This window comes from Leucopleurus acutus (assembly GCF_964270905.1).
Source record: "Leucopleurus acutus genome assembly, chromosome: 10".
Taxonomy (NCBI): Eukaryota; Metazoa; Chordata; class Mammalia; order Artiodactyla; family Delphinidae; genus Leucopleurus; species Leucopleurus acutus.
In genome coordinates, this window is record NC_139153.1 from 79,800,414 (window position 1) to 79,866,823 (window position 66,410).

The 66,410-nt window shown below is 45.5% G+C and overlaps 1 protein-coding gene across 1 annotated transcript; it reads right to left on the bottom strand.

The window, feature by feature from the left end:
* Positions 1-12,753: 12,753 nt before the first annotated feature.
* On the bottom strand, positions 12,754-30,105 carry MCM3 (minichromosome maintenance complex component 3). The gene is made up of 17 exons (XM_082848134.1): positions 29,950-30,105; positions 28,847-28,959; positions 28,213-28,421; positions 27,618-27,748; positions 25,420-25,658; positions 24,848-24,956; positions 24,008-24,161; positions 23,539-23,670; positions 22,728-22,936; positions 20,563-20,737; positions 20,095-20,221; positions 19,141-19,291; positions 16,565-16,705; positions 15,970-16,073; positions 15,378-15,463; positions 14,890-14,959; positions 12,754-13,496 (listed from the first exon to the last, which is right to left on the bottom strand). Exons 1-17 carry the CDS (start codon positions 30,025-30,027, stop codon positions 13,298-13,300), a joined length of 2,427 nt encoding a protein of 808 aa, XP_082704260.1. The 5' UTR covers positions 30,028-30,105; the 3' UTR covers positions 12,754-13,297.
* Between the last annotated feature and the right edge of the window lie 36,305 nt (positions 30,106-66,410).

Genomic DNA, 66,410 nt, shown 5'->3' on the forward strand with positions numbered 1-66,410 from the left:
GGGCCCACAGAAAAAGACAGCAGGAAGCTCTGTAGTGGTATGAATGAGTTACACACAGCCTCCATGTCGTAAAATATTACAGCTGTTCAAACATTCGAGTAAGCAAGATTTTTGTATGCCCTCCCATGTTCTGGAAGCCGTGCTGCATTACAGGTAATAGACTGTACTAGTAGAGTCTCTACCTTAATGAGTTTAAAATATAGTTATGGAACGAAAGCAAACACACGTATATTAACCAATAAGATAACGACACGGGATTGTTGGATATATTGAGAGCTAAATGAACACATTTAGTTTTACAAATCCAACCCTCAAGAGGTTTCATCTTCACTCAAGAAAGGGGAGTCTAAACATTTGCAAATATTTAATTTAATGAGGACATACATTCATAATTAAAATCTTTTTACACCGTAGTTTGAATTAATGTATTTTATATTATTTTGCAGTAAAACATAATTCAGATTTCTATAGGCCTTAAAACCACAGACAGTGCTTCCTATTTGAATTGTCTTCTGTAACAGATTTCACTAAAATTGGACCAACTTGAAAGAAAGAAAGAAAGAAAGGAAGGAAGGAAGAAAGAAAGAAAAGGGAGTCTAATCAAGAAGTGTTGGCACAACCTAGCAGTATACATGTGGATACAGAAATCAATGCCTAGAAGTGAGGGGCTTCCACAGCAAAAGGCTGAAATGGTGGCATTGTCCATGGTGGTCAGGTGGTAGGCTGTGATGACAATGAAATTGGAAGCTAGATAAATGATGACCAATGTTATGAATGGCAAAACATTTGGTAAAATTATTGCCTGCAGTAACTTGAGAGGCAGATATTGTACCTAGAGGTCCAATAAGAGCTCTAAAGGAGGACACTGGGAACAGAATGCCAACTATGTGTGTTGGAGGTTATTGTCTGCATTTGGTGAGGTAACACAAGAAAGACATGAGCTCAGGAAAGAGTAGGCAGGTTTGCAAACAAAAATGAAAGAGAATGAAGAGAGTCCAGAAATTCAGAGCCTTGCAAGGTTGGAAAAAAAACAACTATTTCTATCCCCCCAAAGCAAAAGATATGATTGGAAAGGCCTCTGAGGTAGAAGTGCCCAGTAAAACCTTTCAACCAAATACATTTCCTACAAGCGGGAATCAAAATGAAGCATCTGGAAATTCCTTTATGTAGGTAAGAGGACTCAGGAAAAAACAGTGTAAGGGTAGAGTTCTAGTAATCTACCATTAAATCAAGACAGGGAGAGTTATACTTGCCATCACTATTTCAGATGCAGCCAAAGAGCATATTGGGGGGGAAACCTCCCAGCTGGGTGGAGCCAGCAACCACAAAGAGTACTGGGGAGGTGAGCCCTGCTCACAAAGCAGAATCTGGGTCTGATCAAAACACATCCCACATGCCCTGGCTAAGGGAGCCCCACAATGTTAGCCAAACAGGATTCCAAGGTTGTAACAGATCAAACCTACTGCGTGCACCTCCCATTCTTTCTCTCTCTAAATGGAAGTGTTTCATCCTAGTCTAAACTGACTGAGAGAGACCTTAAAATTTTTACAGGATTTTCTGCTTATTCTCACTGTTTATCAGAACTCTGACTTCTTATTAAAATAGCCAGTTAAACAATGTTATCATATAACAGGTTTAAAGAATATTGATAAAGAATTAAATGCAAAATATAAATTATCACTATCTAATTATCATTATCATTCTTATTATCATTCACTATCTTATTCACCAAACAAAAGCTATTAGTATATAATTTACTTTAACTCCAGTCTTTTTTCTAAATGAAATTAAAACACGCCTTTCTAATTTCCCTGAAGCACTGATTTATGTTAGAGTCAGACCTTCTGAATATGGGTTAAAACATTAGGTCAGAATGGCCTCAAAGCATTATGGCTTTTATTCCCAACCTTCTTGCAGCTCTCCTCGTCATCAAGCACAAAAATTCTTCCCCCTTTTAGGCTATTCAAACTAATTAAATATAAGGTTTATTTGCCTTTTCAGTCCCTAGATCATTTAGAAAGTCCATGTCCCATTCCCTTTCATAACCCTACTTCTCCGTCCCCTATTGAAGAAAAAACATGGAGCATCCTTATAACTATAAAGCCACAGACCCTACAAATCCACATAATTCTTTTTTTTTCCCCCTTTTAATACAAACGACTGTTTCCAGTTTCAGGATTCTTTGCATCCATTACTTCATGTTTACCTATTTGTTTGAGTCAAATATTCAAACCCATTATGTACTTAATAGAACCTCCATAAAATCACACTCCATAGCAACCAATTCTTTTTTTTAAAGGTCAACATATTTCCACTGTGAAAAGATTTTCAAGAACAAAACAGCTTTACTTTTGGGTTAAAAATCAGAGTTCATTACAATGATTATTTTTCAGATGAAAATGCTGCGCCAGGGTCTTCACATGCCGAGGTTTGTGGGCATAGGAATTATTTGGGGCTTAGACACAGAAACCTTCTCTCTCTCTCTCTCTCCCTCCCATCCTCCCTCCTTCCCTCCCTCCCTCCCTCCCTCCCTCCCTCCCTCCGTGTGTGTGTGTGTGTGTGTGTGTGTGTGTATCTGTCTATTGTCTAAAAAACAGTGTAATTCCTGATCTTCTGATGAAAAAGTGAAGAATCTGTGAAAGAGTTACAGGGAACAGAAATGAAGGCAGGGGATTGGAGGCAAAAGCTGAAAAAGAGAAAAAGTATCAGGTTGGGGGAAGACTTAGGAAAGCAGTTTCCCAGAGTGCTGTGTGAGAACCCTGGATGGAAGAGGGTTGAGGTCACTGGAGAAAGTTCCAGATCAAAAGCAGAACCCCTCAATTCTGAATCTATTCTATGAACCGTGGAGCTGTGTGCACCAGAATTTTATCTCCTTATTAAAAAAAACACCATTTATTAAATGCCCACTCTGCGCCAGTCGCCATGCTGGGTACTTAACATGGATAAGAAGAAGAAAAATAAAAGTACTATCCATAAAAGAAGAAAGTCATCATGACAGTGTCCTCCATCCAGCAGTGCCGTGAACTTCATGTTAGACAAAATGACACTTCTGTTTTTGAAAGAACTTACCTTAGGCCTTATTGGAAGCACAAAGATAGAGCCTATCTCTATCCAGGGTAAACACAGAGAGGGAAGTTCTATTCTTCCACGGTGGAAACAGAGAAGGAAATCACTCTACATACAAATAACAAGAACTTGAGTTATCACCAGAGAGAAGAGAAATGGAGAGAGATACCAGTTAGAAACTTCAGTAGCTGACACAGCAAGGGAACTTTAAAGAGTCATGAGCCTAGTATTCAAATTGTTTCCATGTCTACATTGTGCCTTAATTCTCTTCCATTATTACCACATCTAAAATAAAATTCTTTACATGCAAAACAGTCCTATGATGTCCACACAGCAGCAAAGAGATGTGGAAAGAAAAGGCAGCCTCAGGAGAGGAAGCAGCAGAAATGGGTCAACAAGAATTTGGAATGAGAAAGTAAGCACCAGCCCCACCCCTGCCATCTAGCTTGCCAGAACCTGGGAGCTTGTTAAAAAGGCACAATCGCAGTTGATGGTTGTTAACCAGACTTATCGTGGTGATCATTTCACAATATATACAAATATAGAATCATTGTTTTATACCTGAAACTAATATAACATGTCGGTTACACCTCAATTTGAAAAAAGAAAAAGTAGCAAAGTTTGCATTAGAAGAAAATAGATAATAAATATGTGGAAAAAAACCCAGTTTAACCTCAAAAGCAATCAAAGTAATGCAAACTAAAATAGAATTCCATATTTAGGCTATCAAACTGGCATAGATTTTTAACCATGAATATTAATAGGAGAATAGGAAAAAGGGGCACTTTCAGGTATTACAGCTGGGAGTGTATTGGTACAACTTTTGTAGGGTATTTAATAATATGAAGCAAAAACCTAAAAAAAATGTTCTACCCCTGGGAATTGTTCTAAAGAAATAGGGAAGTACCCAAAGACCCACATACAAGGATATGCAGTGTGGGAAAATTAAAAACACCCTAGATTTCTAACAGTAGAATAATGTCGATAGTTCAGTGAATTGTTAGCATGTATATATGGTAAAACCTATGTAGCCACTAGAAATTGCTTTCCAAGAAAATTTAATAACTTTAAAAATACCTTTTTTGTAACAATTTTTGAAAATATTAAGATACGGTTCTTCATATAAAGCATGACATTCCTTTGATGTAGATACAAACACACTATGTACATGTATATGTATATCTGTATGTGTGTGTATATGTGTAAATAAATGTACGCTCAGAAAAAAGCCTGAAAATATATGCAAAAAATAAATGCAGAATCTCGGGCCCTCACCCCAAACCTATTGAATCAGACTCTGCCTTTTTACAAGATTTCCAAGTGATTCTCATCACATGAAAGTCTGGGCTGCGCTGCTTTAGGGAACATTAAAGAAAGTGCGGGATTTCCTATAGAATTACAGCAGGGCTCACTGGACACATTCCGTTTTCTGAAGCTGAGAAATTGAGAGTCAAGTACACTTGAAAAGTGATTGGGATAAGAAAATCAGAGCCTTAAATCTCAGAGCTGCACTCCCTCGAAGCTAAGAACCATACACCTCTTCTACTCTGCAAGGTTCTTTGGCAAGGGTGGGGATGGAGAGACCAGGAAATTGAGGTCTTTCCATGTTGAAATTCAGCAGCAGCTGCTTTGGGTTGACCTGATCGAGCCACCCACAGGCGAGCTACAGGCAACTCAGGGTTTCGTGCAGACTTTCACTTACTCATCAGCCAAGCTATTCAATAATTTCCTGCATCAAGGTGAATGGAATTAGTCAACTGACGACCAGAGCATCATGCCCAGGGAAAGCCCAAGTGGGTGTCTGTCAAATGCTGTCCCGTGTTACTGGCTTCCTCCCACGAAAACCCTCAGCTGTTTCCACCAGGGTTGTACAGGAACCAGGGATCAGCAACGTTTGCTCCTGGACTTTCCCCCAGTCCCATGCTGACAACCCACAAAGCTCTGGGGCGGTGAACTGGGACGGAGGGTCTTGCCCCAGAAAGACGAGCTTGTACTCTACTCTTGCCTCTCGGTTGGATGACCAATTCCTTAGACATTGGCCTAAATCTGATGCATGGCCCCAACCCAGTTTGTTAAAGGAAGTCACCCTCCCAAACCTTCCGCATGAAAGAACTTCATTTTCCAGCTTCTGCTCCACAAAATGTGTGGTATTCCTGAGGCCTCATCCTCTGCAGGCCAGGTCCTTTTTCCTGGAAAGTTCATTTCAGTTCTTCTGCTCATTTAGGCTCTACCCAAACTCCTGGACTGTTCCTCAAAGTCTGTGTCCTCTGACCCAAAACCCACTAGTGTCTGTCCCTCTTCTGAACTCTCCACTTGCTCTCGTGGAATTTCATTTAGCAATTACTAGAGACAACTTTTCTACCATCCACTTGAACAGCTATTTGTATGTGCTTTGGCTTTTTACGTTTTCAAATGCTTGTTCCTAATCTGCTCTCTGGATCTTAAACTCTTTAAAGGAGACACCCGTGGCTTCTGCACACCCCCATCCCAGCAAGTACACTACCCATGGCTGGTGCTCAGTGAAGACTTACTCACTTGACCCGATTTAATTTAATGTTCATACTAAGTTCTTAGTATGAACATTAATTAATTTCTTCTTCCACCCACTTTCTCGCTAAAGAGGGGGATCAGAATATGCCACCACAAAAGGCGCCACTTTGGCATAAGGATTCATCTGAGCTGAAGGCAATTGAGAAACAGCAGACTCACGAAAAGCTCTCGGCCGTCCCCCTTTCTGTCTAAAAACCAGGCATAAATTTCCTTTTGTAAAGGTAACAACTTTCCATTTGTAAAGGAAGTTTACATATTTGAAAGAGGGGGACAACTCTTATGGATGGAAAAGGCACTAACTTGAGTCTGCATAATAAACCTTACTAAATAACCCTTATCTTTGATTAGCTTCCCCCATATACTTAGCTTCCCTTAATCTACTTCCCCTAGAAGTTCAACACTCCCTCCTTCCTTTGTCTAGTTATATATCCACAGTTTATGACTCTTTGTTAAAATGGTATCTAAGCTGCTGGGTCTAACTGCTTCTTTGAATCTTCACTTCTTTTCTACAAAGGCCTCTGTATGCACACATAATAAATTCTTTCTCTGGTGATCTGGTTTTGTCAGTTTAATTTGCAGGACCCCAGGGACTAAACCCAAGAGGGTAGAGGAGAAAGTTTTTCCCCTCCTTCATTACTTTCAATTCCTAATAGATCAGATAACTTTTAAAAAATCTTATTTAAAGGGGGATATTTTGGAGAAAAGAAAACTTACAGACACAGAATATTATTTTCAAGTATTTAGAAAATTTTTAAAAGGGAGAGGGATTGTACAGTCACCAGAAGGTCACACTAAAGCTTGATAAACATATGGTGGTGACATTCCAGAGAGGAATGGTACACCAGGGGGCTCTGTTTGAACGGGACCATCTCCAACTTCTCTTTCAATTTGGGGATCCTATGAAAACCAAAAAAATATGTATTGATATTTTAATTAAACACACCCACAATCTCAGTCTTAGGAGTAGAGGTGTGTGTGCATATCCGTTTTTGTGTGTGCACATCCGTGGGAGATAGGGACTAACATAGCTTCAGTTTTCTCCTCTTTTACTGGAAAGCAGTCGCATGACTCAATTCGAATAATTCTGTGTCATCACTGCATGTTTCCCATGAAAATACAGGCTAAGAAGAGAATAAAATGGAGGGGAGGAGGACCAGAAAGAAAGGCACTGAAACAAGCACACTTCTGAGAAATGTGTCACTTTCACTCTTGCGTGGACTGACTCAGAAGGACGAATGAATCTCGGGGTTCTCCTACTGTTCCTAGAAACGCTGTAGAACGACAGGATGAAATAGGTTTCCCGTGAGAGGCAGTTCTTCATCCTTGCTTGCTGAGGCAAGGGGATGAAGGATGCCTGAAGGAGAAGGTGGAGGAGAAGGAAATCAATATCTACCTTACATGGTAGATAAAGCCACACAGCTAACAAAGCATTTTCATGTCCACGATTTTATCTGATTCACACAACAAACCCATAAATCTCTCCATTTCACAGGTTAAGAAATTGAGACAGAGTGCACGGAAACTGTCCAAAGCCACACAGCGATTAAATAGCAGAGCTGAAATTCAAACCCAGGGCTTTGATTCTGAGCCCAGAGAAGGATAAATAACTTTCTCCAGATGCAGGCTGGAGAAAATTTGAAACACAGGCACCCAGGCCATGGTGGAGAGTGAAGAGTTGTCAGAGGACCAGACTTGCAGGGTGAGCAGCATCTTCCAAGCGACGCCTGCCCTGGAGTCAGGACACCTGAGCCACTCTGCCCATCCTTTGAAGAGGATGGGAAATGAAACCAGTCTTCTATTTTTTTTTTTTTTTTTGATCCTGAACACTTTTTAGCCTTTGCACATTGTCTTACGCACATTTATCGGTGTTTTAACAAGATAAATGAACAAGCAGCCAGATGGTTTCAATGACAGCTCTTAAGATGCCTCACTCTACCAACTTTTTACCTCTGGTTCTCAAAGATTATATAGTGGTAGAAAGTTGCCTTTTCTGCATTTGCTATGTGTAATGATAGGAAGAATTTCTAAGCCACTTACATATCACTGAATTGCAAGTGTTACTGAAGGTATGATATGAGAAGTGAATGGTATGAGATCATAAAAATTAATTTCAAATTCTAACCAGAGTAAATTTGGCAATTTTAAAAAGGTGAGAGTGGGAGTGGAAATGATATCCAATAAACTGTAATGGAAAAGAATATGAAAAAGAGTGTATAGGGACTTCCCTGGTGGTCCAGTGGTTAGGACTCCATGCTTCCACTGCAGGGGGCACGGGTTCAATCTCTGGTCAGGGAACTAAGATCCTGTAAGCCACATGGCACAGCCAAAAAAAGAAAAGAAAAAGAATGTAAATATATGTATAACTGAATACTGTGCTGTACAGCAGAAATTAACACAACATTGTAAATCAACAATACTTCAATAAAATTTAAAACAAAAATCAAATGGCCTTGGGTTTAGATCTAGAATCCACCATCAACTAGCCATGAGACCCTGGGCAAACTATGTAATCTTACTCTAAACCTATTTCCTCCTCTGTAAAATTCGGATCATAAAACCCACCTCACAGGATTGCAGGGAAGATTCATGGAGATAATTTATGTGGTGCCTAGTCTATAGTAAGCCCTTAACCATGATAGTTGTTATTAGCAGGGCCAACCCCCTCCCACCTGTCCCAATCACCAAGTGCACAAAGAAGCTGTTTCTGGGAGTCAGAGTTTGCTTGGAACAGCATGCCTAGGTTAACTCTAACTTGCTTAGTTTTTTTTTTATCAACAAAGTTCAACGTGACAGGTTGAATTTTTGCACTTCTTCTGTAGTAAGATTTTTAGAAATCTGACTTTCAAAGTTTTAAAACTACTAATCCCTAAATTCCTGTGGTATATGAATCTCAGTCTTGCTGATACCACTGGATATGTTGTGAAGTGTCACCTTTAAACTGGTTTTAAAGTTCACCCAAAGTAAATTATAGTAGTTATATTAGGGTATGTTGTGAAGTGTTATGTTGTGAAGTGTCACCTTTAAAACTGGTTTTAAAGTTCACCCAAAGTAAATTATAGTAGTTATATTAGGGTATGTTGTGAAGTGTTATGTTGTGAAGTGTCACCTTTAAAACTGGTTTTAAAGTTCACCAAAAGTAAATTATAGTAGCTATATTAGGGTGGTAAGATAATTTTTTGTTCTCTGTTTTCCTAAATACTCCATGTTGTTTTATTAGTCGTAATTATAGTTTTTAAAAATAGAACTATGCCCATAGTTCTAAATTCCAACTTTAGGCTATGTTTTTGGAGATTTTATCAGCTTTGTCATCGCTCTCATTCAGGACTCCATCTACTTAAATTAGTAGAATAGCAGCATGAGCTGACCTTTCTATGTCAAGGTTAAATGTTGGAAACTTAAATGTAGGAAGGCTTAGCTTGCTACAAAAGTACTTGCTGGGAGAACTATTATCAGAAGGGTAATTCTTAGCAGAGGCTAATATCCTCCTACAGGCTATGGAAAAATACTCAGAATTTCATAGTAAAAATATTTAGGAAAAGAATTTAGAATCTTAATTCTCTCCCTTGAGGAATAACTGAAGAGAATGAGGTAGGATTCCATGCTGGTTAATAATGGACCAGGCAGAAACCGGCATTCATCACCGAGGCAGCAGACCCAAAAAAGAAAAGGAACTAGGTTTATATTTCAGCAAATTAAAATGGGGTTAAACAAAAATTAATTTTATTCTAAATTTTTTCTAAGAATTAAATACAATTCCTTGAGATAATTGGAAACATACTGGAGTTCCACCCACAAAATCGAGAAGCACAAATATTACTATCCTCAAAAAGTATGTTTAATAGGATGGTCGACTCATTCTGACCTGCCTGCCAGGGCTAACATGTCTTCTGGGTAGAACTGACACTGGGTGTCTCATGCATTACCAGAAGGGACCTCAGAAATCACCTAGTTCAACCACCTCCTTTTCCAGATAAAGAAACCAATAAGGAAGCGGCTTGGCCAGCCTGGCACGTTAATCAGCCACTTACTGCCAGAAAGGAACTCAAATGCAGGGCCCCTGCTGCCCAGCGCAGGGCTCACTTCCTCTGCCAGCGTTAGGCTCTCTGGCGAGATTTCCTGCGCATACAGAACCAGGGCAAAACGTCCCACCTCCCCTCTCCCCTCCTGGGGAGCAGAAGTGGTGGCACGTGGCTCCTGGGGAGGGCGGGGAGAAGATGCGGGGAGGGAAGGACTCAGAGTGGTGTGAGGATGGAACAGCCGGGCAGCCAGCACACAGGTGACCCTGGCACCTGCCTGATTCCACGAACTACACCCTTTGGGGAAACTTCACCCCAGAAAAAGTCTGGAGTCAGTAGGACAGCTGGTGTAGTTTGAAAACTCAGGGAAAATGAGGACAACCTATTGATTCTTTGGTTTCGGGGAGCCCTTCTCCTCTTTTTTTTTTTTTTTGTGGTACGCAGACCTCTCACTGTTGTGGCCTCTCCCATTGCGGAGCACAGGCTCCGGACGTGCAGGCTCAGCGGCCATGGCTCACGGACCCACATGCTCCGCGGCATGTGGGATCTTCCCGGACCGGGGCACGAACCCGTGTCCCCTGCATTGGCAGGCGGACTCTCAACCACTGCACCACCAGGGAAGCCCCCCTTCTCCTCTTTTTCTTCCTCCTCCTTGTTGTCCTGATGACCCCACCTTGCAGGGCTCTTCTGAGGCCTGAGGTGACACTGCCCACCCGGGGCAGGCTTCTGTCCCTGGGAGACGGCTCAAGAGCCCATTGTCACAAGCCGAGGCAGGGGTCCTCCCTGCAAGACGGGCCTGAGTCAGAGCCACAGGGACCATCGAGGAAAGCGTGGAAAGGCAGGGAAAGGGACCGAGCTCGGGGATTCAACACAGGGAAATCGTTTTAAATGGTTTTGATCAAAGGATTGTGGGCTTTTTAAAACACATCAAAATGAATCACTTTGAAAAAAAAAAAAAAGAATCACTTTGTTTTAGTGGAACCAGGAATTTGAGGTGATAATGGCAGTACCATGGAGTATTTCCCTGCCGGCTAGCACCTACCAGCTGCCCTCAGTCACCTCACAAGCACCCTGCAAAGGCAGGAATTATCCCCATTTTACAGATGAATTAACCAGCAGTTCAACACTTGAAGTTATTCGGTAAGCGGCAGAGGACTAGATTCCTGCCACACTTACCAATTGTCTGTTTTGACAACTCTCTCATACTGACACTTCATTTATCCAGGAGGGTTAAAGAATAAGGATAAAATTTTTCAAGATACAACTGATTTCTCAAAGCCCCACAAATTATTTGAACTCTTTCAGATGGCAAACCTAAATGGAAACAGACTTCTCCTTTGGAAGGAAGCACGTGGATAAGGAAGTGTGTATTCCCCCCCCCACCCCGGTGAATCGGGGCCACCACCATGATCTCTGCGAAGCCACAGTGATGCCCTCAGGGGGCACTGACCCACAGACCAGTTCACCCCTGCCCAGCAGCCTCGTTCATGTCCCTGCAGCAGGAAGATGGGGCCTCTGGACAATGAGTAGGAATATTTCCTTTAAATGCTTAGCAACCTTCTTATGTTGCTTAAGTTGGGAAACAACACACACAAGTTTTTAGAAGGTCAACGTGAAGATTCCCTGAGTTCCTAAGAGTCAGGTTATTTAGTACAATTGACATCCCTTTTGACGACTGAATACAGTGTGCTACCTTCCGTTCTTGTGGCTAAACGTGGCATTACAGCTGTTGCTGAATCCGGTATGCACCTAATTACTCTCCCACCCTGTGCCTCAGTTTCTTCAGGTGTGAAGGAGAGAGGACAAAAGTCCTATTGACAAAGCGTTTAGCCTTTCAATAAGGAAATGCTCATCTGAGGGGACCCTAAAAGCCCCTAGCTCTTCTTCCTACAGCACCCCATCGGAAGCTCCCGCCTCTTCCTGATAGCCTCCCTCATGGCCCCTCAGTTCCTTCCGCTCTCACTGTGTGCACTCTCCTTTGGCATATAAATCATATTTTGTAGTTTTCAACTTTTCACTGACACATTAGACGTATATATACCCCCAGCCTGGAGGTCTCCAGAGCATCAGGTCCTCCATTTGCACCCAGCACAATGCAGGACTCGCTGCCGGTGTGCAATTGCGTCCAGTTCCTCCGCTGGCACCACTGCCCGCTCCTTGGACTGTACTCTCTAGAGCTCTCCCAACAGGACTTGGATTTCACATCTGTGGAAAAACCAGGAAGATGACCCTGAACTCTCACCTACTGCCTCATGGCCTCAGGGTAACAGGCTGCCCTCAGCAACAAGGAAGCAGCTCCCGGATCTTATGGCTGGGAACCTGCACAGCCTCTCCTCAGAGCAGTTCCAAACCAGGTGACCCAGGCCCGTCATCAAGTCACACTTTTTTTTTCTTTTTATTTAAGTAACCTCAAAAGTTCTTCAGAAGCTACCTAAACCATACAGAGGATAGAAGTCCCGCCCTGGCCCCTCCACAAACTTCTGTGCAAACAAACTAACAAACCCTAAGGGCTGGACAACAGGTGTTAAGAGGTTTCATAAAGGGACTTCCTTGGCGGTCTGGGGGTTAAGACTTCGCCTTCCAAGGCAGGGGGTACAGGTTCCATCCCTGGTCAGGGAGCTAAGATCCCACATGCCTCTCAGCCAAAAAAACAAAACATAAAACTGAAGCAACACTGTAACAGATTCAATAAAGACTTTAAAAATGGTCCACATCAAAAAAAAACCTTTAAAAACAGAAACGTTTCATAATGCTCCTGTAAGGGGATCTCTTAACGGGCAAGAATTCACATGATTTTGAGGCATCTGATGTATTGGGTATTATTTCTCCATGAAGGGGCTTTGATTCCTGCTCAGAAAAGCCTGGCAAAGGGTCAACTCTCCCGGACTTTCACTCACTGGCCTCCTGCGGCTGTTTGGGTTTGCAGCTTTAACCAATAAATGCTGGCATCCCTGAGGAAGAAATCTGCCCAGAGAAGGCCTAGCCCCCAGAGTGCAGTTGCCTGCTGCCACCTTGTGGTGACTCAGGCCAAACGCGGGCAGCCCATCCCGCAGGGCGGAGCTTTCAAGGAAAAAAACCACAATTAAATATGTCCATAAAATCACACAGTATTAAGGTCACAATGGGTAAGTTTATTCAACGTCTTGGATATTTGAGTCTAAAGTACGTATAAGTCAACTAGTGCTACTGCAAAGCAAGCTTTCTTGGCCTTAGGACTTGCCTCAGAGCTTCTCTCCATCAGCACAGAAACACCCAAAGTCTGTTCTAGACCAAAGTGCTCGGGGGTGGGGGGATAAAAAGCCAACACAGAAAGGATGAACAGAAACCAGCTGTGCCCCCCAAAATACTCAGAAGTCATGTTACCTACAGCGAACAATGGTGTGGCTTGTTTGGGGAGGGGCCGTGAGGAGTGTGGTCCAGTCTTTTGCAGTGAAGATGCATCGTCTTCATCCTGCGCACCTTCTGCTTCTCTTAACCCTGAAGCAGCTTTCATGACCCATCCCCAGGCTTCCACCAAGCACTGCCTCCGCTTGGTCATCCGTCCTCCACTTCAGTTCAATTCAACACTGACATTTAGGGAATGAACGCATAGGCTGGGGGGAGGGGGAGGAGGAAATGGGAAGAAACTTTCTTGGCCGAACCCCACCGTCCACAGACAAGGGCCCTCAGATGAGGAAGACGATGCCCTCGGAGACCATGACCTGGTTGTCATCCTGCATCCTGCTCAGCGCAGCCTGGATCTCCGCAGAGGAGAAGGGCTCTTCGTTGTCCCGATTGATGGATTCTGTGAGGCGACTCATGCCCACCGACTGTGCGTGAGCTTCCTGGAACACCTCCAGGAGGGCCGCCTTGAAGGCCTTCAACCTGCCCAGGACAGGAGAGACAGGGTGAAGGAGCAGGAAGAGGCCCACGTGCTCTCAGGCCAGATCGATGCTGCGGTCCATCAGCACAGGCATCCTCCAACTGCACAGCCTGCCCCGGATGGCTGCTCCACGCCCAAGCTCCCCCCTTAAAGCTAAGCTGTTGTAGTACAGAGCTTCCTGCACAGTGAGAAATAACAGCATTTTAAAAACCAGAGGCCTCTGAGCATGTGCGAAACTGGCATCCATATACCATCGGCAGAAACGCAAACTTGGATGGCATCTTTGGGAGGCGAGTTAGTCACATGTACTACAATTTTAAAGTGCATCTCCTTCGACCCCAGGAATCCATTCCTAGAAGCTAACCCCACAGCTCTTCCCCCACCACTGCACAGTGATAAATGTTAAGAATGTTTTACTGTCAACAGCAGTCTTATGAAGGGTAAATGTCCACCATTAGAAAACAAAAATAAAAATTTACACATCCATACTATGGAAACCCTGCAGTCATTGAAAAGAGATCTCCATGTGCTGATTCAGAAAGTGCTTTAAGATATAGTTCAATGGGGCTTCCCTGGTGGCGCAGTGGTTGAGAGTCCGCCTGCTGATGCAGGGGACACGGGTTCGTGCCCCAGTCCGGGAAGATCCCACATGCTGCGGAGCGGCTGGGCCCGTGAGCCATGGCCGCTAAGCCTGCGCGTCCGGAGCCTGTGCTCCGCAACGGGAGAGGCCACAACAGTGAGGGGCCCGCTTACCGCAAAAAAAAAAAAAGGAAAAAAAAAAAATGTAGTTCAATGGTTGTCCTGGGGGATGGAATTATACTTGATCTTAATGTTTTTTCCTAAATACTTTTCAATTTGTTCAAACTTTTTTCAGTGAAGACACTGTTTGAGTCTGTTAAGGTATTAAAAGAAAACAGCAAACCTTAGCCGTGGACTTACTTTGAAATCCAGGAAACATAAAATTTATAGATAAAACTTTCTGAACCTCTAGTGGTAAAAATTCTTTATCTCAAAACAAATGACAACAGTTCAGTGAGGAGAAAAAAAAAAAAAAAATATATATATATATATATATCTCTCCTACTGAGAGGAACCCAAGGTTACAGTGAGACACAACTTTTCCTTGCTCTACGACCCTTCTTCCTGAACTCACAAGGGTATTGATTTAAAATTCCCAGAGAGAATTATTTATAAAGCAAATGGTAAAACATAAACAACTGGGGATTCTGAGTAAAGAGTGTAAAGAATTCTTTACACTATTTTTGCAACTTTTTTCAAGTTTGAAATTGTCATCAGAGTAGAAACTGTTCTAAAAACCCTCGGGCCTCTAGTTCTGAGCTCCGTTGATAACAGCTTTTTTTCCTACCATCCCGGGGAGAGGTCTTCCCTCCTCACCTGGATTCACTCAACTCCGCCTTCTGGGACTCCTTGGTCTCCTGTGAGTCTGTCGCCTTTGGAGTGTGCACTTGAGGGGGAAAGGGTGGCAGAGAGTGGGAGGACGACAAGGTGAAGCCATGTCCACAGAGCCCAGAGGCCCCTCTCCAACCCCGCCCTCATGAGCCTGCAACACTCACTCCTGGGGACCTCGGGGGCCAGCCAGGGCAGGCAGGGAGAAAGGCCTCAAGTCAGACGGGGGACCCTCAGCACACGGGATCTGGGACGCTCACACCAGGCTTGGCAAGGAGCACAGTTCACCGGGGAGGAAGCAGACAAGGGGGCAAAGCTTATTTCCAAAGTTCTGACTGAGTTTCCTGGGATTCTCGTGGACAGACCTCTTAGACACAGGGTCCCAAGTGGGGAGCCCACCAGCAAACGCAACAGGCAGAGCACTGAAGGGTCAGCAGTCAGCGACCACCTTGTACCACTAGGGGCCGCTCGCTTACCCTGAGGCATCTCCTCCTCCGTGTCGCTGAAGTCGTAGGGGTCATAGGAGTCCCCATCCTTGGCATCCGAGTGACGGGTCTTCCTCCTAAAGTGCCCACAGCAGTTAAGGGACGGGCTTTGGTGAGCTCCGTCCTGCACCTCTGACCACAGAGAACCATCTACATACAGTCCAAATGGAACACTAGCCCCAGGCCTGTACAAACTGCTGCCTTTTCTGAAAGAGACCAAACGTCTCTGGACTAGAGCACGAGCAGGCCCTGCTTCCCAACGCTCTTCTCTGTCGCCCACCCTCATAAATTCAACCACAGGTGTGAGAGGAAAAGATAACCTGGAGGAAAGACTTCTGAAATGTGGACTCAACAGCCTCCGTGCGGGTTACTGCTCCTCTACTTAGCCCTTCCCTAGCAGGAAAGAGGCCAAAAGCTTCACACCGAGGACAAAGGGGCTGTCACCCTCTCTGCTCGAGTCACCTTCACACTCTGACTCACTGCAGCACTGGTCTGGTCACCCCTCCCCGCAGCCTTGACCCCCTCCGCCCCTCCCCAGCCCTAATCTAAGTCTTTCATCTCCTTCCTCGGTGCCTCATCCGACCTCTTCCTCTTCTGCTCTTGGTCCTCCTGGCTTTTCTCCACTTCATCTTCTGTCTCCGATTCATCCTCACTTTGCTTCTTACGTTTCTTCTCCTTCTCGAGAACCTAGGACACCAAGCCACACGTGGGTGTGCAGGAGGGTCACAGATGCCAGGGACTGAGTAAAGAACAGTCCCTCCTGCACCATCGATAGCAGTGACTCCCTGGGTCTGATGACCTGGACTCTCTCATTCCTGAGTCCAGGACCAGGGGCAGGGGTTGGCTGCGACCCATGCTTGAAGCTGCTGGAAGCTGGGTGCCATACCCTTCTCACAGTATGTGCTCAAGGAGCGTTCACTGAATACAGAAATGAATGGAAAAAAGTCTATCCCGTAATGGTTAAGTGAAAAACAATTCATTTCTTTATAGATCAGGTGTTTAGTTTAAATTTAAGACAACCCCCATGCTAGCAAAGAGATTAAGTCAGGGGAAGGCCAGTGGAAAGACGCTGCTTTCCGCCAACAACCCAGATACAGGTGTCAACCGTGCACAGCTGTGAGGCACGAGCTCCGACAATTCATTCAGAGGAGCCTCAGGCCCAGCACCTGGATGCTCACCTTCTTGAAGTAAGCGTACTGGACCAGCTCCACAGCCTCTTCTGCATCCTGCATGTCCACGGTCTTGCTCATGCGGGCCTTGGCGTGGGCCGTGGCCAATCGAATCAGAGTTTCCAGTGTCCGGGCTGTCACTGGAGACGTCTGGGGGAGAAGACAAGGGGGCCCACTCATCCAAGTCCCCCCACGGCATGCCGGTCATGCCCGTCACTCCCACCGCACAGAGAGGGAAAGACTCCACCAGAAAAGCTCTGGAAAAACCAAGCCATGGAGCCAGAAAAAAGTATGTAAAATTCAGAAAGATAAAAACAACCAAGGAAACATGACTGAGGGCTGAGGGAGGGAGAACGAGGTGAACAGGGAAGAAAACCATCCAGCATCTTACAGCTGGAGAGGAAAGTGAGGAAGAACCTTTGCCGCAGGCCTGCAACGCGCCAGGATCCTGCTTTTATGTTCACTGTGTCAGTCAACAGCCTTAATAACCTGGAGCAGCTTTAGAGATGAGGAAAATGGGACTCAAAGAGCTTCCAATAATTTGTCTAATGTCATACTACATGGGGGTGTGAGAGAGGTTATCTGAGGACAAACTTTCTAAAGTTGGGTAAAACCACTTAGGTCCAGAGGAGAAGCACAATTCTGACATGTTCTTATCAAGTGGTTCCCAAAGGGGTGGGTGTTATCCCAAATGGGGGGGTGGGGGGTGGTGGAGGGTTCATCTTTTTAAAATGCTATTGTCTGAATGGCATCCCTGGTCTAATGGATCAGAATGTCTGGTTTAAGAATTCATTCCCTGTTGGTACAGTGGTTAGGACTCCACACTTCCACTGCCTAGGGCACGGATTCAATCTCTGGTCGGGGAACTAAGATCCCACAAGCCGTGCAGTGCAGCCAAAACAAAAAAAGTTTCAGATGATTCTGATGTGCCCTCCTAGGTAAGCAGCCCTGACATTATCCAACCTTCTCATTTTATGGGTTGAAAAACTGCGACCTGGGAGGTGAAAGGATGTGCACAAGTTGCAAACGTTACTGAAGCCCTGGGGTCAGAGCCCAGGGCTGGTCTTTCCACCACACCTCCCGTCCCCCATCCTATGATGCTTCAGGGATGTATCTGGTCACTTCTGCTTTCTAGTTTTCTAAATGATCACTTACAGCCAATCTGACATTCAAAAACAAATACATTCATATTTAAATAAATTCACCAATTTTTTTAATGATTTAGAAAGCTACCAGAGTATGTAGCTTATACATTCCATCATAAACTCCAATTCTTGAATAACCTAAAGCTGATGAAATCCTAGCCTACACGAGCAGAACTACAGAGTCCAAACTGAGAGATTTACCAATCCCACTAAGACCACAACTAAGATAGTGTATTGTATTCAGTGAGAGGGCCTTTGACACACTGGAACATGTTCATGTGACAGGAAAAACAATTAAAAAGACAGGGGGCTGTTTAATCTGAAGAAAATAAGTCATACACAGTCTCCAGAAAACAAAATTAAGGCCCATGGGTAGAAGTCATGGAGAAGCAGGTTTAAGCTCAATAAATAGAAGAATATTCTAACATTTCAATGCAGTGATTCAATGTAGTGATTCAATGCAGTGATTTCAATGCAGGCATGCTGTCACTGGAGGTGTCAAGAAGTCCCAGCAGGAATTCCAGAAGATGGAATTCTTGTCTGGGTGTAAGTCTGGAATAGATGATCTGGGGTCATGTCTGAATTCAAGAGTCTATGTCTCTATCACATCATGATGGTTTGGGACTTGGGTCTTTCTGCTGTGAAATCCTACCTATATAAACTACACTGCCCCAAAAGACTTCGATAAATTCACGGGCAGGTGTATTAGGTTTCTAGAAATAGCCTTGGATGATCATCATGGCTACGCAACTCCTAATTTTTTTTCGAAGTCCAGCCCAAATATCATACCCTTTGGGAATCCTTCCCTGACATTCATATCCCTTCTGGAAAGTCTAAAGGAAAAATTAACAGCTTCTGCATCTACACTCCAACTGTCTTTCACATTCATTCCCCTTTGGGTACTACACTGTGGTATATAATTATAGGTATATATGACCTTTTCATCTACTTTCTGCCTCCCGGGCCCAGGACTGAGCTCTTGGGGGACTGCACGTAAGAACAGAGACTCATTCAGTTCCCAGAAGTCGCTCACGTTTGCTGAATGTTTTTTTCTTTTTTTGGCCGTGTGGCACGGCTCGCAGGATCTTAGTTCCCCAACCAGGGATCGAACCCGTGCCCCCTGCAGTGGAAGCGCGGAGTCTTAACCACTGGACCACCAGGGAAGTCCCACATGTTTGCTGAATAAATCACAGCTTCTGGAGGCCAATGTCATCTGAACTCATGAGAAACACATTAGCTCTGGGGTTCACATTGCATTTTCCTTTGTAAAAGGAAATGATTACAGTAGCGTAACAGGAAGCCCTTCAGGCCACAAAGAAAAAGGTAAGGAATCACTCAGTTAAAATGCTTCCAGTGCTCCCAGGGAGCAGGGACTCCCTCCCAGCCTCATCCTGAGGGGCTCCGGTCACCCTCCGGTCACTGTCCCACAGGCAGGCTCACCCTGGCGGTGTCCGAGCTCATGCTGTCCTGGCTGCGCAGGCATGAGTACTCCTCTGCGATGTAGGCGGCTGACTCCTGCGTCAGGATGGGCTTGATGATTTTGGCCACGTGGATGTATTTCCTCATGAAAGCTGCACTCACCATCTTCTCCCTGGACCCGCACACGGCAAATTTCACTCCCCTGCCACAGCCCAGCACCTGCCTGGGGTCGTAGCCTTGCCCCTCCTCAGGGAAGTCAAGGTCACGTGACAGAGCAGAGCTACAGCCTGGAACCCAGTGTCACAAACCCCATTCATACACAGCATGTACAAGACCCTCTCACATACTTTTATTTAATTCTATGGTGTTACTTAGGTATTACTTGTGAAGTAGGTAGTTTAGGTACGAAGTGTAGGTGTTATCTGTCCTATTTTATCAGTGGGAAAACTATGGCTCAGAGAATCTTAAGTGGACTCAAATTTCATTTTCTGACTCCAAATTCCACATTCTTAAACCAACAGGTTTGAAGATTACACTATGCTTCCAACTGCACCAAGGCCAAAAATAGAGGAATGGGATCTCACATGTCAGGCACTGAGCACAAGTCTCCTTTATCCAAATCCACTTGCAACGTTTCCAGTGCTTGCGATCTACTGCCCCTTCAACAAAAGCTCACCACGAATGGCCACGAGACTTGTGCAACACTTCACGTACACGGGTAACATGACACACCCACCATCAGTTAGGTGGGCGTCAAAGCCTTCCATTTTAGGAAAAGACCAGAACCTAAGCTTGATCACCCACAAACATTCACACGGCAAGTGGCCATGAAAAAGGGTGCATCTGTGGATCCAGAAGAGAAAACAGGCCCCCATGATTACGACCCCAAGCATGATCTTGGCCTGGGCAGCACATATAAACATGCTCTACACAAATCTCAGGTTCCCTCCAGGAAGAGGTGTGAAGAATGCTCACTTCTTTTTCTTGGCCCCATGCAGAAGGCTATCATGCTTCTCGTAGATCTGGGTGTCCTGCTGGTCTTCCTGGCTAAAGTTGGGATCCTCCGTGGCCAGGATATCCACGGCACTCCCTAGAGGCATAGCTGGAAAACCAAGTCAGGAGAAAGAATAAGAAAGAGCTGAACCCAGGGGAAATCGCTTCTTCTGAAGAGATACAAGACTCTCAAAGCAAGGACCTAGAAGGAAGCAGACACGTGAGCCCCACAAATAAGGAGGCAGAACCACCTGGCCCACAGAAGAGGCTCAAAGGTGTTCCCAGACCCTGAAATGGACAAGAGACACACCATAGGAACCAGGGAGGCGAGGGCACCTTCCACATCACCCCAGATGCTACCACGCCCACCAACGCCAGGCTGGGTCTGAGAGTGCGGCTTGTGTCTAGGTGCCCTCCCCTCAGTCAGGCTTCCTCTTCCCCCGGCCTCACCGTCACCGTCCTGCTCGCCAGGTGCCCGGTAGCGGTGCATCCTGAGGACGTGGTCTGAGATCTCCCGATCGTGCTCGGGATCCATCTGATCCAGCATTATGAAGAGGAGGTCGAATCGGGACAGCAGTGAGTCCTGTAGCCCGATGTTCTCCATGGGGGTCTTGTACTGATCGTACTGGGTGGGGAACACGAGAAAGAAGGAGAGTGGAGACAACATCAATGCGAAGAAAGAACAAGGAGGCCGGATCGGTTAGGTGAGTGAGAACAGAAGACCAGACCTTCAAACGCAAAGCGAATAAGCAGTGAAGATGTAAAGCATTTCCAAGCTACTAAGAAACTGAATTCATTTCCTCTATGTGCAGCCCTCCTCTGACGCTCAGCTGACCTGAGCAAGCTCAGAGCCCCACTCCCTTCCTTCCAGGTAAACAGAGCCCCACCTCCTCGCTCCATTGCCTCTAGCAAACTGACTGTGGGTCTCAAAACCAGCCTTCTCCTCCCCAAGCTTCACTCTGCTCCTCAATCCAAGGCAGGACTAGCTCTGGAAGATGAGTCCCTCTTCCCTACTTATTATGAAGACATGACAAGCTGGCTAAGCCAGAAACACCTGGAGCCTCTGGCTTCCTTACTCAGAAGGTACTGGGTAAAGTCTCAACAAAAACGCGTGATCATCTATAAACCATAATGTCTTAAGGATCAAGGGAGGTTTTCCTGGGACTCAAGAACGCCTATACTCTTATCTTTCAACTCCCGGGCCTACGAGCTGACGCCTCCCCACGTCAGTCAGAGGCCTGACAACCTCGTAGGTAACATTAACGATTCTGGCCATGTTCACATTCCAGGACCTGCCATCTTCTCCCTACGTTCCCCAGAGAAATTCTTCAGAATGACGTAACACATGTTACCATTAATCTAAAACTGTATGGTTCTCAACCCACACTATGCATTAGAACTAACCTACGGAGCCTTTCTAAACCATAGCTACCAAGAGCCCCAACCCAGAGATTTGGATTCAGAAACTCTGGGCTGGGGACTAGGCACCCGTATGTTTAAAAAATGCCAGCAAAACAGGTATTCTCATTCACTGCGGGATCATAAGTTGTCAGAGCACAGCATGGGCTCTGGGTTCGAATCCTCTCTGCCATTTTCTAGCTTGTGACTCTTGAGCGAGTTACTTAACCTTTTATGCCTTCATTTTCTCATCTGTAAAATGAGGATAATACCTACCTCACAAGGTTATTGTGAGAGTGAAAGGAGTTAATAAATATAAAGCATCTGTAAGTATTAGTTAATAGTATTATAATGGTACAATCTTTAAAAGGGCAATTTGGCAATCTCTACCATAAAAATGCATGTAACTGTTAATCCAATGATTCCATTGCTAAGTATTCATTCCCAAATGCTTAACAAAATGCACATAAAGGGATGTTCACTACAGTTTCATTCATAATAGCAGAGGGGAAAGGGAAAACACCAAATGCCTATCATTTGGAGACTGGTTAAACAAATTATTATAAGTCCATACAATGGAATACTAGACAGCTGCTTAAAAGAAAACAAAAACAAAACCCCTAAACTCAGCAAACCCGAAGCTGGATAAATATAAAAGATTACACCTAAGCACATCATAGTCATACTAAAAAACAAAGATAAATAGATTAATTCTTAACAAGGAGATAGTGTATTTACTGGCACATGCTAAGTTTTGTTTTTTTGTTTTTCTTTTCATGCTAAAGTTTTTGTTTCCTGAAACACTCAAGAGCCGTCAGTGGTCATCTCTTGGGAAAGGAACAGGAGAGAGAAGGCAGGCTATTCATTTCCTTATTATATCTCTCTGCTCTGTTCATAAATCCTGCAACCATCTGCATGCAGTACTTTTATTTCAGTGTCAGTGTAGGTTACCTGGGTTGTGAGGCTGCAGGTCACTTTTGTTTTCTTCTTTGTATTTTTAAAAACTTATTTTAAATAAATAACTTTCCAGGGGATTCTGACATGGATGAACGCGTGAGGAACCACTGCCCTAAACCAAGGACAGCAACAAGATGACAAGCTTACTTTGGTCTGTGGCCTGTTGCTCCCCAGGTCACCTGGAATAAACTTTGCAGCCTAGTCACTCAGCAAAACCAAATGAAGGTGAGGACAACAGTTGAGTGCCTGATCCCACTCACCCTGCCGTAGACAGGGTTGGCGGCTGCCAGAACACTGCAGCGGGCATTGAGCCGAGCGTGGATGCCGGCCTTGGCGATGGTGACTCGGCCCTGCTCCATCACCTCGTGGATGGCCGTGCGGTCCATGTCAGACATCTTGTCAAACTCATCGATGCAAACCACGCCTCGGTCAGCCAGGACCATGGCCCCCGCCTCCAGACGCCGCTCCCCTGGGAGGTGGGGAGGGAAAAACACACACTACCATCCAGGTTGTAGGGGACGGGACTAGATGTCAGTCTCCTTCCTAAGCACCTCGCACTGCCATACATGAGAACGAGAGTGTAGTTAAGAGGTGTCAGCACCTAGACTCAGAGGAAACCCTGAGGAAGCTTGTATCTGAACAGTATTCCTTGTCCCACTTTGATATCTAAGCAGCTAGCCTCCAACACACTTCCTTCACAGATTTCCTCTCTTTATCCTCATCTTCAAGCCATTTCCCAACTAGATCTCTGTTCTCTTTTCACTGGTCTTCAAATCCCTTCCTCTAACGTATAAAGCAGTACAATCTTCTTTTTTATTTCCCTTCAAATGTCAAAAGTTGCTCCTTCACAGCTCTTTTCAACAGTCTTCCAGGAGACATTCTTGTCACTAGAGGGCCACCCAAACATTTCAATAATTCACCCATTGTTACCAGATACTTGGTCCTCTCCAATCTGGCCCACACTAACCTCTCAAGTGTATCTTCCCAATACAGGCCAGCGCCTGAAGCAAGCTCAAACCATCTATGCTCATCTCACTGCTGGACCTCTGCCAAGGACCCTTCCACCCATACCTGTTTCCTGGTCTGTGGTGACAGCGGCCGTGAGACCCACTCCAGACGAGCCCCGGCCAGTGGTGGGGATGGCCCGAGGTGCGGTACACAGTACGTACCGCAGAAGCTGGGACTTGGCGACCGATGGGTCTCCTGTAATGGGACGGGGCAGCAGTAACTCTTAGAAACTCCCCTGCCCCCCAGCAAGTGCTGCTTTTCTAGCACAGCTCTTGACACAATAGAAATGTATAGTAACAGGTTGTTAATATTATTTCTTTCCCTTTCCCATTCACAGAAGAATATATTTTAGACATTATAAATCAGGAACCCCAGAAATAATAAAAATAATTTTAAAAATTCATTTTAGACTTTTGCCCTTTGATGGGACTGAAACACAGCCAGGTACAGACACACAATTTGACAGATGATAGATTCCTGCAACCACACCCCACAGGGGGAGACCAGGAGACTAAAATCCCCAACACCGTACCTATTAGAAGGATATTGATGTCCCCACGGATGTGGCTGCCATTCTCTAGGTCTCGTTCCACTCCTCCCAAGAGCAAGCAGAGGATTGCCTTTTTGACATAGTCATGCCCATGGATGCTGGGGGCCAGCGACCTGGCCAGCTGGTCAAAGATATCCTGGAGGAAGAACAACCACGGAGTGAAAAGCCTAAGGAGCCTCCATGAGGTTGGATGAACTCACTTCAGCCCACAGAAGATGGCTGAAGAAATACACTGTTCTTAATTGTAAAAGCTTCTTCTCTAAGACTTTCACACCGATCAGAGCATTATCAGAACAGACACAGAGGAAGCCTGGATTCCAAAACCTGCTCAGAGCTTTAATCTTTAGGAAAAAAAGTGCTTCCAGGCTCAAAACATTTTAGTTTTAATAAGACTATGTATTGTGCTTCAGCAGTAACCTCTGTCACACATGCATAGATTTTGTTCAATTCTGAATGAGAACATTCTGTCTTTAAAAGGAGAAATTTTTAAAGAAAAATAAATTAGAGAACTAAAACAAAAATAACATATTTTATCTTTAAGTAACCATGTATCACTGGTGTATTCCGTATAGACTCCTTGGTACACTAACATTCTAACTCCTAATATTTGTATTAGGTTCACTTAGCAGGTAGCACAACAGAAATATTAAAGAAAAACAGCAAAAACACCCTTTTGCTTACTGACTCAAAACTAGAAGCTGGCACCAAATACTTCTGAGAAAAAGCCTTGACCTTCCTCCTGATGCAGTACAAAGATGGCCATGCCCAAATACGACCCTAACAAATCCATCCCCACCCTCAAATCCTCAAAGGACGCCACACCTTGGAACGGGTTTTACTGAACTTCTTGATCTTGGCTATGTCCTCAGCGGAGAAGGAAGGCTGAACGTCCTTGCTCATCTGCTTCACGTTACAGGCAATCAGGACAGTCCTGGGACAGAGAGGACAGTAAGAGGCTATTTTCAATTCCTAACACCAAAGCCTTCTTAGGCTCCTAACCTAGAACAGCAAATCAGAAAAAAATAAAGAAAAGAAAAAACAGAGAAGCAAAGCTGTTCCGAATTCAACCACTGATTCTCTTCGTCTATGACACAAATATGTTGATGGTGCTTCACCCTGGGAATTTACCTCCTGCTGACCCACAGAGCTTGGGACAGTGTATGGGAGGGAGGTGGGAACATGCAAGAAACCCCCAGGTAAGCCAGGAGGCTGTAATATGTGACCAGTAACTCCCACTTCTAGCATAAGACAGTATGGCGAGTTTTATCTCCCAGGCAGGTAGAGTGTTTCACCAGTCCAATGTAACTCTGGGGAAGATGGCAAACTGGAGAAAGATTGCTACCAGAATGTACTCTGCCAGCAGCATTCCAAACACCTCAGGACGAACCATCTACCTGAAGGTCCCTGAGGTGTAGCCCCCCTTCTTTCCAGGAAGGCAGCGGTAGGTCCCCACCACCTGGACCCGGTCACCGGGCTTCACTCTGTCCACCAAGTCATTATCCAGTATGATGTCCACGGAGCGGGGAAGCTGGCCAGCGGGGGCCTTCTCTGGCATCTCCTGGATGGTGATGATCTGGTGGTCTTTGTAGACAGAAAGGCCATATTCTGTCTCAAGGGGATTGTTTTCCTCATCCTGGAAGAGTCACACAGAGAGGCAGTCATCTCGACCATGTCTTAGAATGCCACACTCGTTTGTTGTAGGAAACAAATATAATTTGTAGATAAACCGCACGAGATTAGTATCCAGGAACAATGAACGCCAAATATCTTCTCCAGTTTTTTCCATTCCTGTCTGTTCTAGTTACAAACCATCTAATGGAAGGGGTGATCTACAGCCAGAAGGGACCATGGCTGCATTAACATCTATACTGAGATCCTTACTTCCCCTATGCTATGACTCGGTATTTCTACTCCTAGGTAATACCCAACACAAACGTTCACCCAAAGCCACACACTACAATGTTCACAGCAGCACTATTCCAAATAGCCAAAATCTAGAAAATATCCTAATGCCATCAACAGAATGGTTAAATAAGTGTGGTATAGCCACACGAGTGAATACTACACAGCAGTGAAAATATATGGAGTACACCTATACACATGGATGAAACTCAAAAACGTATGTTGAACAAAAGAAGCCCAACACAGATGAGCATTTAGATAAAATATAAAAACAGGGAAAAGTACTCGAAGCTGCTAGATGTCAGGATCTCGAGAGCAGTGTGGCTTCAAGAGGGACTTCTGAGCACTAGTAAGGTGCCGTTTCCTGGTTTGGATGCTGACTTTATATTGAGCTTGTAAAATTTCACTGAGCTGTACACTTATGTAAGCTTTTCTGTATATTAAACTTCAATAAAAACATTTCAAAGTTTTACTTCCTTGCCATTTGAATTTTCTAGAAACACAGCAGCTATCACTTGTGGAGTGCCTACTATGTGCAAGGCACTGTGCTGTAACTTCAAGAAATTATCTCATGTAATCATCACAACTCAGTCCCAAAAGCTGGTATTTTCCACATTTTACAAATAAGGACACTGAGGCTGGGAGAGGATAAAGAAGTTCTCCACGGTCCACCAAAGCCCATGCTCTTAAGAACCACACTAGACAACCTCCAGGAGACCTGATCTGGTGTATTTCAGGTCCTGAGCAAAGAAGCTTGGCCACAGCAATCAGCAGAGTACCCCTGAGTAATTCCTGGAGAATAAATTCTAGAAAGTAGGGATCTTAATGAACAAGAGAGCCAGGTGACTGAGGAAATGCAACTGGCCTGAGAGTAAAAAGACAGGCTCCTGTCCTCAGGGCCATCACTAACTGGAACATAAGTAGTTCTAACTGGAGGCTCGCTGAGCTTCACATTTCACCTGAGATAGACTAAATGGTTCTCAAGTATGACTCAGTTATAATTCTAAGAAACTCAGTCTTGTTTATATGTTACGATTCCTCCACCAGTTGATAAAACTGTAGACAAGGACTGGGTCTTCTTTACATCTGTGTCCTCCTCAGCGCCCGACAATCCTTTGGATAAGTCGCTCTCAATTAAAATTTGATGGCAGGGACACGCAGAGATAAAATGTGTTCAGACATCAAGTAATCAGTATTAGTCATCTTCTCTTGTCTCTAAGTAAGAAGACTTCGCACCATCCTCAATGCAGACCAATCTGAACACCAAGACTAAAGCCATTCTCCATGTCAACCTTCTCTCAAATCCACAGTAAAATATTTGCAGAGATTTCAGAGTAACATTACTACATAAGTATTTTTCCATATTACTCTAAGTAGATTACAAAATCATATGATATTATAACTTTGCTAAAAGATCAACGTACATTAGATGACTTTTGTTCCTTCTTTCAATTCTTCCATAATTTTCCAAGTTTTCTAGAGAATATTTTTTCTTTAAAAAAAAAAAAAGAATTGTGGACTTTCCATATTAAACTCTGACTAGCAATCAATCTTTCCTTCAAATTAACCCTTACTTTTCATCCTATTCATATCTAGAAGAAAGACTTCAGATATTACCCAATTACTTGCATTGAAACAGACATCTTTGAGCCCAACCTCTAAAGAGGTCCAATCAATTCATTCTCCTCACCTTGGTAGGATAGACAGAGCTGGATGGAAATGCCACCAGGGTGGTGAGATCAGAATAATGTCGCTCTATGGTCTTCTTGGTAGCAGGACAGTAGTGAACACTGCGGACGACTTTGGGACGAACTAGAGAGCCTATAGGAATGGAAAGTCACCCAACTAGACAGTGAGAAGGAGGATGTAACCCCGGCAAGCCCACGATGACTCCAAATACTGTGTTCTTCCAACTAGTTGAGCAATTTCAATACTACTTGTCATTAATTCACCTTTATACCTAGAACAACACCATAATCCAAGTAAAACTTCAAGTACAGCTGACTGAGAACTAGTAGGAGTTCACGGTCAGAATGAGGAGACTGCCAAGAGCCACGACTCCTCCACTCTCAGCCAACTTCATCATTCTGCTGGCACAGGTGGTCACTCAAAGTCCCCCTAGTTACTGTGTAATACTTGAGCTCCTCCAAGTTTCACCCCGTAATTTCAGTGCTCCACCTTTCTGAAGCCATTAGCTCCCCAACTCTACTCCACCTCTCCTGCCTTCCAGCCCCCCAAGCCTATGCCACCTCCATTCCGTTAGTCCCCCACTTTAGCCCACTCACATTTAGTGACAATGCCCTCCACACAGACGACACAGCTAAGGAAGCAGGAGGTAAGAGTCCGGGGAGAGACATGCTTGGAGCCAAAGCTGCCCTCCAAGCCTATATAGAACTCCTCATACTGCTTGGCATATGTAGCATCAATGGAGGCCACAAAATCCTTCAATGCCCGCTGGAAGGCAACCAGCTCCTCAAAGGCATTGCTCAGGAGGCTGCAGACGGGCGAGAGAAAGAATCATTAGGCAGACAGGGCAGAACTCAAAAAATGACCCACAAAACAGAAGTGGACATTCTTAGATCATCAAAGCTTTGACGGCAAAATCTAGCTTCTACTTTCTCCTGCCATCCTACAAGGCCCAGTACAATACATCAGAACTGAGGGCCAACTTTTAATTCAACGATGGAGAAATGATACTCAGTTAAACATGGAACAAGGAGCTCTTGAGAAGAAAATGTCCACCACCTACTTTGGGAAGAGAGGTAAAAAACATAGGAGCTGGTGAGACACTAAGGGCTTCAGGGTCAAAAACATTTCATCCAGGTCCTCTCCTGTGAAGCCTGCTCCAATCCAGGGAAGAGAGGGGAGCCATTCTCACTCAGGGCCAGGATGTGCCCTTGGAGACCCCCAACCACTCACCGGTTAGCCCTTTTCTCGTTTTTCCTACGCAGGTCATTCACGTTGACAATCAACCGGTACTGGTTGTCACTGATCAGCTCCCGAACTTTGCTTTGATAAATTCCCTGGTCTTCCTGCAAAATAGCCACCGCATGCCACAAATTCAAAAATCAGATGTTTTTAAACAGAGGCAGCTCTCACAGCAAGAAAAATATATCCATCTCTGTGGCACATCTGAACCCCAATTTCTCCCACGTTTTCACTCACTAGCCTCGGATTCCAAATACGCCCTAAGAGGCCAGTGTATGAATTATAATGACTTCCTCAAGGTCCATATTATTCCTATTATCACCAACAGCTCTTCTGTGTGCAGTCATTTCTCAACCTTTAATGGGGAATTAAAACGAGCTCGTAAGTCTACGAGGACAACAAATAAAAACTTTGTCAAAGTGTAAATTAAACGGACTTTTAATATGCATATCAAAGTGACTTTTCCTTGCAGAATTTTGTATGGAATGAAAATATTTCATTTCCCTATCATCTGTATAATATAAAAAGAGTTCCTACATCCGGACCTAGGAGTAGGGAGCCTTAGCTACACTTACAAACAGCACTATCAACACTTCAAGATGTTTTTACCAACGTTCCACGGCTGTCAGTCTTAAATTGCACGTAAAACCCCCTTTATCTGCATACCAATACTCTTTCTCCGCAACCCACTAGATATGGAAAAAGATTGCGGCCAAATCTCCGGTTAGGAAGTCGGTCACTAAAACCTGGGGACCCTAAAATGCGGCGGGTCACTACCGTTTTCCTGCCGTCCTTCCCCTCACCCTCCCCTCAAGTTAAGAGAGCAGGGAGTGATCAACGTGGTCTTTGCAGCTGGTTTGCACTTGGAGGAAACCTGTTGCCTTTCGCGAGAACGGCCACCATTTGTACCTGGGAAAAAGTCACAGGATCGCTTTTAACCACTGACTCCGCCTCTAGGAAAGCTACGAGATAAGGGCGGAAGGTCCCGAGCCGCTGCCCCGCAGCCGCAGCCTGGAGGCCCGCGGCCTTCCTCGGCCCATGCGCGGCCCTGAGGCTCCCAGCGCCCTAGTCTCGCGACCCGGCGCCTCTCTCACCTCGTCGTCCAGGAAGTCCAGGTAGTCTCTCTGCGCCTCTCTCAGCTCCACATCGTCCAGCACCACTGTCCCCGCCATGCTCGCCGCACGGAAACTTCTGCCACCGGAGCCGTGCTGAGGGCCCCTGGCTGTCCCTGCCCCAGCGCTAAAACTTCCCAACTTTTCCCGCCAACACAAGTAACCTTAAGGAAGGGGCGGGGTAGCTTGTAGGGTATTTACATTCTGATTGGCTGAATCCTGTTACGCAAGAATAGAGAGTATCCAATCGAGAGCTGCTTCTTCTCCGAGTTTTCCGCGCGGCGCCTCGCTGTGGCGGGAAAAGTGCCATCCGGGGCCCTCTCCGCTCCGCCCTTACTGACGGGAAAGCTGACCAATAGGACGAGAGGATGCTAACGGAGCCCGTTCATTGGGCAGCCGGAGGGCCGGCGAGACCTGGGAGCACTGCATTCTGGGAGTCATAGTCTTCCCCCTTATTTCCGGATGTTTTATAAGGGTTTTTTTTTTCAAGTTGTGGTTTCCTGACCTGCTGCAGAGTAAAGAAACTCAGCCCGGAGATTGGGCTGAAAGTAGACTAGAAGTCAGAGCATGGAGGTTTAGAACGCAGGGAAATAAAAACATAAAGACAAATCGTTTAAAAAATATATTCAAATCAGGTATGTTTTTCAAACCACCAACCTCTAGTGGCATCCAGTGGGAAAAAGTGAATTTCGAGAATCTGTGGGTGGAAAATAGAATCACAGCATCTTTGGGAGAGGTTCTTTGGTTCAGTGAGACCCGTTTGCCATCTGAATACCGTGGCTTGAAGTACCCCATAAAAAACGAAAATCTGGACGTAATTACTACACCATCCTACTTGCCAACAGGTAAGTTAAAGGTTTTCTCGCCTTATGAGAAGATCACAAGTTCATTTTGAAAAACTTAGTTTATTGAAAGATATTTAAACACAAGGAGAAACAAAAAAGGTGTTTCAAGCCACTCTTAAGTATCGATTAGTAATTAAAATATAGCAAATCTGAAATGATAAATAAAAGACCAATTGCATATTGCGATTTTTTTCTTTTCTTTTCTTTTCTTTTTTTTTTTTTTGCGGTACGGTACGCGGGCCTCACACTGTTGGCGGCCTCTCCCATTGCGGAGCACAGGCTCCGGACGCGCAGGCTCAGAGGCCTTGGCCCACGGGCCTAGCCGCTCCGCGGCATGTGGGATCTTCCCGGACCGGGGCACGAACCCGTGTCCCCTGCATCGGCAGGTGGACTCTCAACCACTGCGCCACCAGGGAAGCCCTGTTTCGATTTTTTAGCTTTATTTTTGAGGTGTAATTTATATACAGTAAGATTCACAAATCTTACATATACAGCTCAATGAATTTTTATTATGTATACACCCCTGTAACCACCCAGTGCACAGTAAGGAGCAGTCCCATCGTCCCTAAATGGTTTTTTTGTTTGTTTGTTTTTTTGCGGTACGCGGGCCTCTCACTGCTGTGGCCTCTCCCTGCTGTGGCCTCTGCCTGCTGTGGCCTCTCCCGTTGCGGAGCACAGGCTCCGGACGCGCAGTCTCAGCGGCCATGGCTCACGGGCCCAGCCGCTCCACGGCATGTGGGATCTTCCCGGACCGGGGCACGAACCCACGTCCCCTGCATCGGCAGGCGGACTCTCAACCACTGCGCCACCAGGGAAGCCCCCTGCATGTATTTTTAATTTTACTGAACAGGACTATACACCTGGTAATTCTATATTTGAAATTTAGGCCAACTAATTATTAAATCATGTTTGAGGGTCTCCAGGACTCATTGTGCCCTGATAAGTATTTTAAGTATAAGCTGCCTAAACAATATCAATATATATGCCTTCTATTTGTATGTGTATATATATATATTTAGTTATTATACAGTTTATAGTTAGCATTTTTTGTGTGTCATCCTAGCGGGCAGATACATCAATCCTTAGTCAAAGGAAAAAGGCTGTCATCTGCCTGCTTGCTTTATATATATATTTATATATATATATATATATATATATATATATATAAACAGGCAAAAAAAAGAAAAAGAAAGAAAGGAATTCTAGATGAAGATTCTGTTTGCAATTATGTAGTAAGAGATAATTACTCATTAACTTGAGAGTACCATTATCACTTGATCATACTGTCATTTTGTGACTATATTGAAGGTAATGCTGACAATATTCTCTTCTCTGAAAACAACTTGAAATTAACACTAAAAGAACCTAGAAGCTTAGTTCAAACAAGAAATGAAATTATTTCCAATGGAAAGTCCAAAGGAGTAGAAATATAAAAACCAAACCTTTGACTCTAACACACTTTTCTGTGGGCTTTAGTTTTCTCATATAAAAGATGAGGAAATTAGAAAATCTGTAACATTCCATGAACCTATGGCAAATTTGGAAACTGTAAAGACAATTCCTTTCCGCCCCCCCCCCCCCCCCCCCCCCCCCCCCCGTGCCATGGGGCTTGTAGGATCTTAGTTCCCCGATCAGGGATTGAACCCGGGCCCCCCGGCAGTGAAATCACGGAGTCCTAACCACTGGACGGCCAGGGAATTCCCAACAATTCCTTTTAGAATTGTGGAGTTCAGCACATGGAACCATCCTGCCGTGGTTCTGGATAAAGGCTTGATTTCCCTTAATGTCTTTATCTTCATCTGTGAAGGACATTCAGATTTATTTTAAATTTTTATTTTATATTGGAGTAGAGTTGATTAACAATGTTGTGTTAGTTTCAGGTATACAGCAAAGTGATTCAGTTATACATACACATGTTTCTATTCTTTTTCAAATTCTTTTCCCATTTAGCTTATTACAGAGTACTGAGCACAGTTCCCTGTGCTATACAGTAGGTCCTTGTTGGTGACACTCAGGTATTTAATTGGTATTTCTCCCTTTCATTAGGGCGTAAGATCTTTGAGCAGAGAAAGTGTTTCCTTCGTTATTCCCTGGTCCTCCAAACTGCTCAGAAAGGACAATCAATCAGGTTGCTAAAAGAAAAAAGTTAGGGGCATTCATATGTATGTCATAGAGTCCGGTGGAGCCAACGCCCTCCTCTACCAGAATGAAGAAGCAGGTGTCACCTGATGAAGCACGGCATCTATGGTTTCCATATCTGCTTACATTCTTGCTTTTCCTCTGCATCCCTTTTCATTCCACCCTAGACCTAAACCAGTCTCACTCCTTCTCACTCCTTGTAGAGCAAAAGTATGCAGGAAGCTGGTGAAAAACAGATTGCAGAGTATATGTAATACTTACAGTTTTCCATGTCCTCAAGGACCAAAAAGTCCCAAAGGCACAGAACAAACCCATAATAAATATTATTTATACTTACCAAATGATATATATCTTTGTTCAAACCAATGAACAATATTATAAGTTGCAGAACTTTTCAAACAACACCTGTGATTAATAACTAGTATTAACAGCACGGGGAATATAGTCAATAATACTGTAATAACTTTGTATGGTGACAGATGGTAACTAGACTTATCCTGGGGATCATTTTGTAATGTATAAAATGATCAGATCACTATGGGGTACACCTGAACTAATATAATATTGTAAGTCAATTATACTTCAATTTTAAAAATAAATAAATAAAAGTAAAAATAAAAGGAATATCTGGAACACACAAAACCCTAGCTTTAGGCACTCTGGAAGTGCCATAATCCATTATAGCTTTTTGACATTAAACTCAAAGACCACAAAATTTTGAAGGTCAAAAACTACACCTCTAGGTTTCAGAGCAGCTTAAGGAATAACCTACAGGTCCAGGCTTTCCCTGACCAAGCAGATCTGTTTTCTTCTGTGATATGGACCAATCAGAAGCTTCTCCCGATGCGGTAGCTAGGGTCAACGGCACCAAGATAAGCAGACCCATTTCTTTTTCTGACTGCTCTACTTACTAGCTGTGTGACTGTGGAAGCCCTCTTAACCACTCTGTACCTCGGTTTTCTCACCTTCAAAATTAGAACAGAAGTAGCATCCAGCTCAAAGAATGGTTTGAATATTCAGTGAAGTCATAGCAGATGGAAAATATTGAGAAAAATGTCTGGCATATAGTAAGCACTAAATAAATGTTAACCATTGGTGGTGGTGATAGTGGTGGTGTTGGTGGTAATTAGTGTTTGGAGAGGGGTCAAGAGATGTTGGGGAGAAAGGAGCGAAGCACACCAGCACATTCTGGAACAATTCAAACAGCCAAATTCAAGCCCCCTTCCGACTCCCACCCAAAGTTTACAGTGGAACCAGTTCACACACTTCTTTGAGTGAGACCGTCTTTGCTGCAAATTGGCTAAAGGAGTATTCATAGAGTATTGATTGGCTCAGGTTCTGCCAGTGTTGAAAGCCATCAGAGGCGTTTACTTCATGCTTAAGGAACATTATGGAAGAACACCAAATGGTCCCTGGAGTTAGCCAGCGTGTCTGGTAAAGACAGGAGAGCCCCATAGCCTCTGCCCCATCTTTTGCTTCCTGTAATCTTTTGGATTAGATATGCTACAAAGAGCAGGAAAAGCCAGGAACCAGAGAGCATCAGTGATCCGATTTGACAACATAGTTGACCTGCCAATCAACATAGTTGATTCATTGTCATTTGCCAAGGTTAATTTCAGCAGCCAGGTTTCTTAGTCCCTGAAAAGTCATCTTCGTTCTTTTGGGGTTTTTTTTTTTCAGTTTTATTGAGGTATAATTGAGAAATAAAAGGTCATCCCCATTCTTAATTGCACAAATTTCACAGAAGCTCTGTTTGAAGAGGTTTGCTTCAGTCCTTAAAGACTTACAGGGAGAAATTACCAAAAACTTGCTGAGTGAATACAGCATATGAGATTCTCTATTAATAACTCCACTCTGTAAATCTGTCTAGATTTGTGTGCAGTTTTTAAAAAAATAGTCCTTTAAGCTTTTAACTGTGCCAGTGTGATAAAATGAAGAGATTTAGCCATGTAAATCAACCAATCAAATATTAGTTGAGCACCTATATACCTAATTCTGTCCTTGACCAGAGACTTCAGGTCAGCACTGCCCAACAGAAATATAATGCAAGACACATATATAATTTAAAATTTTCTAGTACCTGCATTTTAAAAAGTAAAAAGAAACAGGTGAGATTAATTTGGCAATATGTTATTTAACCCAATATACCTAAAATATCATTTTAACATGTAATCAATGTTTAAAAAGTATTAATAAGGTGTTTTGCATTTTTTATACTGACTTTTAAAAATCCAGTGTGATTTTTATACTTACCCACATCCCAATTCAGATTGATTACATTTCAAGGGCTCAATCACCACGTGTGGCTAGTGGCTACCATATCAGACAGCACAGCTTTAGAGTATAAATATCTATCTCTAGAAATAGCTTATGATTTAGCTTGAAATAATAGCAATAATTTATTGAACATATACTCTATGCCAGACACTATGCTAAGTACTTTACTATGTAATCTTATTTAATCTTTTCAATACCTTGTGATGTGGTTATTTTTAATCCTCATTTTACAGGTGAGGAGACTACAGCTTAGAAGATCCCAGAATCCCATACCAGTAATGGACAGAGGCAGGATTTGGCCCCAATCTATATGTCTTTATCAAATAGCATTTAAGAACAAATGAGTATGTTAAGATCCAAATGCAGAATCTAACCCAAAAGACTCAGTAGAATTTACTTAAATATTAAGCAAACAGATATTTTATATTTTAAAATACTTTACTTGAGTTAAAAAGACAGTGGATTTTATTTTTACCTTAGTACATTATAGTTTTTCTTTTTCGTTTTACCGTTTAAGGTGTAGAGGGACCTTTCTCTGGACACGATGGATAGTTTAAGATGGCATAGCATCACACAACATTGTAAATCAACTATACTTCAATTTAAAAAAAAAGTTGGGCTAGCATCTGTATGTGTCTTGTAACGTTTATTCATTCATTTAATCAGTTATGTGTGAGCTATGTATGAGACAGTGAATTAGATATTATTTATAATCAGTTTTTATTCTATCTTATCCTTCAACTAAACTGTACATCATTATTTTGAAGTTTCAAAATATTTAAAATGCCTGTCTTTATTCATCCAACAGAGCTTTGAGATGCTGATACTTATTCATACTATAAATAATATTACTGGTATTTTATTGTATGCAAGATACTTAGGGGGATACGGAGATGAATAAGATGAAAAGTTTACAATCCAGTATGGAAAATAAGGCACAAACATAAATAACCATGAGGAAAGGCACATGTGTTCTAGGCGTGGTACAAGGTGCCATATGCATTAAAAATGGCAGGTTTTTATGCGTATGTTTGTGAGGCACCTTGGGGTACAAGCTGCAGGCATAAATTTGCACAGGAGTGATGAGGGGAAGCTAAAGAAAGGGGGTAGTATTTGATTTGAGGATCAAAAGGTGGGCAAGGGCTTCCCTGGTGGCGCAGTGGTTGAGAGTCCACCTGCCGATGCAGGGGACACGGGTTCGTGCCCCGGTCCGGGAAGATCCCACATGCCGCGGAGCGGCTGGACCTGTGAGCCATGGCCGCTGAGCCTGTGTGTCCGGAGCCTGTGCTCCGCAACGGGAGAGGCCACAACAGTGAGAGGCCCGCGTACCGCAAAAAAAAAAAAAAAAGGTGGGCAGTATTTCCTCTAGGGAAATGTGACAGCAGTGACATTCTAAGCAAAATGTAAAGGCAACAATGACCAACTCCTTGGGAGAGACTGAGGTGGCTGGAATGAAGGGTCAGTGGGACAGGTGGGTGCAAGGTAGGACTGGAAGCAATCAGGTGTATCGGGCCTGACGGTAGAAGACACTCACCAGCAGAGTAAAAGGACTGTGCTGGAGTTAGTAGGCAAAAGGGAGCCATGGATGGCTTTTGAGCAAAGGAGAGACAATATTAAAGTCGTGCATCAGGAAGATTAATCTAGACAGAGAATGTGTAGAAATGATGATTTTAATAAGATAAAAAGAAAGGAGGCCTGGAAAGCGTATTCAAAGAAGGGACAGAAAGAAGAGGATGAGAGTGAGACATTCCAGAGTAAAAATGGACAGATCTAAAAGCTATTTGGATGGAAGTGGGAATGACGGGGAGAGAGAGTGAGAAATTACATATATGTAGAATAAATACATTCTCATACACAGGCCTCACACATAGTGCCTCAAGGGCTTACAAAAAGCATATAGTTGCTAATGATCTTTATTTAGAGTGAATAATTATTTTGCAGTTAAGACACAGAAAAACCAACTTAAGAGACAAGCAGGTATCCTTAAAACACCAGTAGTTGGGAGAGGAATACAACTGACATTTAGTTCCACAACGTTTTCTAGGACAGTATGGAAAAGGAAGGAAATTTATATCTTGTTGAATTTTAAAACAAGATATATATAAACTATACCTTAGTAAAGTGAAATATATATAAATTATGCCTCAAGCAAGTTTATTCTAAAAATCTAAACAAAGAAAATAAATCATTAAAGCACCATGACTGCGTGTGGTCAGCTAGTGGGCAGGAGAAGGGCCGGTGCTCTTTGAAGCAAGCTAAGTATTACTTTTAATTGGCTCCATGCCATTTGCCTAAAAACCCACAGTTCCAGTCCACAGCATTTAGAATCAGTTTGATAGACCAGAGGCCAGGGTTTGGAAAGACTGAATCTCATTGCATTCTCTACTCACTGAACATTCGACAACATAGGAGCAGAATTTGAAAGCTGTTTGTGAAGCACCCTGGTATACAAGCTTCAAAAATGGTTGTTCTGATCACTCATCTGCCCTTTACAGAAATATACTAAGATCGCCTCCTCCATGCCCCATCCCCCAACTCATACCCACAGTTCACTTCCAGTACCTTCCTACATTCTTCTAGCTCAGTTGTGGGAATCTTTAGATAAAAAGAAATACAAGCGTTAGTTATCCTTTTTCCAGCCGTGCACTATTCTGTTGGTTTTAGGAGTGTAGAAAAACCATTAACACTCTAATTTTATATGTTAAGTGCTACAATGCTCAAAACAAAAATTTATGAGAAGGTGAGAGGTTTAGTGTTTACTTCTTTCCCAAGCCTTTCATTGGATTCTTTGATAAGCCTCCAAAAAATATCTCTGATCTGAAACCAAACCCAGATGGATATTCTTCCTGGCCTGTGTTCATCTGGTTAGCCACCTGTTTCTCTCTGTGCTAATACAGGAAGGGGATATGAGAAAATGGAAGGTGTTGGCTTGGAGCCCTAGAGGTCTGGGGAAGGTGGCTTTTAAAATAATTATCCTTTATTCACTGCCACTTTCCAATGCCACCTTCATTAATGGAAATGCAAAGTGTGCCAACAATGTTCATTAAAAATAAATGAATATCAGGGTGTATGCTAGAATTGCAGAGCAGGAAGTCAAGTTAGAGGTCATTTAGTCTAAAGCCTCATTTTATAATCTAGACAGCTGAAGTCCAAAGAAATCCAGTTAGATTCTAAAATCAATATATTAAGTAGAGATTTTTTTTAAAGGTAAAGAAATACTCAGGAGACAACAAGACCCTGAAGGAAAGGTAGATTTGAGCACATCAAACATTTAGAATTGAACAGTATTTTTACTGAAAGAATAAATCAAGACTGGTTAAAAGAAGAGACACATCGAAAAGAGAAATAGTAAACTAGAAGACGGAGCTAAGAAAATTGCCATATGCAGCAGAATGGGGAAAATGAAAAATATTAGAGAAGTTAAGGGAAATGAATGATAGAAGGAAAAGGTTCAAATATATCTAGTGGGGATTTCAGATGGAGAAGAACAAAGGAAATAATAGCTAAAATTTTTCCAACATTGATCAAAGAATCCTCAGGTTAAAAAATCACAACGGATCCTAAGCAAGGAATATTAAATTAAACCTTCACTTAGACACACTGTAATGAAACCCAGAAATATGGGGAAAATATTAAAAGCAATCCCAAAGAAAAGAGGAACGTTTTAGACTGACAACAGATTTCTCAACTTTAATAACAAAGGCCAGAAACAATGGAATAATATTTTCAAAGGTCCAAAAACAAAAAACCAAAAAAACCCTAGAATTCTATACCTTGTTAAACAATTTTTTAAATTAATTTATTTATTTTTGGCTGCATTGTGTCTTTGTTGCTGCATGCAGGCTTTTCTCTAGTTGCAGCAAGCAGGGGCTACTCTTTGCTGCAGTGCACAGGCTTCTAATTGTAGTGGCTTCTCTTGTTATGAAGCACAGGCTCTAGGTGTGCGGGCTCTAGAGCGCAGGTTCGGTAGTTATGGCTCACGGGCTTAGTTGCTCCACGGCATGTGGGATCTTCCCAGACCAGGGCTCGAACCTGTGTGCCCTGCATTGGCAGGTGGATTCTTAACCACTGCGCCACCAGGGAAGTCCCTATACCTTGTTAAACTATTACTAAAGAGGCAAAATACTTTCAGAATAACACTTTGGGCCCTTGTTGAATGGACTCTGTATTTGTCTGCTAGGACTGCCATGGCAAAATACCACTGGCTGGATGCCTTAAACAACAGAAATTTATTCTCACAGTTCTGGAGGCTGGAAGTCCCAGATCAAGATCTGGAAGGGTTTGATTTCTGGTGAGAGCTCTATTCCTGGCTTGCACATGTCCACCTTCTTGCACATGTCCACCTTCTTGCTGAGTCCTCACATAGCCTTTCCTTTGAGCATGTGCAGAGAGAGAAAGAGCTCTCTGTCTTACACTTCTCATAAGGCCACAAGTCCTAGTGGATTAGGGCCTCACTCATATGACCTCATTTAACCATAATTATCTCCTAAAGACCCTATCTTTAAATACGGTCAAACTGGGACAAGGGCTTCAAGATATGAATTTTGGAGGGACACAGTTCAGCCCACAGCCAACTTCCAAAGGATACATTTCAGGAAGAAAGAAATTGAATACAGAAGTAGGGAATGGGATGCAAAAACAACAGTGAGCGAAGAAACTGGTAAACATAAAAGTAAATCTAAAGAGGTCAATACAAATCTAAATAAGTCAAATCTAAAAAGCAATAAGGGTACAAATGAACTTATCTACAAAATAGAAATAGAGTTGCAGATGTAGGAAACAAGCTTATGGTTACCAGGGGGTATTGGGGAGAGGGATAAATTGGGATATTGGGATTGACGTACACACTACTATATATAAAATAGATAACTAATAAGGACCTACTGTATAGCACAGGGAACTCTACTCAATACTCTGTAATGGCCTATATGGGAAAAGAATCTAAAAAGAGTGGGCATATGTATATGTATAACTGATTCACTTTGCTGTACACCTGAAACTAACACAACATTGTAAATCAACTAGACTCCAATAAAAATTTTGAAAATAAATACATTAAAAAAATAAAAAGCAATACTGATAATAATGACTAATTTGGAGGGGGGCAAAAACTAGATGGAAATAACTAGCATTGTCCAATAGGACCTTCTACAATGATGTAAATATTCTATATCTGCTCACTTCAGTTTGGTAGCCATTAGCCACATGTGGCTACTGAGCACTTAAAATGTGGCTATGTAACCAAGGAACTGAATTGTTAACTTTACTTAACACCAATTAATTTAAATTTAAGTAGCCACATGTAGCTAGTGGTTACCATATTATACAGCACAACTTTAGGTATAGTAACATGGTAAATTGCTAGAGCTGATCAAAGTTAAATATTTTAAGGTCTTTATTTATTTGGAAGGAGAATGACATTTTGAAAGCAGGTTAAAAATTTAAGGGTAAAGACTAGAAAAATTGAAATAAAATTTATCACTGCCAAAGCAATAAAAGGAAAAGAGGAATAAAGAAAACACTGTTGATACACAGAAGACAGGAAAAGAGGTGGGGAAAAAAAGAAAAGCTGGGTAAATAGAAAGGATAAGAACTATTATAGAATAAATAAGAAATGAATTGGTTTATTCTTATAATGGAATACAGAAGTTTAATGAAGAGAATGCCGAGTGAAAAAATCAGGTAGCAAAAGATACGTACAGTACCTTTTATATAAATTATCTCCTGGCCTCTCGTTTAAGCCCTCCAAGCCTTTCCCTCTTGCTTCACCACCTTCATGGGTCCTCTCTGAGACGTTCAAAAATTGAAACCTTGGGGACTTCCCTGGCGGTCAGGGTTAGGACTCCGCGCTTCCACTGCAGGGGGCTCTGTTCGATCCCTAGTCGGGGAATTAAGAACCCGCATGCCGCGAGGCATGGCAAAAAAAAAAAAAAGTTGAAACCTTGAAGGCTTTTCTTCCTCCAGCCCTAAGCTGGGACACTCAAACTAACTTCTGGGGGAGCTTTGTCAGGAAAACAAGGGAGACAGACTAAGGACAAAGTCTGGAAATGGGAACTTTTTGGGGGGCCCCAGAAGCACCACAGAATCCTGCAACTGACTTGTCTCACTGTGGGAGCCACGGCAGGGAGCCATGGTCAAGAGGCTAGCAGAAAAGGATGTGGCAGTTCCTGACACCTAGGGTTCATGCTCCTCCTCCCCTGTGTCCCCGCTTGAAGTGTGGAGCCCCCAACAGCCTTCGCACACCCAGCCTTGGCCTTCCAAAGCCAGCCCTAACAGTCCTCTCTTCTCAAGAGGAGTCAGCTGGTGCTTACAGCTGTGGGAGGTATCTTAGCAGAGACAGCAGTCTGGCCCAGCAAGATATTTCTGTCAGCTGTGCTGCGGGAGCTGATCTGTTCTGTTTGATTTCCATTGAAGGGATTTTCCAACAAAGATGTTTGCGCAAACGGTGTGATGGCGGGTGACTGGCCCCACCTGCTTCCTCATTGGCCAGCCAGCAATTGACCAATTTTAGCCTGGCTTCTGCCTGCACTAGGCTGTGTCCCTAAAGGGGACCCCAGCCTCTTGCTGTCTTTGCTCAAGAAAATACAGTGCTGCCAAACCACAAGATATATATAGTCCCAACCTACATTGCCAAACTGTTTTCAGTTATTTTCCATTCACACCCCCTTCTGTAATTTTCCATTTCCCCATAGCCCCCTTTTTAGCTCCCACAGTTTTCCCTAGCCTCTTTTTGTTCTCCACTTTCACTTCCCTATAGCTGCATTTAGTTACCTCTGTTCTCCCTTTTAAAACTTCAGCCACCTTTGTCTTAGCTGGAGTTGAGCCCAGTTTATTTTGGGTCTTGCTTCCCTACTGCAGTAGTCTGAATAAAATCTGCCTTACGCCTTCAACAAGTGTCTGGTGCTGTTTCTCTTTAACAGGGCCAGTCCAGGACTTCCACTGATGGCTTCAGCCCTCACACCCCCAGGCCAGGAGCCAGCAGGACATCCCAGGCACCACAGCACGATCCATCTGGGGTCCACTGGGCCCCAGCAGAGAGCTGACACCTGCTTGCCATCATGGAGGAGCCTGCCGTCAAGAGGCGCCTGAAGATGATTCAACTCAACACTTCAGTCTATGAAGATGTGGCCGGGTGTCTTCCGGTGCAGGAATATGTCTCGTATACACACCACTGTCATATCAAGTTCAAGGCCCTCAGGGTGCCTACAAGAAGGCCCACATGGCTATTCTGTGCTCCGGGCCAGCCCCTCAGGACTGCCCCTTCCATGAAGAGATGGATTGGGTGCTGCAGATCAAGAGATGGATTGGGTGCACCAGCTCAGCCAACCTCAGGGAGCAAACCCGGCCATGGGTTCTTGACCACCACAACCAGCTGACCCAGCGAAGAAAAAAAAAGTCATTAGCAGAAAGATGGGCCAGAAGGGTGCTCTCCTCAGCAGCAGCAGCAGCAGAGGCACCAGAACCAGAGGTGGAGGATGGAGACAGAGCATCAGTTTAAGCTAGAAATGGAAGTGTTGGAGCTGCCCATGACCTCCGACTTGAAAGCCCGGCTGGTACCCAGACCAACAAGACAACCGAGATGGAGATTAGCCAGGATGCCTAAGAAACTGGGCCAGGTAAGTGGCCAAATGTGTTCTACCAAAGCCCTAATGCCATGGGACTGGGTGGAGAGGGAAGTCACAAGTGATAAAAGCCAGGTTGAGATCCCCTCAAAGGACCTGGAGCTCCTGAAAATTTAAGAAAGCATGGTTTCACTGCTGGTGTTGGAGCCTACTTGTTAAAGCTGGAAAGGACACTGGGAGACCATCTTTTTTTTTTTTTTAGATGTTGGGGGTAGGAGTTTATTAATTTATTAATTTATTTTTGCTGTGTTGGGTCTTTGTTTCTGTGCGAGGGCTTTCTCCAGTTGCGGCAAGCGGGGGCCTCTCACTATCGCGGCCTCTCTTGTTGCGGAGCACAGGCTCCAGACGCGCAGGCTCAGTAGTTGTGGCTCACGGGCCTAGTTGCTCCGCGGCATGTGGGATCCTCCCAAACCAGGGCTCGAACCCGTGTCCCCTGCATTAGCAGGCAGATTCAACCACTGCGCCACCAGGGAAGCCCTGGGAGACCATCTTTGACTCTTACATTTTACAGATGAGAAAACTAAGCCAGGGGAAAGTAATTTGCAGAAGGTGACAGACACTACAAGTTAATGCTAAGGCTGACACTGGAACCCCAGTACAATGATCCTTCCACTGGCTTATAATTGACTCTTGCCTTCAATGTACTTTATAATGGGGCATCATGGTAATCTCTTCCAGTCTTAAAACTGGGGCTTGGAAAAAATGGAATAAGGAGAACAGCTAGTATTTCTCTCTCTCCTCCAACAGAAGTCCAGAGGGGACCAGTCTCCAGACAGAAACCAGCCTCAGAGAGAAACTTCGTCATCAGCTCCTGGGGTGTCTACAGTGCCCCTTAGAGCACAGGTAAGCCAGTGCGCCAGCTCCAGCCCAGAGCCTGACCCTCAGGTGCCACCTGACTGTTGTTGCCATGATTGCCACTGATATGGCAGCGAACAGGCGCCTGGCCAGTGAACTGGCCTGGGAATCAGCTGCCCGGCTGCAGGGCCACTGAGACCAGCACAATTCCCACATGGCCGTCCTGGTCCAAATGGTCCACCTACACCCAGCCCCAGGAGGCAGTAGCCATTCTTCAGGACAGAATGGGCTGAGGGTGACAACTAACTGCCTGAACCTACACTGGAACATTCTCTCTTTTCTTTTTTTCTTAAAAGATATAATTTTTATTTATTTTTGGCTGTGTTGGGTCTTCGTTGCTGCACGTGGGCTTTCTCTAGTTGTGGCGAGCGGGGGCTACTCTTCGTTGCGGTGCATGGGCTTCTCATTGCAGTGGCTTCTCTTGTTGCCAAGCACAGGCTCTAGGCATGTGGGCTTCCGTAGTTGTGGCGTGCAGGCTCAGTAGTTGTGACATGCGGGCTGTAGAGCGTGGGCTCAGTAGTTGTGGCGCATGGGCTTAGTTGCTCCGCACATGTGGGATCTTCCCGGACCGGGGATCAAACCCATGTCCTCTGCATTGGCAGGTGGATTCTTATCCACTGTGCCACCAGGGAAGTCCAGAACATTCTTAATTGTGTGATATTATGGTAAGCATTTAGTGTATGAATTTTTTTAGTCTTTGTAAGCATAGATACCGCCTATTTTAGGCCTTAAGGTCTCAAAGCATCCTTGGTGTCTTATTTAGGGTGATATAGTAAAGAGAGTAGAATACACAGATAACTCATAATGCTCACCTCCAACTACTAATCCATGGGGATAGGTGTTTTAGTGGATATTTTCAAACTCCCTGAAGGGAAGACAGTTACCTGTGATCCTCTATCACCAAATGATGGTAAAGCCATGGGAGAGTTTCTCTCTTTCTGTGCCTTTGACTGTCTCAACCTCTGCTCCATTGTTCAACTCCCCCCTCAGCCCAGGCCTCACTGAGGTCATGACCAGACCTCTAGGTAGGCACCTGCCTTCTGTGGTTCCAGAAGGTTGAGAATGGCAGGGACAGGAGAAGCAGGGCCCCTTCCCTCTTCCCTTCTCCTGCCACCCAGCTCCACCCAGGACCTGGGACTGATTCTGATCATCAGCCGGACTCTCTGAGGCTCCAGAGAACGCTGCTGGGTCTGCAGTGAGCAAGCACAGTGGCATCATTTTCACACGGCAAGTGGGGCGGTGCCAGAGCTCCCTGATCTCAGTGGGGCTCCCTCATGTTACGGAGAGAGAAGTCGAGGCCTGGAGAGATTCCAGGACCTTGGGGTCCTAGGAGATGGGCTTCCCAGTTCAGAACTTGTCCAAGTTGAGGGTCCACCCAAAGCTTACCTTAATCTCAACAGACCCCCAACTACTATGTTCCCAGCAGTGTTCTCTCGGCAGAGGGCAGGTGCCAGTGAAACATGGGCCTGAGGTGTGCTTCTACTCTCCCGATCCAAGCTTTGAGCGCCACCCTTCCCCACTGGTCACTGATTCCAGCTGTTTAGGGTTCTGGGGCCCCAAGACCAGCCTTCCTCTCACCTCAAGCCTGAAACAGCTCAGGCCTAGGCTTGTTCCTCTTCCTTCTGAGCCCCAGATTAGTAAATAAACACCTGCCGCATCTCAGCAGTGTCCCCTAAGCAAAACAAGGGCTTCCTTCTCTGCCTTATTTTCATTGTTAATATTAAAAACCACCTATTACCATACCACCACCGCTCCCAACCGATAAACCTTAAAGGAGGTAAAAAGAGTAAGAAAACTCTTTTTAAGTTACACTTTTTAACTCCTAGAGCTTTCTCACTGTGGTATAGTCTTCACCCTGTAATCCTCCCCACACCCCACCACCCACTTTCCCACCCTCCCTCCACACCCACCCACCCTCCAGTGAGGTTTTTCACTTCTAGGACGTTGTGTGAGGGAAGGAGAAAACTGGAAAAGGGGAGGGGCACGCGGTAAACACAGCAAAATCAAATTACAGCTGGGTCTGGGGGTTGTCCAGCTCCATTTCTAAAGATGGGGAAGCCGAGGCTCCTGTCCAGCTCTGCAGAACTCTAGCCCGCGGTTTGCCTCTCACTCTTGCAGCTCAGCATCAACTGGGTGGGCGACAGTGGGCCAGGAGGAGGGCTGCCTTCTGAAAACTGCTGGAAAGGGCAGGGCAGCCGCAGAAACTACCTCTCCCTGTAATCCCTCAGGTTAACCCAACCTGGCGAACGGGCAGCCCCATCGTCCAATGAACTACTGGGCTGCAGTCCTAGGACCAGCACGACATAAAGAATTACTGAAAGGGGCTTCCCTGGTGGCGCAGTGGTTGAGGGTCCGCCTGCCGATGTAGGGGACACGGGTTCGTGCCCCGGTCCGGGAAGATCCCACATGCCGCGGAGCGGCTGGGCCCGTGAGCCATGGCCGCTGAGCCTGCGCGTCCGGAGCCTGTGCTCCGCAACGGGAGAGGCCACAACAGTGGGGGGCCCGCGTACCGCAAAAAAAAAAAAAAAAAAAAAAAATTACTGAAAGGCACTGACATCTGTTCAGATAGTTGTTTTACGTGTGCTTCCAGTAGCCCCAGCACACATCGGGACCTCTCCATGACCTCCTCTAGGTCAAGCCACCTTTTCTGGAGGTGCCAAAAGGTAGCACAGATGGAAACCCCGATGTCATGGAAGGCACACCAAGCCCTAGATCTACCCACACGGTCAGAGGCACCGGGGAAGCCAGCCAATACGGTCCAACAGCTGCTTTCTGCGGCACAGAGGGAGGCAATTTCATGTCCAGTCACCACCAGAAGAGGGTGGGTGCTTAACAAGGAAGAAGTTTCTGTGTGTTCTGATCGAGTACCCTTCGCACACATGGCCGTACAGTTGAGTCTCCAGCCCTCTTGCATATTCCTGCTCACCTCCTAGCTGGTCCTGCTGCCCCCAGCTGCCTCTCCTTCCTCTCCAGTTCATCCCTCTTTACTACTAAGGGTTATCTTTTTTAAAGGCCAAAGTGATCACGTCATCCCCTGATTAAATTCCATCAGTGATTCCCTTTGGCTCTTAGGAATACGTTCTACCTCCTTAGCTTGGCCTGTGGCCCCTGCCTGCCCCTGCCTGCCCCTGCAGCCCCATACGTCCCCTCCCACTCCCACCATGCCCTCCAGCCTGCAGAACTGCCATTCTCCCAGAGGATAACAGTGTGTCACCCCTGTGCCTTCTGCAAGTCCCACTTGTGTTTTAAGTGGCTAAGTTTGTGGCAATTTGTCATAGCAGCAGCAGGAAACCAATAAAGATTATTCTTTGAACAGAGCTGGTTCAGAGAAGAGCAGGTTTGTATGCACAAGTGTAAGTGTAGATAGATAGATAGATGATAGATAAACGTTTATGGCTTTATGGGTGATAAAAGCAGTGCTCAGGAAAGTTAAAGTTGATAGATGGGCCACTATCAACTGCTTGGGCTATAAAGCAGCCATGCCCGTGACCAGCCTGCATGCCCTCTCCAGGTACTTTATAAAAAGATACAACACCTTGGAGCGTTACAAACATCAACAACAGAATAATTCTTAGGAATGGAAAAGGGAGGGAGGGTTAACATGGAAAGAAGAAAGAGGTTCTGAAGGTGGAATTCAAGTGAAAAAGCAGGATGGATAGTCATCACCCCGAGTTGGCCTGGCCTGGAATGCCAGGTGCCAGCTGATGGCTTGATGCACCTGGAACCTGAGCCGCCTTTGTGCCTCATCCTTTGCCACTCTGCAGGCTGGTTCTGCTCCATGCCATAGTGAGGGTGGAGGCGCTGGTCCAGCTCTGGGCATTGGACCTCTCCTCAGACAATACACAGATTGTGGAGCCAGGAGCAGCCAGTGACCACCTCACAGAAACACGCTGCTTCCCCATGCCTTACCCTGGCCACACTGCTCCACAGTGCCCCAGCCAGCCAAGAGCACCTGTTGGAACACAGGTCCTCGGGGGTGATGGGTTGCTGGAACCAGGCTGTCAGCCCCTGATGGAGAGGGCACGCTCCACCACCCACTGGGACAAGCCTTGCGGTGCCCCCGTTTCTTTTTTTGGACAGTGGATAAGAGAGTGCCTGCATCTCCCCTATGGCAAAGCTGACTTGCTTCCAACACGTGTGAATTATGGCTGGATCACGGGCAGCTGACAAACACTTGGCTGAAATGAAGGTCAGGACCAGCACGACATAAAGAATTACTGAAAGGCACTGACAGCTGTTCAGATAGTTCTTTTACATGTGCTTCCAGTAGCCTCAGCACACATCGGGACCTCTCCATGACCTCCTAGGTCAAGCCACCTTTTCTGGAGGTGCCAAAAGGTAGCACAGATGGCAACCCTGATTTCATGGAAGGCACACACAAGCCCTAGATCTACCCACACGGTCAGAGGCACCGGGGAAGCCAGCCAATACGGTCCAACAGCTGCTTTCTGCGGCACAGAGAGCGACAATTTCATGTGGGCGGGCTCCATTTGAAGCTGGGGGGCCAGCTTTTTGCAGATGCGGTAAAATGTCTCCTGAGACATCCGGAAGGCTTGCTTCCATCTGTGGGGCTTAGTCTACACACTCAGAGGTCCTGCCAAAGATGAGGCAGTGTGGAGAGAGCCCTGGTCCTGGGGGCTCTTCTTCCAAGGAGGTCGGATACAGTGGCTCTATAAGCAGGGTGTGGATGACCACGGATGGAGGATGGCTTGATTCAGTTGCGTCAGAGCAGCCACCTGTCAGCCTCCTCACTGTCAGCCACAGTGTGGCAGCCATGCGGCCACTCCCCAGCTGGATCACCGAGTGTGCTTGGGAGTTATGGCCATCGCTGAGCTGAGCTGAACTGAGCAGCGGTGTGTGGGTGTGTATGCTTTTCCTCATGATGGTCAGTGACATTCTTCTCCCCCAGGTGGGTGTGGGCACCAGGGAGCTCAAGGCTGAGTTAGCTGATGAATATCAGGCCTGCCATTATGAACCTGCTAAGGGTGTGAATGTAACTACATCTGTGTAAACGACACATCCGCATCCTCTGCCTATTTTCTTACAAACTCAGCAATACAAGAGCCAGGATAAAATGGCTCAGAGCAAATAAAACTAGGTTCTTAGTGGGGATTTCAGACTGTCTTCTTTTCTTCACAGACTTCCTCTCCTTAATGACTCCTTCTAAAGGACTTTAAATTTCACCAGGCCTTCTGACTCTCTTCTCCAAGCAAACACATTGGTGAAATTCTATGGAAAGCCCCCTCCCACACACTAAAATCAAACAGTGCCCTGAAAAACCAGACTATTTCACAGGTTTTACTTGCCCTGATCATGCAGTGCTCCCACAAGGAAACATATGAAAAGTAGTACTTTTTTGGACAAAAAGACAAGATCATTTTCAATCTCAGGTTCCTGGCTTTTAGTTAAAATTTTAACTCTGGATTTTGACTTCATTATTATGAAGAAGGGCCTGCTTCACAGGAATGCAGAAAAAGGACAGATGAATTATTCCTTAGAGCCTTCAGGATGAACAACCACAAGGAAGAACAGACTTTAATATTAGCACTGGCTATTTCTAGATCTGAGAGTTCTGGCATTGCCAACTCACATGGAATGCCCTTATGAGCTCCTAGAGCTGGAGCTAAGAGGCTGCAAAGGACTTCTGCTCACACCACTGCAGTGCCTCTCCTGATACTTTTCCTCCTAATGAAAATCGACTTCCATAATATTATGTGTCCTTTAGGCTGCTCTTTCTCTAAGAGCTAGTGTCCATCCTAGACAGGACTAGGAGTCAGAAGATGATGCATTTGTATCCTAGCTCTACAGGCTGTGTGATCTTAGGAAAGTTACCATCCCTCTCTGTTTTTCAAGTGAAAACAAATAGGTTAACTCACCTAACCCTAAAGTTCCTTGCTGCGCTAACATCCTCAGGTTCGTTTCAAAGTCCAGTCCCACATGATGTCAGCTGAGAAGGTGGCTGAAATTCTACATCTCAGAGCTTGTCTCCAGGTAGCTTAATAAATATAATATGGTAAACATGATTAACTGAACAGTGCATTCCACAAATATTTATTGAGCCTTATTATGTTTAAGAAATTACAATAGGCACAGAGGATAAAGTGAAATAGCCATCATAGATACTAAATTTCATGTTGGTTATTGGATCAGCAGCTTGGAGAAGGAATATGCAGTATTTAGTCATCCTCTTCTATGTAGCTGTTTGTAACTGAAAAGTCGCTTGCTGTTAATTTTTGACTTGGGCAGGACTGAATTTTCTGGCACTTAAGTCTTTAATGATTTAGATGATTCCTTTTATGGAGTAATTAAACATATTTCCTAAAACTCTATCTGGGGAAGAGTTTATTGGTCACTGTCACAACCTTGGAGCTGACTGTAGTCTCATTGTAATAGCATATTCCCTGCCCAACTGTCAGGAAAATTACTCTCACTAAACTTTTGGCATCTTCCACTTGGAAATGACAATGTAGCTAACCCCCACTGATCAAGAGGAAACGTGAGTTTCTCTTCCGCTTTCTTTGCCTTATGACTTCCTTTGGTGTGAGACGTCCTCATGACCCATCTTCCGCAATACCTGCCCCTAACGTGTTCACAACTCCGGGCTTCCTCCTTACTTACTACTAACACCTTATTATCCTAGATGTCAGGGCTTTTCACAAATCATTTAAACTTCCTCTGAGCAGTCCCAGACTGATCTCACTAGACCCTATGAGGAGAGATGGAGGTGAAGGGGAGTTTCCAGCTAATTTTCTCCCTATCCCATTGCCTACATACGAAGCAAGTGCTTCTGCTGCAGCTGCTAATAAGCCGCTTTCTACTAATTGGTTGGTGAAAAGAGAAAGGAAAATGAAGGTTCCTACCTGGCCCCGCCCCACACCTTAAAAAAAAAAAAAGGATGAAGACGGTTTAAGAACTTTATTTTCCCATTTAGGTTCGAAACTTCTCTCACAGAAGCTGGTCCCCAGATCCCCTTTCTCAAATCCCTCCGTTCTGCCAAAGGTTTCCTTTCCCTCCCCATATCCCGCCGCCCACAGTTTCTAAAGGAAAAGGTGTTTTATTAAACTTGAAAACCTGCACTACGTCTTTGCAGTGCAGGTGCCACCGATGAACAGAAAAGACTGACCTAAAATGCCTCGCTTTCCCTCCTCCCTGGTTCACCTCGAGAGGGACTTAATGTTCACCGAACTTGAACTTCAGCCTCCAAGCGGAGGCAGGTAAGAACCCGCGGTCCTCGCCCCGCCCACAGCGCCCCCATCCCCAAGGCACTGGAAGCCAGTGGTCCTAGAGGGGTCCATCCGCAGCCCGCACCCACCCTGCAGCCCAAACTGCCCACCAACCCGCTCCTCCTCCTACCCCCGCCCCCCACCCCCGGCTCCTCCTCCTACCCCCGCGCCCCCGCCCTCCGCTCCTCCTCCTCCCCCCCGACTCCCCGCCCCCCCGCCCTCTGCTCCTCCTCCTCCCCCCTACCCCCACGCCCCCGCTCCTCCTCCTCGCCCCGCCCCCCACCCCCACGCTCCTCCTCCCCCAGCCCCCCACCCCTCGCTCCTCCTCCTAATCCCGCCCCCACCCCCCCGCTCCTCCGCCCCCCGCTCCTCCTCCTCCTCCGCCCCCCTCTTCCTCCCCCTGCCCCCCTCCTCCTCCCCCTGCCCCCCTCCTCCTCCTCCCCTGCCCCCCGCTCCTCCTCCTCCCCCAGCCCCCCCACATCCTGCTCCTCTTCCTCCTCCCACCCCCAAACCCCTCCTCCTCCCCCCGCCCCCCACCCCCCCGCTCCTTCTCCACCCCCACCCCCCCACGCCCCAATCCACCTCCTCCCCCCGCCCCCCCGACTTCCGCTCCTCCTCCTGCCCCAGCCCCCCACACCCCTGCTCCTCCACCTCCCGCCCCCCACCCCCTCCTCCTCCCCCCGCCCCCCACCCCCACTCCTCCTCCTAATCCCACCCCCCAACCCCCACTCCTCCTCCTCTCCCCACCCCTGCCCCCGCTCCTCCTCCTCCCCCCGCTCCCGCTCCTCCTCCTCCCCCCGCCCCCCAACCCCCTCCTCCTCCCACCACCCCCCACCCCCCAACCCCCTCCTCCGCCCACCGCTCCCCACCCCCCCACGCCCTGATCCACGTCCTCCCCCCCGCGCCCCCGTCCTCCGCTCCTCCTCCCACAGCCCCCCACTCTCTGCTCCTCCTCCTCCCCCTGCCCCCCACCCCCCCGTTCCTCCTCCTATTCCCGCCCCCCACCCCCCGCCCTCCGCCAATCCTCCTCCCCCTGCCCCCAACCCCCAATCCCCTCCTCCTCCCCCCGGCCCCCACCCCCCAACCCCCTCCTCCTCCCACCGCCCCCCACCCCCCACGCCCCGATCCACGTCCTCCCCCCGCGCCCCCAGCCCCACGCTCCTCCTCCAACCCCCGATCCTCCTCCTCCCCCCGCTCCTCCTCCCCCCGCCCCCAACCCCCGCCCCTCCTCCTCCCCCCCGCCCCCCGCTCCTCATCCCCCAGCCCCCGCACCCCCGCTCCTCCTCCTCCCCCTGCCCCCCACCCCCTGCTCCTCCTCCCCCCACCCCATACTCGCGCCCCTCCTCCTCCCCCCACCCCCTCCTCCTCTCCCCGCCCCCCACCCCCACTCCTCCTAATCCCGCCCCCCACCCCCTGCTCCTCCTCCTCCTGCCGCACCCCCGCTCCTCCTCCTCCCCCCGACCCCCACTCTCCACTCCTCCACCTCCCACCCCGCCACCCACCCCCCCACTCCTCCTCCTTCTCCCCTAGCCCCCACCCCCTGCTACCCCGCACCCCCGCACCCCGCCCCCACTCCTTCTCCCCCCGCCCCCCCGCCCCCTGCTCCTCCTCCTCCCCCCGCCCTCCACTGCCCTGCTCCTCCTCCTCCCCCCACCCTCCGCTCCTCCTCCTCCCCGTGCCCCCCACCCCCCACCCCTCCTCCTCCCTCTCCTCCTCCCTCTCCTCCTCCACCCCCACCCCCCGCTCCTCCTCCTCCCTTGCTCCTCCCCTTGCCTCCTCCCCTCCCCCTCCAACTACCCCAGCCCCCCACACCCCCACTACCCCGGCCCCCGCCCCCCGCTCCGTGCTCCTCCCCCAGCCCCCCCACCCCCACCCCTCGCTCCTCCTCCTCCCCCCACTCTCGTCCTCCGCTCCTCCTCCACCCCCCACCCCCCACCCCTCCTCCTCCACCCACACCCCCGCTCCTCCTCCCCCCGCCCCCCACCTCCCGTTCCTCCACCTTCCACCCTGCCCCCCACCCCCCACTCCTCCTCCTCCTCCCCCAGCCCTCACCACCCGCCCCCCGCCCCCGCTCCTCCTCCTCCCCCCACCCCCCAACCCCCTCCTCCTCCCCCCACCCCCCAACCCCCTCCTCCTCCCACCACCCCCCACCCAATCCCCTCCTCCTCCCACCGCCCCCAACCCCCAACCCCCTCCTCCTCCCCGCCCCCCACCCCCCCACTCCTCCTAATCTCGCCCCCCCACCCCCCCACTCCTCCTCCTCCCCCCGGCCCCCACCCCTGCTCCTCCTCCTCCCCCTGCCCCACACCCCCTGCTCCTCCTCCTCCCCCCGCCCCCCACCCTCAGCTCCTCCACCTCCCACCCCGCCCCCCAACCCCACTCCCTCACTTCCCCCAGCCCCCCACCGCCCCGCTACCCGCACCCCCGCACCCCGCTCCTCCTCCTCCCCCACCCCCTCCTCCCCCACCCCCCACCCCCCTCCACCTCCCCCCGCCCCCCACCCCTGCTTCTCCTCCACCCCCCACCCCCTCCTTCTCCTCCCCCACCCCCGCTCCTCCACCTCCCACCCCGCCCCCCACCCCCCACTCCTCCTCCTCCCCCAGCCCCCTCTTCTCCTCCTCCCCTGCCCCCCCACACCCCGCTCCTTCTTCTCCCCCCCGCCCTCCTCCCCCCACTCCCCACCGCCCGCTCGTCCTCCTCCCCCCGCCCCCATCCCCCGCTCCTCCTCCCTCCCCCTCCACGCCCCCCCACCCCCCGCCTCGCTATCTCCGACCCTCCTCAGGTTCTCTTCTCTCCCCCTCATTCTTCGTTTCCCTCCTCCTCGCTTTCTCCAGGCCTACCTGAGTCACTTTTTTAAAGTACCTTTTTTTCTTTTTTTAATTTCCAGTTAACGGGAGGGTTTCAAAAGGAGTCAGAGGAACCCCCTCCTGCCGTTTACCTAAATTCGCCAATTGTCTCCTTTTGCCCCATTTGCTGGCCTTTACCCTCAGTAGTAGGGGCCCTCTCTCCCTGACCAGGCCACCTGGAGGTCTGTCCCGGCCACCCACTGAGGGCCCTGCAATTCCAGGGATGGGAAGTTGACTTTGACGTTAAAGAAGTTAAAGAACAGCAAAACCCTTCTCAGGAGGGAACAGATGACTTCGAGTACCTTCTTAGACCTCGAAACCCTGGGCCGCTGACTTTGCCGCTATTCACACTTGAAGTGAGTTTATCAGCTTTTCTCCAGTCAGACTTGTAGCTGAAAGCAGATCCTCGTGCAAAGAAGAGTTGATCCTCAGAGATAGGTCCAGGGCGAGGGTGTCGCCCGTCAGGGACTACCTGAATTGGATTCTGCAGTTTGGGAACTTGGCGCTCACCAAGGGAAAGCTAGAATGAAAAAAGTAGAGAACAGGGAGAGAAAAGGGAAAGAAATAAGTTCTCCAAGGAAAGAACAAACCAAGACCTAAACAAAACAAAACCTACACGTTCTGGCTTCCCACTTCCTATCTTTGCAGTAAAGGTTTCCCTGAGCGACTACTAAACAAAATTCACGTACGTGATAGTCCTTGGTGCAAGAAGTCGGCCACCAGGGGACGTAGACTGTCGGAGAAACATAGGCTTAAATTCAGCCTGTAACGACAAAATTACTCAGGCTTTGTCAGCGCTGTTCTAGTTCTGTTGCTTCTACAACCAGCTGTGTGGCTTCCAGAGTCCAGTGTAGACGACTGGGAGGCTGTCTGCACCTGGGACGTTGAACAGTCTCAGAGTCCAGGCTCATGGGCCGGTGTGCTCAGCCTGAAACCGCACACCTCGGTTGGGACTCGAACCCACAGTCTTCCAACTGAAACCACACAACTTGTCTCAGGACTTAATGAAGCTCAGGTTCTTCATGTCTCGGCACAGAAGGAATTCAGTGAGAGGCAAAGTGATGGGTAAGAAATAAATTTATTAATAACCTTTGTAAAGAGGTTGCAGGAAAATAGGGTGCAAGAGGATGGTCATGCCCCAGGTCTCAGATGAGTCCCTGGAACAGGCCGTCAAGTGAGGTCCTTGGCTTCAGGCAGGAAAGAATTCAAGAGCAGAGCCACAGTGAAGTGAAATCAGAGATACACATTCTATAGACAGAATGTGGTCCTTCTCAGAAGGCGAGAGCGACCCCAAAGAAATACGGGATAGTTAGTCCATAGGCTAATGAGTAGGAGGATTATTCTAACTATTTGGGAGGGAGGGGTAGAGCTTTCTAGGAACTGGATCACCACCCACTTTTTGGCCTTTTATGGTTGGCCTCAGAACCATCGTGGTGCCTGTGGGTGTGTCATTTAGCATGTTAATATATTACGAGTGTATAATGAGGCTCAAGGTCTACTGGAAGTTGAATCTTGCCACCATCTTGGGCCTAATGGGTTCGAACCACTTTATGTCATATCCTCAATAGCTATGTCATTCTTTTAAAGGTTGTGCCCTGCCCTCTTACCTCCTGTCTCCAACATGCCTGTAGACTTGTTTTCTTTTTTTTTTTGCGATACGCGGGCCTCTCACTGTTGTGGCCTCTCCGTTGCAGAGCACAGGCTCTGGACGCACAGGCTCAGTGGCCATGGCTCACGGGCCCAGCCGCTCCGCGGCATGTGGGATCTTCCCAGACCGGGGCACGAACCCGTGTCCCCTGCATCGGCAGGCGGACTCTCAACCACTGCGCCACCAGGGAAGCCCATCTTTTAATTTTTAAAAATTTGTTGCTAACCTTAAAATATTAGACTTCTTATAAAAATCTAGATGTTCAACTTTGGGGGGAAAGAAAGATTCATTCTTTCCATCAACACTGGACCTTTATTCCCCATATATTAGCAAAAGACAGTTATTAGATACGTTAGATGCAGTCCTTACTGCATCTGCAGCCAGATGCACACATTGCTTCCTGCCAGGTCTCTGCGAGCATTTGAGTGTGGGCCTCTGTCCTACTCCTCTGCTCCCTGGGAACACTCCTCCCCAGAAGGCTGACCTTCGTCTTCTGCACTTAGCCTACTCTCATACCTCCCAGGGACTCTTTGGTACCTTGACCTGCCTCTCCCAAATCATGAGAAAATATTTTGGGAAGCCAGGTTGAAGCCATCAGTTGATATAAAATGTATGGGAACTGAGTGATGAGAAAAGGAAGTGAATATGGTCATAGACAGTTAAACAAATTTTACTTCATCAACATAGACGAAAAGGAGTTGATAAAAGACAGAAGACATATGAGAGGATATGCTTGTGATTAACATTGGTATCCTGTGCTTCATTCTTTCCCTCTTCTAGTCCCATGACTTTTAATAGTTTATTGAAAATAATAATAATAATTACAGCTCTATTTATTGAATATTTACCGTACACAAGGAATAGTGAGGTTAGTACTGTTAATATCCCCATTTTGTGGATGAGGAAGCTGATGCCTAGAGAGGTCAAGTTCCTTTCATATGTCACAAAGCTAGTGAGCACTGGTGGAGCTGGGATTTGAACCTGGGGTGTGATTCCAGATTGGGAGCTCTAGTGTCTGTGCCTTGGAACATCCTGAGGTCAGGGAACTGAGTCTGCCTTTTTGTATCTCTCCAGAGAGATATAGATGCTCAGAAACTATTAAATGATAGGAAGTAAGGAAAGGAGAAATGGGGGTGGGGGGGAGAGAAAAGGAGAAAGAAAGAAAAGAAAAATGGTGGTGAGAGGGATAGAGTTATCTTTAGGAATATGTAAAGCTGCCCTCATTCTGATTGATTACCTGGTAAATACCTACTCTTATTTCCAGTCCTAATCTCAGTGGTTCCTCCTCTATGAATCCTTTTCTGACTCAGATGTTAAGTGGCTGCAGCGCTGCACCTATTTCATGCCTCCATTGTTGCACTTTTCGTGATTACTGTAAATTTACATGCCTGTGTTGACTGAAGAAAAACACAACCTAAGAGTTTCAAGTTAAGTTTTATTCAGGGACCTGACTGAGGACTATAGCTTGGGAGACAGCCTCTCAGACACTCTGAGGATCTGCTCCAAAGAGGTGAGGGAGGAGCCTGGATATATAGTTTTTGTTGAAAAAAAAAAAAAAGCATCAAAAGATCACTGCTAAATACAAAAAAACAGAAATCTCAAATTAATGATTTTAGTGCTTTTCTACATATGGGAAGATGCAAGAGTCTGGGCTCATTGAAATTATTCCTTTGATATGCATCTTAACTTTGTAGGGCCAGTATCCTGTTTTTCTCCATGCTGAATTCCCTAAAGGACACACCCTCAGGGTCAGCTGCAGTGGCTGATGGCTTGATTGTGGGCAACATTCATTGTTTACTGGAATGGCAGGCAACATTCCCTTTCCACACCTCTCTCCCATGCTAGGCTCTGAGCTCTTTGAAGGTAGGGTCTCTCTGGCTGCTGCCTAGTACTTAGTATGGGCACAAAATCTGTAAATCAATGAATGGCCTTTTATGGGGCATGATCACATATTAACAAATAATACCCTTCTATCCTCTTACTACTCAGCACCCGCTTTTTGTATGGTTTGAAGTGAAATTTGGGAAGCCTACAGAGGAGTAATGATGGTCGCTTCCATTTTATATTTGTGCATTCAGAACCCACGAAGTCAGAGAGAATAGGAAGGAAAAATAGGAAGAGGGACGCAAGGCCAAGGAAGCTTCAAAGCTGTATATGCCACAACTTCTACAGCGAGCCTGTTTATTCATTCCACAACTATTAAGCACCTACTGTGTGGTGATGCTGTGCTTGGCAGTCAGATACAGCTGTAAGCAAAACAGTCAAGATTTCTTCTCTCATAAAGCATAAATGCTATGGGGGGAAAGAAATAATAAGCAAGTAATTAAACACATACATAAGATTTTTTTAAAATAGTAGGTTCTATGAAAGAAATAAAGCAGGGAGGTGGAGCAGAGTGAGCAGGCTGGGCACTCTAGGATGGGTGATCAGGGAAGCCTCCCCTGTGGAGGTGACCTTTAAGCTGAGACCTGAATAATGAGATGGAGCCAGACCTGAATATCTGTGGAGAAGAATGTTTTGTGCAAAGGGAACAGCAAGTGCAAAAACACTGATTAGCAGGTATACTATTTTTATTTTTACTTTTTGGGGCCACGCCACGTGGCTTGCAAGATCTTAGTTCCCTGACCAGAGATTGAAGCCAGACCATGGCATTGAAAGCACCAAGTCCTAACCACTGGAACAACAGGGAATTCCCTGTTTTTAAATACAAGCAATATGATCCCTGATATTCAGGCCATTTATAATGTAGCTATGCATCTTATCTAACTAACCTGGTTATCTCTTCTCTCATTAGCCATTCCTCCCTTTAAAAGACCTAGTGCCCTCCCCCACATGCAAAATTCATCCATGTCTCTGATTTTTTTTTCACTCTTCTTTCTTCTGAAATATTCTTTTCTCTCCTTTGTCCTTCAAGGCTTACTTAAAATTCCATCTCCATTAAAAATTATTTTTCACATGGAGCTATTCAGTACCTTGATTGTGGTGGTGGATAGGCAATACTGCATGGGTGATAAAATTGTATAGATTTTAATACACACACACACACACACAAATGAGTACAAGTAAAACTGGGGAAATCAGAATCAGATCAGCGGTGTCAATAATCTGATTGTAAAATAGTACTATAATTTTGCAAAATTTAACTACTGGGGGAAATTGGACAGTGTACAGAGGAGCTCTCTGTTTTATTTCTTACAACTGCATGTAAATCTACAATTGTCTCAATTTTTTAAAGTAGATAACCAAAAACATTATATTTTTCCTGGAAATGAGGAAATTTTAAATTCTTTATTAATTAGAAAAATATCAGTTTTCAATTTGCTATGAATCCATGTCCTCCAGTCTACACATTTCTAACTTGCTGATTATAATAAGCAAAAGGCATTGTCTAAATAAAAACATACCAGTCTTTTACCCTATCAAAAAACCATTCCAGCAAGATTCATCTGGAATAATGTCTTCTCAGGGAAAACTTGCTGGCACCTAGTAATGATTTCCTTCCCCCTGTTGATGTCCACATATTGCCCTTCAAGAACTTTGACCAGGACTGGCTCCTACAGTCTGAAGAATCAACTTTCTTCCCCTTTTCCCAAACTGGAACAGTGTGTACCCATCAACAGTCCTCTGGCACCCCTCCCTGGCTCCATAGTCCCTGGACACCTGCCAACAACCTTCTCATATATAAATTCTATTGGTACCCCAGCTGGAATTGGTCCAAGCTTGGAGACAGCTCATTTAAAGGCAGGCATGCATTCTCTTACAATATCCCATTCATTTCGTGCTTCAGTATCTTCCTACTGATATCTGTATGATGTGTATCCAACATCACAAAAGTTAGAGCAGGTAAGCTGGTGTTCTGAGGTGGGAGCCAGGAGGTGCTGGATGCAAATCCATATCCCGTAATTTTCTAGCAATACAATCTTGGGCTAAGTGATCCAATTCTCTGAGCTTCAGTTTGCCCATTTGTAAAATAGAACTAATAATAGTTACTATTATTATTAGGTTGTCAGATAACAGTGAAGAATGAATGAGAAAGTATTTGTAAGAATGGATAGCAACAACAAAGCAGATGAGGTGAATATATCTGCTTCCTCATCAATGTGTGAATTTATGTGAATTCATGGGACTTCAGAGCTGGAAGGTTCTGGAGAAGTTGCCCAGACCTTCCTCCCACTCAGTGAGACCAGTATTCATGAAACATTTCAGCATTAAACGGCTGCTTTCCATCACCCATTACCATCACAATTTATGCACTTGAGCAACATATCTGTACCTTCCATGCTCCATCAAAACCTGGAAAAGCCCTTTTCTCTGGTCCAGGTACTCTAGATTCTCTACCTCGTTAATTCTTACAACAATCCTATAATGCACGCCCACTTATCTCCATTTTACAGCCATGGAAACTGAGGCCTAGAGATGTTAGGTAACTTCTCCAAGGTTACATGGTTAGTAAATGGGATTCAGTCCAGGTCTGTCTGACTCTGAAGCCCTTGCCCTTTTCTGCACTATTACACTGCTTTAGGATAAAAAAAAAAAAAAAACACACATTTTTTTTCAAGTCTTGTCCCTTTTTAGGTATATACTTTTGCTATAAACTGGATAATGTCCCCCCCAAATTCTTTTGTTGAAGCTTTAACCCACAATATGATAGTATTTAGAGATGGGCCTTTGGGTGGTATTTAGGGTTAGATGAGGTCATGAGGGTGGGGTCCTCACAATAAGATTAGTGCCCTTATAAGAAGAGGCACAGAGATTGGTTCAAGATGGCGGAGTAGAAGGAAGTGTGCTCACTCCCTCTTGCAAGAGCACCAGAATCACAACTAACTGATGAACAATCATTGACAGGAAGACACTGGAACTCACCAAAAAAGATACCCCACATCCAAAGACAAAGGAGAAGCTACCATGAGATGGTAGGAGGGGCAAAATCACAATAAAATCAAATCCCATAACTGCTGGGTGGGTGGCTCACAAACTGGAGAACAATTATACCACAGAAGTCCACCCACTGGAGTGAAAGTTCTGAGCCCCACGTCAGGCTTCCCAACCTGGGGGTCCGGCAACGGGAGGATGAATTCCTAGAGAATCAGACTTTGAAGGCTAGTGGGACTTGATTGTAGGACTTTGACAGGATTGGGGGAAACAGAGACTCCACTCTTGGAGGGCACACACAAAGTAGTGTGCGCATCGGGACCCAGGGTAAGGAGCAGTGACCCCATAGGAGACAGAACCAGACCTACCTGCTAGTGTTGGAGGGTCTGCTGCAGAGGCAGGGGGTGGCTGTGGCTCATCATGAGGACAAGGACACTGGCAGCAGAAATTCTGGGAGGTACTCCTTGGCATGAGCCCTCCCAGAGTCCGCCATTAGCCCCACCAAAGAGCCAGGTAGGCTCCAGTGTTGGGTCGCTTCAGGCCAAACAACCAACAGGGAGGGAACCCAGCCCCACCCATCAGCAGACAAGCAGATTAAAGTTTTACTGAGCTCTGCCCACCAGAGCAACACACAGCTCTACCCACCACCAGTCCCTCCCATCAGGAAACTTGCACAAGCCTCTTAAGATAGCCTCATCCACCAGAGGGCAGACAGCAGAAGCAAGAAGAACTGCAGTCCTGCAGCCTGTGAAACAAAAACCACATTCACAGAAAAGTAGACAAGATGAAAAGGCAGAGGGCTGTGTACCAGATGAAGGAACAAGATAAAACTCCACAAAAACAACTAAATGAGTGGAGATAGGAAACCTTCCAGAAAAAGAATTCAGAATAATGGTAGTGAAGATGATCCAGGACCTTTGAAAAAGAATGGAGGCAAAGATCAAGAAGATGCAATAAATGTTTAACAAAGGCCTAAAAGAATTAAAGAACAAACACCTAGAAGAATTAAAGAACAAACAAACAGATGAACAATACAATAACTGAAATGAAAACTACACTAGAAGGAATCAATAGCAGAATAACTGAGGCAGAAGAACGGATAAGTGACCTGGAAGACAGAATGGTGGAATTCACTGCTTCAGAACAAAGAAAAAAGAATGAAAAGTAATGAAGACAGCCTAAGAGACCTCTGGGACAACATTAAACACAACAACATTCACATTATAGGGGTCCCAGAAGGAGAAGAGAGAGAGAAAGTACCCAAGAAAAATATTTGAAGAGATTATAGTTGAAAACTTCCCTAACATGGGAAACGAAATAGCCACCCAAGTCCAGGAAGTGCAGAGAGTCCCAGGCAGGATAAACCCAAGGAGAAACACGCTGAGACACATAGTAATCAAATTGAGAAAAATTAAAGACAAAGAAGAATTATTGAAAGCAACAAGGGAAAAATGACAAATAACATACAAGGGAACTCCCATAAGGTTAACAGCTGATTTCTCAGCAGAAATTCTATAAGCCAGAAGGGAGTGGCATGATATACTTAAAGTGATGAAAGGGAAGAAACTACAACCAAGATTATTCTACCAGGCAAAGATCTCATTCAGAGTCGATGGAGAAATCAAAAGCTTTACAGACAAGCAAAAGTTAAGAGAATTCAGCACCACCGAACCAGCTCTACAACAAATGCTAAAGGAACTTCTCTAAGTGGGAAACACAAGAGAAGAAAAGGACCTACAAAAACAAACCCAAAACAATTAAGAAAATGGTCATAGGAACATATATATCGATAATTACCTTAAACGTGAATGGATTAAATGCTCCAACCAAAAGACACAGGTTCGCTGAATGGATACAAAAACAAGACCCATATATATGCTGTCTACAAGAGACCCACTTCAGACCTAGGGACACATACAGACTGAAAGTGAAGGGATGGAAAAAGAGATTCCATGCAAATGGAAATCAAAAGAAAGCTGGAGTAGCAATACTCATATCAGGTAAAATAGACTTTAAAATAAAGAATGTTACAAGAGACAAGGAAGGACACTATATAATGATCTAGGGATCAATCCAAGAAGAAGATATAACAATTATAAATATATATGCACCCAACATAGCACCCCAATACATAAGGCAACTGCTAACAGCTATAAAAGAGGAAACTGACAGTAACACAATAATAGTGGGGGACTTTAACACCTCATTTACACAAATGGGCATATCATCCAAACAGAAAATTAATAAGGAAACACAAGCTTTAAATAACACAATAGACCAGATAGATTTAATTGATATTTATAGGACATTCCATCCAAAAACAGCAGATTACACTTTCTTCTCAAGTGCACACAGAATATTCTCCAGAATGTTCTTTGTGACCCAAGAAGATCACTTCTTGGGTCACAAAGCAAGCCTCAGTCAATTTAAGAAAATTGAAATCACATCAAGCATCTTTTCTGACCACAATGCTATGAGATTAGAAATCAATTACAGGGAAAAAAAAGTAAAAAACACAAACACATGGAGGCTAAACAATACATTACTAAATAACCAAGAGATCACTGAAGAAATCAAAGAGGAAATCAAAAAATACCTAGAGACAAATGACAACGAAACACAATGATCCAAAACCTGTGGGATGCAGCAAAAGCGGTTCTAAGAGGGAGATTTATAGCAATACAAGCCTACCTCAAGAAACAAGAAAAATCTCAAATAAACAATCTAACCTTACACCTAAAGGAACTAAGGAAAGAAGAACAAACAAAACCTAAAGTTACTAGAAGGAAAGAAATCATAAAGATCAGAGGAGAAATAAATGGATTGGAAGAATGTTCTTGGATTGGAAGAATCAATATTGTGAAAATGACTATACTACCCAAAGCAATCTACAGATTCAATGAAATCCCTATCAAATTACCAATGGCATTTTTTACAGAACTAGAACAAAAAATCTTAAAATTTGTATGGAGACACAAAAGACCCCAAATAGCCAAAGCAGTCTTGAGGGAAAAAAACGGAGACACCCTGACTTCAGACTATACTACAAAGCTACAGTAATCAAGACAATATGGTACTGGCACAAAAACAGAAATATAGATCTATGGAACAGGATAGAAAGCCCAGAGATAAAGCCATGAACCTATGGTCAACTAATCTATGACAAAGGAGGCAAGGATATACAGTAGAGAAAAGACAGTCTCTTCAATAAGTGGTGCTGGGGGAACTGGACAGCTACATGTAAAAGAATGAAATTAGGGCTTCCCTGGTGGCACAGCTGTTGAGAGTCCGCCTGCCGATGCAGGGGACACGGGTTCGTGCCCTAGTCCAGGAAGATCCCACATGCCGCGGAGCGGCTGGGCCCATGAGCCACGGCCGCTGGGCCTGTGCGTCCAGAGCCTGTGCTCCGCAACAGGAGAGGCCACAACAGTGAGAGGCCCACGTACCGCAAAAAAAAAAAAATGAAATTAGACTATTCCCTAACACCATACACAAAAATAAACTCAAAATGGATTAGAGACCTAAATGTAAGACTGGACACTATAAAACTCTCAGAGAAAAACATAGGAAGAACACTCTTTGACATAAATCACAGCAAGATCTTTTTTGATCCACCTCCTAGAGTAATGGAAATAAAAACAAAAATAAACAAATGGGACCTAATGAAACTTAAAAGCTTTTGCAAAGCAAAGGAAACTACAAACAAGATGAAAAGACAACCCTCAGAAGGGGAGAAAATATTTGCAAATGAATCAATGGATAAAGGATTAATCTCCAAAATATATAAACAGCTCATGCAGCTCAATATTAAAAAAAAAACCCAATCCAAAGATGGGCAGAAGACCTAAATAGACATTTCTCCAAAGAAGATATACAGACTGCCAACAAACACATGAAAGGATGCTCAGCATCACTAATCATTAGAGGAATGCAAATCAAAACTGCAATGAGGTATCACCTCACACCAGTCAGAATGGCCATCATCAGAAAATCTACAAACAACAAATGCTGGAGAGAGTGTGGAGAAAAGGGAACCCTCTTGCACTGTTGGTGGGAATGTAAATTGATACAGCCTCTATGGAAAACAGTATGGAGATTACTTAAAAAACTAAAAATAGAATTACCATATGACCCAGCAATCCCACTACTGGACATATACCCAGAGAAAACCATAATTCAAAAAGACACATGCACCCCAGTGTTCACTGCAGCAATATTTACAGTAGTCAGGTTATGGAAGCAACCTAAATGCCCATTGACAGATGAATAGATAAAGAAGATGTGGTACATATATACAATGGAATATTACTCAGCCATAAAAAGGAATAAAATTGGGTCATTTGTAGAGATGTGGACGGATCTAGAGACTGTCATACAGAGTGAAGTAAGCCAGAAGGAGAAAAACAAATATCATATATTAACGCATATATGTGGAACCTAGAAAAATGGTACAGATGAGCCAGTTTGCAGGGCAGAAATAAGAGACACAGATGTAGAGGACAAACATATGGACACCAAGGAGGGAGAGTGGCGGGGGGCGGGGTGGGGTGGTGTGATAAATTGGGAGATTGGGATTGATATGTATACAGTGATGCGTATAAAATTGATGACTAATAAGAACCTGCTGTATAAAAAATAAATAAAATTCAAAAATTCAAAAAAAAAAGGAGAGGCACAAAAGAGCTCTCCGTCTCCCTCCCCTCCCCCTCCCCCTCCCCCCCACCCCGTGTCCACAAAGAAGAGGTCCTGTGAACACTCAGCGAGATGGTGCTCACCTACAAGTCAAAAGTCAAGAAAGGAGGTCTCAGAATGAAGCTTACCTTTGCTGACACCTTGATCTTGGACTTCTCAGTGTCCAGAATGTAAGAGATAAATGTCTGTTGTTTAAGTCACTCAGTCTGTGTATTTTGTTCTGGCACAGTCTGAACAGTCCAGACAGACTCAGACACTTTTGCTGCATTCATGCCCTCCTTTTTCAAACCTGACCTCAATCAAGAGCTTGCATTTCAGCCTGTCAGTCTCTCGGCTCGCAGCTTCCTGTCCTTCCCATTGTCCATTGTATCTTCATGTTGGGTTGTGACTGTTCTCTTACCCTCTGGACACATCCTCCTGTTTAGTGTCTCTGGCCAGCTAATCAGACCTATGTTTTTTTTCCTGAATGGTTGACATTTGCCTTTATAAAATCTGTGTCTGGGCCTTCCCTGGTGGCGCAGTGGTTGGGGGTCCGCCTGCCGATGCAGGGCACGCGTGTTCGTGCCCCGGTCCGGGGGGATCCCGCGTGCCGCGGAGCGGCTGGGCCCGTGGGCCATGGCCGCTGGGCCTGCGCGTCCCGAGCCTGTGCTCCGCGGCGGGAGGGACCACAGCAGTGAGAGGCCCGCGTACCGCCAAAAAAAAAAAAAAAAATCTGTGTCTGTTCTTGGGTACTCCAAACTTTAAAAAGACATGGTTACTTTTTACCAGGACTCTGAGTGCTTCCAGTTGACCTTCTTATCTGCTTTGGGGTCCAAGTTGGGCCCAGATGAGCAGTGCCTCTTACTTCCTCTGTCTCCTGGGAGCTACAGCTGTAAGTGAGGCAAGTCACAGGTTACCTGCTGTTTGTGACAGCATAGGGACCCTGAGCGCATGGTTCTAAGTGACAAGTCAGACAGAGAACAAGTATGACACCACTTATATGTGGAATCCAAAAAAGTCACACCTGTAAAAACAGAAACAAAAACAGAATAAAATGGTGGTAATCAGGGAATGGGGGTTGGGGAGATAAGATTGATGGTGTTTAAGGGTACAAACGTGTTACAAGTCCTAAATAAGCCATAGAGCTCTAATGTATTGAATATAGATAATAATATTATACTATAAATACATAATATGATAAATATCGTTATAACAGCAACCAAATTACAAGATATAAATGTATCAAAGTGAAACAAAACAAAACAGGTAATGAGCCTGTTTTGCTCCCACTCCTACAGCATGTGAGCCTTCCTGCTCCTACTGATGTCTCCTTTCCCTGAATCCCTGTAGCATTTGTTGTTTGTTCTACCCCTTGATCACAGGGTCTGGAACCTATTACACAAAGTGCTCAAGACCTGCAGTTCTTTCTAGGGTCTAAAGAAATG

Coding starts and splice junctions, on each gene's coding strand:
- MCM3 (XM_082848134.1), bottom strand. CDS start 30,027: ATGGCGGGGACAGTGGTGCTGGACGATGTGGAGCTGAGAGAGGCGCAG. Junction 23,671..24,007: donor CATCAATATCCTTCTAATAG/GTACGGTGTTGG, acceptor GTCCCATTACAG/GAGACCCATCGGTCGCCAAG. Junction 20,222..20,562: donor TGGCGAGCAGGACGGTGACG/GTGAGGCCGGGG, acceptor TTGGTTTTCCAG/CTATGCCTCTAGGGAGTGCC.